Genomic DNA, 72,089 nt, shown 5'->3' with positions numbered 1-72,089 from the left:
GTGGCAGTGCCTAGGTGTGTCGGGAAGACTAAGATGTACATAAAGTTCTGTCCCTGCCCGAACACGCCCGAATATTCACCTTTGGCCAACCTCGGGTTTATTTATAAATATTTATATTTCTCTGTTTATTTTAATGTATCTACACTAACCTAACTAACCGTCCATAGTGTTTTAAAGTGTTTTAATGTAGCTAACCTAACCGACCACTTTTAATATTTAAATTCATTTTTTCCACGCGCAGAAATAAAACAAATCCCGAGGTTGGCCGAAGGTGAATATTCGGGCGTGTTCGGGCAGGGACAGAACTTGATGGACATCTTAGGAGGCCGTGTCACAAATTTGCGCTCCTATCTATATCAATGTTATTTTAAAAGGCAGTTTTTCTCAAAGTCTATAAGAGGTAGGGGCCAGAAAGTTTGCCTACTGAAAGTATACAATACATTTAACATAACCGCTTTTTTCAAATTTAGTTATCATATCATATATTATTTCTGTGATGAAAAAAATATAATCAATATTTTGATTTGTCCAGATACAGTGGAATTTTGCTTATATTTATAATTATTTAGCAAAAACTGAAAAGGCCATTGAAATGTATTGTACATTACCTTCCGATCAGTGTCTTCATGATCATGATGGGTTTAAAAACCTGGTTGTAATCAAGTCTTTAACTATTTCATGACAACATTTATACTTAATAATTTGGAGATAGGCCTTTTCTATCCTAAGCCCCTGAGCTTTCACTATCTGGTCTGGCGACCGACCTGACACTCTTCAACCACCACAAGGGTCTCCGATTGCACATCCGATAAAAAAAAAGCTGTTCGTTCATTTGTTTTTGTGTCACAGACTTCACACATTTATGCCAAGGGAATATTCCGCTGATGTGACGCCATACGAATGTATTATTCGCGACCATACAACTTTTTTGTTTGTCATCGGGAAGAAATGTTCATTTTGAATTGAGCATTTTTAAATGTCAGCGTAGAATATGCTTATCTGCCCATTTTGTTTCTTTCCATAATAATGAGTAAAGTTAACATTGTCATAGACATTTTATTATATTCGTTTGCCGTCCAAGTAAAACTGTCACTATATCGCACGTAATTATATATTTTACTAATTTGTTAGTTGTCATTTTATTTAAGTTACAAATAACAGTAATCAAAAACTATTACTTAATAGTCCAGAAAAGAGATTGAGTTATTATTCATTTAATAGGGGTTTAAAATATGGTACTACATACATATTATATATATTATACATATTATATATATTATACATATATTATCTTGTTGTCTTCTTTGTAACTTTACTGGAAGAATGGCATTTGGTATGTATGTTAACTCACAATGAAAATACTTCAGAAGTACTCAACAGTGAACAACCTAGGCCCTATACTAATTTCATTATGTTCATGGAAATATAATTAAAATTACAAATAATGAACTGTATTATGTGTTTCACGTAGAGATATCGTACGAACTGTATGTGGTACAGACCAACATTTGCTAAGGCTCTGAAAATACTTAATTTCAGTTAATGTGTGGAGAATATTAAAAGTTAGAAATAATGATATATATAAAACAATGCAAAGTTATCAGCATAAAAATAGAAGTTATTTTTACGTAGCGCCTATTGGAATGAATATTTTGTGTTGAATTATGTGGCATGATTAATATTCTCTTATGGTATGTGTGTTTTGTTAAAATCTTATAAAACATAACTTACTGTTGAAGGATTTTAATTTTTTTTGTTATGATCTTATTTAAACAAGTTTTAATTATATTACACATGTCTATTTTAAAAGCATTTTAATGTATATTTATAGAATTGTAATAGGCTTTATAAGGACTCTCAAAATGCATGTGAGTATCTATAATTATCTACATCACCATTATGGCCGTTTCACAAGATCAAATATTTATTGAATTCAATCAGTTGCATTCATTGTACATGATTTTCAATTTGTACATTGAATTCAATACAAATTGAAGATGTTATTCAACTAAGCTTATTAACTTATAAGTATTTTGTTTGTCCAGTACATAAAAGTAAAAGATTCTTTATTATTTAAATAATGAGCATCTATAAGCAATAACGTTTTCTAAATATTTACATAAACATAATGAAATCTAATTTTTCAATACTTTATATCTACGATCACATCAACGGCAGTATTATGTAATCAATGAGGTAATGAAATATCTTTAAAAGATATTTTCTCCTCTGTAAAGTAAATTTGTGATACAGCCCTCTTAATGTTAGTCTAGTGAGTTATTTCGTCTTCTAATATGCTACAGCAATATATAAAACTAAGTTTTGTTAGTGTTTTAGTCTTTTGTAATGTTAAAGTGTAATGTAATCAATTCATTTTTTTTTGTAAATTCTTATTCATAAAGATACATATCATAATAAGATAAATAGTAATATTTGTAAATTTAGATTCTTTGAAACAACATCGATAAGAGGTTCTCCTACCTCTGTTAAACTGTATGATGGTGCATTGTAAAAAAATTAGGTAGTCTGACTTAAGTGAGATTGTATTTAGATTGTGTGTAATGCATATGCAATATCTAAGCATAAGAATTTATGTTATTATCCTTTTAAAACGTTACACTATGAATTTCGTATACTTTTTAATGTCAACTACCATTATTTTTCACGGAATATTACATCCAGATAAAGAATAATTACCACATGTTTGAAGATTAATTGTATTCCGATACATTTAAAGTATTAAAATTTTTAGATACGACTCATACTACAGTTGTAAATGTGAGGTTTCTTGACTCTGAATCCCCGCATCCGCAATTTCCTAGTGAGCCGCCGGCCGGTCAGATTGTCATCCTCTCAGATTGTCGAGGAACCAGATACATTTTTCGTCGAGTAATCTGGCGGTATAGTAGCTTTATCACGCGCTGCGGTTACAGTTACTTCGGTTGAATAAGCCACTAAATCTCACTGTTAAAAGAGAGAACTTCTAGACCAGAATATTGGAAATAAAAATTTACTGACACGGCCTCTTAGGCTTCTCGCCTAGGTGTGTCCTGTCCTGGCCGAATGGTTACGGGAGTTCTCGAGTCAGATGGAGTCGACCGGGATAAAGGCACAGTGGAGCCTGCTACTTGGACATGGAATGAGTCACGTGTTGTCAGATCTCCTAGAATTTGTGGAAACCTGTACGTTTTTTCCCGGGCACGCCGTTGGAAACTACAGTTAATTTTACGGACTTTTCGACGAAGAATCCAAACCCAAATAAACGAAGAGATCTTCCTGAAGTCAAAATAACTGAATCTTCGTAGAACCTACGCCGACTTTCAAGTTGCATGTTCCGTTCTAATCAAAGGTAAATACATGGACAGAAGAAAGTGGGTTCACTGTAGAATTAGCCAGCTTTTGAATGTTTTGTTAGTTTATGAAATATATATATATATATATATTCTCTTACATTCGTGTTCCCAAAAAAGGTGAACTCAGTTTCCAGAAAATTACGAAGATAGCCACAAATTTACGAAGATCCCCAGATAACTTGCAACCAGCGTTCTATGTAAATTAAAGGTGAAAATATTTAAAGGCGTGGAGGAGCATGTTTGCCAAGCCCGTTGTGGTAGCGCACAGGTCACACTGTCCTGGCTCGAAAAAACGACTTCTGTAGGTTGACTCCGTGTTCTACCTTAAAGGGGTGGGGGTGGGGGGTTGTTCTGGAACGAGAAAAGTGCTAGTGGGTTAGCCGGACAAAAATTTCGAAAAAAATATAGGGCGCACTAGCATGGAGACAGCCGCAGGGTTTGCAGTGTGCACCACTTATACTGAAGTTACAGCATCAGGAATCAAGCGGCAAATTTGATGGTTCGCTCGGTCTATGGACCACGAAAACGAAAGAATTTTCCGGAAATGCCATCACGGTAATGGCTAAGATAGATAGTATCTTCCAAATCTACCCAAAAGTTAAGATAGGTAAAATTTTGGATCAAAATAACAATTTTATTTCTCTTATCCCCACAATCTCTGAGAGTATAAATTTCCGTTCAAGTACTTGTCATGGCTAAAAATACTGTACACCAAGTATTCGAAACGTCCGAGAGCTGACCTTCCCTGCAGACACGTGTCTGAACTCGTGCATTAAAAATAACTTACTGACATACGGGCCTACAGACGTAATCGTATACTCCTTGAAATTGCAGGTGTTTTTTATACAGTTCACATTTCATCGCCCGAAAATAACATACTGCCTTCAGTGATCTTTTGCAAAAAAAATTTTTATCCTTTTGTGTCCCCGCTATTGCTGAGTGTGGATAGCCTCGTCGATGCATGAACTCGTTCATCGAAGTGCTTAGCTGGGGGGAGGATTATGAAAAAAAAAAAAAAAGATAAAGAGAAAAAGAAAATGGGTTTGATATTGCGAGCTGGGGAACACGGAAGCTCCCCCCGAGGGAAGAGAGGCGAGTGAATTATGCGCACCTGTCGAAACAAGATTAGCGACCAGAGCGCCGAAACATTGGAGGAGTATAGACTGCCAGGACCCAGCGAGAAGGGGGGGGGGGGGGGTTGGGTTATTTCCTTAATCCGAATGAAAGGGTCCCACGGTTTCACACACACACACACACGCGCGCACACACTCGCCGATAAGCGATAACATCCAGCTCTCCTCTCTCCGTCAGGGAAGAAATAAAGGCCAGATGAACCGACAGCGCGAATGCAAGCGCGGAAGAGGGTTATCGTGGAGGGGGGGGGAGGGGGTAAATTTATCGCGAGGAAGATCTCGCCGCGTCGAGACTGGATGCTGGGGGTAATCTCTCCTCACGGTTTGGCCCCTGGCTGATTCGCCTTTTGTCACCTTCCCCCCCACTTTTCAACCCCCCCTTTTTAAAAAAAAATCAGGCGAGCCGTGGACGCATAAATAACGCCCTGCGGCAGCTCTCCCAACGCCTCCCGGAATATCTCGCGTCCGGATGCGGGGTTTTGCTTTCACGCCCCGAATGCTTTCCCCCCCGTCTCGACCGAACAACGCGTGTGGGGGGCTTAAAAACCTGCGGGGGTTCCCTCGGGCGCGCCTATCACCGCTCATCTGCGCCACGGGGACTGTCGGAAGAGTATGTATGACCACGGCGCTGGTGTCTTGTTTTATCATCCGCGCGTGTGTTTGCTCGCCTGTAGTCCGTAACAAGCACGGGGCCTGGTCCGTCCCAAGTGACCTGGCTCCCGTCGCAAATACTAGCACGAACGCTGTACCGTTATGTACACACGCGAATCTTTCTGTTGGCACCGAGGTAAAAAAATAATAATTTAAAAAGCGGTCAATTTGTTTATTATAAAAGTCGTACCTCAGAAGCTAATCAAGCATACTTAGGTCCTTACGTTACGTCCTTACGTAGCATAAATTGTTAGATTACATATAGTTATATGATATTATCTACCAACCATTCTTTTTTCTACCTGCTAGAGTTCTTAATGAGAGAAATATCGAAAATATGGTTTTAACAGGGGTGAAATTTAAAAAAAAATTGGTGTCTGTAAAGTCTGTTTACGGACGATAGTTTAACGTGACAACGTCATAACAAAACTTGGATGAAATGATTGCATACTTTTATGAATAAAATTGAATAATTTTAATGTTAATAATATAAGAATAAATACTTGAAATTATTCTAGTAATCAGATTTTTAAAATGCAAGTATAATTAACCCTTATTGCCGAAATTGTTGTTGTAATAAGCAATGAAAACCACATTAACTTTTCATTTCTCTTTATAACCAGTCGACGAAACAGTTCACGTGTAGATGTAAGTTGTGTGCTGCCGCTGTCTTTCTTCTCCTCGGACGCATAGGCCAATCGAGTGGAAGAGATATAGATGCGACACAAGCGTACAATTAGCGTAACGGGACACAGCGTAATGGACCAATTTGCGTTACGGGACACAGCGTAACGGAAAAATTTGCGTAACGGGACACTTTTTCGTGCGTGCAGCCGGCGTTCATCGATTTATTAGACGTTGTCACGTCAAAAAAACAATCGGTTCAACGGTATTATTTTAAGAAATGTGAATTCTAAACACTGAAACTCAATGTGTGTCTTTGTGACCATCGAACACATCCGAATGTAGTCCCTGCCATAAGGAAGTGATTGGGACGATTTTGCTGGTTCGATACTCGTGATCCTGATAGTTATGATGTTTAAGGGTGGGTGAGGTTTCCTCATGACATAGCCTACCTACTGTTTTGTCAGCAATGGTGTATGACTAAAAAATAAAATAAATAAATATTTTTATTAGTATAATATCTCGCATATAAAACATACATATATAATACACATATGTAGTATATACATAACATAAATTATTATGATTTCGTATGTGTGTTTGTCTTTACAAAAAAAGTCAGATAAAAAAACATTTTCTCTTTGAAGGTGTGATAAAATCTGAACAGATTACTAAAAATATGCTGCTTTTTCCTAGTTTATTATTATTAACTCATCACAAAAAGTATTCAATAAATTTTAATTGTTAATTTTAAAATTCTGCTGTACTGATGTACATAGTTGTAAAGTAAACTATGTTGCTTACTGACAGCAAATCCTCTAAAAAAATTATAAGACAGATTAATGATTTTTGTTCGATAAATATGCCATTGCAACAGAGAGTAAAATATATGTGAAATATTGATGTTGAAATTTGTTTTAAAGTGTATGATACCAACATTTTGATACTTAAAATCTCGCTCTCTTAAGCAATATGCCATTTATATATGGCTTAAAATTTGACTCAAAACTTAAAATTTTACTTTTTGGAAAAAAAAAAATGACCAATGTTTGAAGTGCCGTATCTCGAGAACTATGGAACGTACAAAGCTGCACTTGAGCACAAAATCTTTAATATTTAGTCTACTTTAAAAAAAAAAGGTAAAAATGAGTTTTTTGCTACCACATATACTGTTGAAATTATAAGCGATAAACAAAAAAAAATTGTACGAACATTTCGCGCTATTTTTTATTGCGAATATCTCAAAACGCACCAAGAAATTTTGTTGGATAATTCCATATTTAGATTCAGCACCCCAAAAAAAGTCATAAGGAATGATAATAAAACCGATTACTGTATTTTTTGCAACGTGAATCTACCGTTTGCCTGTATTAGTAGGGAAACAAATTATTTTAGAAAAATTCTAATGATACAGACTTTTACTGCGGAGACGGATCTCACGGAACAGCACGTCTACAATTGCATACGTGCGTACACGGACCCGTACGTATTAGCACGGCAATGCCCATCTCTACCGTTTACGTTACTCCGTGCGACTAACAGATGCCGAGTTTTAGAGCTCAGTGGTAGCAATTTTTGTTCACATTTTGAACGCGTTAGAAATATTGTAACAAGTATAAACATTTATAGTGATTCATCAATTTTATTATTATTTTTTATTTTTATTATAAATGCTATTCCCTAGCGTTATGTTCACGAATCTCAAAAAAAAATAATTTTTTTTTTCAAATTAATTTAATTTTGCTTAACCATGAATATTTAATCTAATGTGTGGATGGTGAAACGTAAATATCATGCGGTTCCGTGATCCGTGTCCGCATTTACGTTTCCACGTCGTTGTGGAACGGACCTTTATCAGACGACGTCTCGTGGCGTTGACAGCGCATTAATTACTTGGCAGACTTGAACTAGGACCTCGCCGGGGCAATTCATCCCGAGGGGCTCGCTAATTGGCTCCTGATGGACTCCGGACCTCTGCAGTGACGTCATTATCCGATCGCGCGCAGTGTTTTATTGGGAGGCGGTCTGCTGCAGACGAATAGCCTTACCATGATTCTGGCACGACATACGATAATTTGTAACTTTTAACTCCAGTAGGTAGGTATAGGTTGTTCTGGGACAGGCCCTGGGGTGCTCGGGAGCCATCTTGGATTACGTCGGCCATCTTGGATTAAGTCATTTCCGGTGGACATTTTGGAGAAAACTTCTCTCAAAAATATCTCTTTAAAATAACAAAACACCTGAGGTCTGCTTGTGTGCTAGAACTCTATCCTCGCTCTATGCTATGAGAAGTTCACAAACTGTATGAATGGTTTTATAATTGATTTTTATTTTTCATCGTAAAAACAATCAAAATAAAATATTTACAAATGAAATTGGTTGTTTGTGAACTTCTTGCTGAATTTAGTATAGAGTTCTAGCACACGCATCAGATTTATTTTTTATGATTTATATATTTTTACTATAATTTTAATTTTTCTATTTTGATTATATGAGATTATTTTATATATAAATTAATAATTATTTAAGTTATCCTAGATTTAATATTAAAATTAAAAATGTTGATGTATTTTCTGACTATCTCGTTTGGCTTCGGGTCGTAGTTTAGAGCATTTTCTGTACATTCTGAGACCATTGTCAGATTTATTTCTATATGTGACTTGTTACGTACTGAGAACTTCTGCTAGTTTAAACAAATGTTAATTATGATATTTGATTAAAAATCATATTCTTGTTAAATATAAGAAATTGTAACGTGTAACGAGGTTTATTTTAGTTCTTATTGAGACCTATCGAAGCTTTCGTCTCTTAAACATCAGTTAAATATAAATATAACTGAATAAACAGCATAAACATAATTCTGATAATAATAATAATAATAAATATGCCCTTATGTAATGATGTGTCGTGTCTCGGGTTGCAGATCATCCTGCACTGACTACTGCCATGTTAAGACTAAAAGAAATTGCGTTTGCTAACATCTGCTGGTGAAAAGCAGAACAACTAGAACCATAAATTTTCAAATGTTAGAATAACTTTCCTGCAGGATTATTTCAATTCCCATTTAAGAATCTGATTTCAAATTAAACTTACAGTTGTATGTTTCGTTCTAAACAAAGGTTAACAGGCGTTTTAACATTGTTATTAATACTCTACCATGCGAGACTGATAGTTACCTAGTGCACTACTTTCGATCGTAAATAAATCGTTGGTAATCTGATTGTTGCAAATTCATTCTCACGACGCGCATTTTCGATCACGTTTTTTTGTTTATACATAATATATAATTTTAATAAATAGCTCTTTTTTAACTTTCATATATATAAAACTAATGCAAAGTTTCTTAGGTTATATTTTATATATTTATTTCTCAGTTATTACACATTTTATTTACAATCGTCGAAATACCGCATTAATTTGAAGTGACTAGATGCACTCCCATACAAGCTTGGCTTTTGCGAGTGCTAAATTTCCTGGTTAACCAAGTGAATATTGTTAACAAAGTGTAAAAAAAAATGGGAAATAAATTATTATTATTATTATTTATTTGTAGGATCACGGAGATGGCAGTGTAGTCTGTGATTGTGTGCGGGTGCAGAAAAGAAGGGGGAAAAAAAAACGTTTGAGTTTCCAGTTCTTTCAGATGTGTGGTCGCTGGTCGCACCTTCAATAGGGGTGGTAGGCGGTAAGGGAAGGGTAGTGTCTCAATCGACGCAGGTGGGTAGGGGTGAAGGGGGGTAGTGTCTCAAGGCCCGGTTCCCGGGAGACAGGCGTGGGTGAGAGCCGAGAAGAGAGAGGCGCGCGTCAGCTGCGGGTTGCCATGGCGACCGACGGGCGCGACGCGAGAACATCTTCTTCCGCAAGGCGCGGCGCAGGAAAAAAGAATTTTCAGCCGCGTCGAGTAGGTACGTTCAGCGGTTCCCAAAACACCGCTGGAGAAGTGGTCAGCGCGATCCCTCCCAGACCTGCAGCAATACCCACTCGTGGAAAGTAACGAAGCTTACGTTGCGATGAATACCGACTTAAATGTGTGCTCGTACTCAAAAGTTACGGTATAAACCGTCACAACGTCATCAGTATTCGGTGTTTAAAACGAAAAATGATGTGTTCGTAATCACGCTGCTTCTTTTCTTGCGTTATTCTCCACAACCTTCGTTGTTTACCGCAATTTATAACGCAAAGTGTGTGCTCGTAATCAACCCGCAGGGCTCGTGGCTACCTTTCCGACGTGTCTAGCTTCAGTTAGGAAGCTTCTCGAAGCAAACCCCCTCCCCCCCCCCCCATCCGGGGGCTGCGCTTCGGTCAAATTCCAAGAAGTTATTATTTATTCAAATATAACTAAACATTCCCCCCCCCCCTTGGTAAAGAAGTAAAGAACAGCAAAGACGGAATACCTGGAACAGGAGTAAAAACAATCTAACGACGCCTAAAATTTCATTCGGATAATAGATGTGTATCTATTACTGTCTTTTTATTTTTTTTATTTCCAAAGCAGTTGTCTATAATCGATGCAATTATTATTTACTCCAATTATAATAGGAAAAAAATAAAACATATTTTGAGTGTTGAAAATTTTTGACTGTGTTGCAATTTTTAGATTGTGGAAATTTTGTTACAGTATTGAAAATTGTTCACAGTGCTGCAAATTGTTGACAGTGTTACAATTGTTGACAGTGAGGTCTTGTTGAGAGTTTTCCAAATTATTGACAGTGTTAGCATTGTCGAGTGTGTATCCATTGTCGACAGTACTGCCTTTGTTGACAGTGTTGTCATTGTTGAGAGTTTTGGAATTTTGACAGTGTTGTCATTGTTGAATTTTTATCTATTGTTGACAGTTCTGTCATTGTCGACAGTGTTGCCATTGTTGAGAGTTTTGCAAATTTTTGACAGTGTTGGTATTGTATTTGTATCCGTCGACAGTACTGCAATTGTTGACAGTGTTGCCATTGTTGAGAGTTTTGCAAATTTTTTACAGTGTTGGCATTGTTGAATGTCTATCCATTGTCGACAGTACTGCAATTGTTGATAGTGTTGACGTCTTGGATCTGATCGTATCGCTTCGTGTACGTTTTCTGGTCTCAGTGCTCTTACAAAAGCTACACTTCAAAAGTGAAATTTAATGTTTTTAAGTTGATCAGTGGTGGGAAAAATCATGGATTCTCAAACAACAGGTTAGTAACTTATGATATATACTTTAATTTCTATAATTTATTTGTTTGGGAGTTCATTTTTAAGCTCTAAAAGTAGACCCTTCCCTAGACTTTTCTTTTCCATAAAAATATATTGTATAGGTACTTTTTCATACTATCGGGATAGATCAGGCTAAGATTTTGTTTGCAGTTCATTGTTCAATGTATTTTCTTTTAATAAACCCAGAATTTGGCCCCAGATAAGCCCGGATAAACAGAAATTTATTGTTTTGAAAATTGTTCAGTAAATTGTATGAAAATATTCTCCATTTTTTTGCTTCAAATGAGGTGTTTATTTGTTTTAGGTTTTATGGGTACATCGAGAATGAGGATCGTAACTAGGAAATACTTGTTTGACCGCATGAACAGTGAAAATTTACCTTATTTAGATGCAAAACTTAATTTCTTGAAAAATCAACTCTTATCTTATGAAGGCTACAGCAATGACCAAATTGAAACTTTAAAAATCAATTTTGCACATTTCAAATCAGAAATAAAGAAAAGATGGACTAAAGCTCATAACAAAGAAGATATTTTTTCTTAAATACAATCACTCTTGGCTAGAAGGGACCTTTGCAATTCCCGTTGCCGACAGTCCGGGAAGTCGGCCAGGTACACCGAGTAAATCTTTTGGGGAGCTGAGCGAGAGAAGCAAAAGAAGAAAAACTGAGTATCTTTGCTCTAACTTTGACGAGGACATAAAAGTGCATGCTGCTCAAGTAGAGTTAAGAAAAACTGGAAAGCGAGACGCTTCGAATGTACTCAAGGAAATTATCCGTTCGCCAACTGGCGCAACAAAGTACAAAAAGGCATACCATCGCACAAAGTCATCAAAAGATAAAATTAGCCTTTTGACCGTCCAGTAAGCAAATCAAATGTTCATCGATGTAGACCTAACACGAGAGCAATATGATATTATAAGAAGCACGAATAATAAATTCTTTCCGTGTGATATTTTTTTTTACAAAAAGAAAAAAAAATAAGTGTTATCCACCACAAGAAGTATGCACGGTAACTAGCACTAGTGCAGAAGCTCAATTGCAGCCTTTGGTCGACCTTACCGTTAGGCAATTATCGGAGTATCTGGAAGATGTATTGATAACATTAAAGTATCAAGAACGTGAATCCCTAAAATTAATCTGCAAATGGGGCTGCGATGGGTCCCAGCAATCCCAGTACAAACAAAAGTTAGACAGTGATATGAACATATTCCAGAGTTTCTTCGTGCCTTTAAAATTAGTGTGTGGACAAAAAAAATGAAAAGACTGTATGTAGAAGTCCAACACCCTCTTCTCCTAGATTTTGTCGGCCTATAAGATTTAGATTCGTCAAAGAGACTACTGATGTTACGCAAGAAGAAATCAATCATGTCAATACTTCTATAAACTCGCTCATTGCAACTGATTTAGATTTGTGACAAAAAATTTACCGTGAAACATGAGTTCATAATGACAATGGTTGACGGAAAGATGTGCAATGCCGCCACAGGAACAACATCGACAAGTCAATGCTATATTTGCGGTGCAACTTCAAAGGATTTTAACACATTGGATGAAATAAAAGATGTTAATTTTGAGGCTATCCAATTTGGCCTCTCTGTACTACATGCCAGGATAAGATTATTTGAGAGTATTCTCCATTTAGCGTTTAAATTGCTAGTGAAAAAATATAGGGAAAGGAAAACAGAAGCAGAAAAACACCTCGAGAAAGAAACGAAACAAGAAATCCAGGCGAGGTTTCGTAACTAAACTGGATTGTTAATAGACATGAAATTTCGGCAACACGAATGATGGCAATACAAGCCGAAGATTTTTTGAAGATCACAAATTGGCACAAGAAATTACGGGCATTAGTTACGAGCTGATATATAGATTAAAAGTAATTTTAGAGACTATCTCAAGTGGCCACAAAATCAATCCGGAAAAATACGATTGTTACGCCTAAGAAACTGCTCGTTTATATGTTGACCTATATCCTTGGCATACCATGACACCCATGATGCACAAAATTCTCGTTCATGGCCCAGTAATTATAAAAAATTCATTGTTACCAATTGGAGAACTTTCTGAAGAAGCCGCAGAAGCACGCAACAAGCACTTCCGGTCATATCGACAAGATTTCGCACGAAAGTTTTCTCGAGAAAACTGCAATAGAGACATCTTTAACCGCCTAATTTTAAGTTCGGACCCGTTAATGAGTTGTAGAAGGAGAATTTTTAAAAAAAAGAGGAAGCTAAATTCTTACCTACCTGAAACCCTAGAAATACTGTTGCCTGCCGATCCAAACCCAAAGTGTTCTTCAGGAAGTGACATAGAAAACTTGTTTTTGGATGATAGTGTTTGATTATTATTATTTGTATTAAGTATTACCTAGGGCTTATATTAACTGTATCTTTTTATAATTTGTTTTTCATCTACCTACTTTGTGACTGCAGAACATGTTCATCTATCTATATATTATTCATAGGGCCAAAACCACATTGTGCCGTTTATTGGTATGATTGGCACAAATTTTCATTTTTAAATTTTTTGCATTTTTATTCTTATTTAATTTTTGTCAGACTTCTGTACACTCATATCAAACCTTTTTTATCCTAGTTCTCTTTCCCTGGTTTTCGGCGCACACTAGTGGCCGTGTCCTTAAGTCTCTCCCTCTCTCTTTTCTTTGGCCGCCAGAGAGCCCACTTGTCCCCCACCCCTTTAGCCCCATGCTGATTGCAAGTCACCTAGCGCGAGATTTGCGAGTCGAAGTTATACTTAGTTCAACTGCGCCTCCATAGAGCGCGCGGCGCTCGACGGCTATAGAGGTTTTTACCAAGCAACAGACCTTCGTTTTACCTTGCCTCGGACGTCTTCGGCTCCTTTCGGCGCTGAGCCATGTCTCCCCCCCCCCCCCCCCCCCTTTTCGGCCAACCGGGTCCCAGCGTCTTTTTTTTTTTAGACGATCTAGCCGCCATGATGGATTAATGCGCGGGCTGTTGGGCTGACTACATCGGCGTCTCTGTCGATCTGCTTCTTGAATAATAAATCGCGTGCAGATCTGCCTTCTTCTGCGCTATAGGATGTGATCGTCTTGGCCGAGGGAATTTTCCCCTAAAACTTTTCTTTGTCTTCTGTTAGTTAGTCAGCCAACCCGAATAGCTACGTTTTAGTTGTGCTTCCGCGACATCTCCGCGATGCGCGTCCTAACTGGCGATCGCGCAACATGAATGGAATCATCTGTCATCACCCTGCTTCGGTGAGTCTTTTGCTTTCAATATTTCCCCCAATTCGCTCCCTTTTAGCGGGCTTTTGCCTGATTGATTGTCTGTCTGCTACTTGGTCTAATCTCTGTCGATATTGGACCTTGTTGCAGGCAGGGTGCAAGAGATACCTACCGATTGAAGAAACACCTCCGTCATCCGAGAGCCACCCCTCCACAAATGGTCGTGATTGAAAGTCAATTGAGTGAACCCCAACCAAATTTATTCTGCTCTTCCCGCCGAATTTTACCTGGTCGTGAGTTCTGAACGACAAAATTTCATTAATCTTGGTGTGCCAGTGTACAGGGGAGAAGTTTTTGTGAACTATGTGAAGTTATATCTTCAGTAATTATGACTCAAGAAGAATTAACCCTTATTGGACATGGGTATATTGTAATTTTTTTTGCATAAGATTCAAAACAAAGGCAATATATTCTAACTATTTTTGTAAACATTTCACTATGGCTAGAACCTTGTTAAATTTTCGCTAGATTCGCGGTCCGGACTCGCTAGCACTATAAATTGTGTTCATGTTTTCTTCATTAATGATTGCTAAGATGTTAAAATGCTAATTGGTTGATCGATGGTTAATCTGCCTTCATCTTTTCTGGTAAAATCTAATTAAAGAAAGATTATGCACTACATAAAAGAATATTAATATAAATAAACCAGCAAGCCTATAGATAACATGACTTATTTTGTTGTTTTTATTTAATTGAGTACCTATATGTATATTTCTACCGATCCACTGACTCCCAAATGGATTGTTTGTAGGGAGTTTCTAAATTATTTTGTTCCCCGCCTCGTGCCACCTCTGGTGATGTTCGAATTTTATGTGAATTTTGTAGCTTGTTGCTCAGCTGTTTCCTTGGACTTTTAAGAGGTGTTATAACACTAAAAATCAAGGGCACGAGGGGCGTTACAACATTATATGGTGATTAAAAAAAGGAATATATGAATATAATTTTTTTCTTAAAAAATTGTCATGGTTTTATTTATAATAAAAAATAAAAATATGATATATATATTATATATAATAAAAATAATATATAATATAAAAATTGAGGCAACACTTTCTTATACTATGTTGAAGATCAAAATAACCCTGGAATTTCATTTGCTATTTTGTTGCAAGATCATAAAAAACCAATTTTCATTTATTATTTATTTTTACTATAAATAAATTAAGGTTTGATTTAGTTTATTTATTTATTATTTAATATATTTATGTATTTATTTAATTTATTTATTTAATCTAAAAATTCCTTTAATTTTTTTATACATGCATAAATTTGTTTAATTGATCAATTGGCTTATATACCCTATATTGTTTTAATTATTTTTTTAAGTTTTTTTCTATTAAAGTTTAGGTTTTGTATAAAAAACATTTTTTTGTCATAAATACAATTGGTTTGACTTGGTAACATTTTTTTAGAGTACATTAAAACAAAACAAAAAAATAATTTCGGCCACGTAGATCGTTGAAATACCCGTATGTGCGCCGTGGGTAGCAACCGGTGCTGCTGACGACAACTCCTCCAGGTCCCGACTGCCTCTGGCTCGCGGCTCGTGGCTCGTGGCTCGTGGCTCGTGGCTCGCGGCTCGTGGCTCGTGGCTCGCGGCTCGCAAGGTCACGCGACTCGCGGGCACGAGCCCGAGCTTCCACAACCCCCCTCCCCCCCTTCCTTTCCGGTCCCCGGGCGGAGGGGAAACTCTCGGCAGATCGAATCATGCGTTATCGCGTGGTTAACGCCCCAGAGAACCTCTCGACCGACAAAGGAAGGAAGTGGTTATGCAGACGTGGGATTAGGGCGTTCAAACATCAAGGGTTAAACCCTCTAAAAGTGACCCTTTTCGTAAAACAAGACATCTGTTGAGTAATATGCAACAATGCATTTTCAGCAGTTAAAAAAATAATTTTTCGTTGAATGAACTAAAAATTTAAAAAAAAATTAAATTTTAAATTAAATTTTTTATTATACAGCCAAATAATGCACCACATCATTGTTTAACTAAAAACGTGGGGTGCTTGATATAATTTGTCTTAAATTTTTTATCACTAATTTTATTATATGGTCATTGCGAAAATGAAAGAAGAGAGCACCCCACGCTTTTAGTTGTACAGAGTTGTAGTACATGTTTTGGCTGTTAGACAAAAAATTAATAAAAATTGTATTTTTTAATGTTAGTTCTTTCAAAATAAAAGTTTTTTTTTAGTCGAAATCAATACGGTCTGATGGAATGTCCGTATCATACACTTGATAAGCCGGAAGAGTAGCCAGATAATTTAATATATAGTACCTACATTGTCATTAACGAATCCCGGGTATATTTTTCACCATAACCCGAAATTTCGGGTTTTTAACAACCCCCCCCCCCTCCTTACCCAATTCTTAGGGTAGTATTTGACCCCGGGGTAAAAAAATCCCTACCATGCCCCGACCTCATGGATACACAAAAAGCCTGGTTTTTACCCATAGTTCGAAATTAGTGTTTTTTTACCCTTAACAATAAGGTCTTAAGTTATCAAAATATTGTATTGTCAGGGGTTCTTTATATGTTCAAAATTTCAACACATTCGGTCGTCGAATAGTGGGAAAAAATTCAGTGGAAAGTTTTTAGTACATAGTCCACTCATACGTACATACAGGTGATGATAAGCGTCGTAAAAACAGATTTTTATCAGATACAAATATCCACATATTTCCTGAGATGTTAACTCTGAAAGAAAAGTCTGTTTTCCTTAGGAAAATATTTGTTTGTATATGTCCAAATAAATATATGTGGTTGATTCAAACAAATTTGTTGTTGTATAAATGATTAAGTTGATCCGAAAAAAAAAACCTATTTTGTGAACTAAATATATATTTGATTAGGGGTACAGAAAAAATTTTTATATATAAAATTTAGTATGCTTTTTTGTTGCGCAGTTAAATATTTACTAATCTGCGCATGTGAAGACTTTGTTGGCAGTTTTCTAAATGCATCCTGTATTTTCTAAGCCATTGCTTATTGAACTCCTCTGAAAATTGATGGCTATCATTCGTTGATCACTATTGCATATTATGTAATCACACATGTTAAAGAATCTTTGCCTCTGTGTATAAATAATAGTTTACTTAGGGACTTTGTGTAAACAGTTATTTCGTTTTATGGCCGCAATGTTTATGGTTTAATTAACTATGTTTATATATCCGCAATACAGCGTACGTCACATAAGCTTACACTAATGAGCTAACTTTGTTACGATTAATTAGCCGTAAGTATACATTTACTTATCCAGAATTAGTCTGCATTCGACCGACTAACTTTGGCATCAGGTCCAACGCGACGAAATAAGTTGAAAACCCCTATACGACTTAATGGTACAAAATACTTCCCATGTCTGGTTGTACATCTTTGAATACGAAAATTGTCGCTGTGGCGAAATTGTTTCGTTGAAACAAATGGAAAGTGGCACCTTTATTTTTTCACAAATATTTTTTGTGACGTGACGTGTTATTACCTCAATTATTTAATTTAAAAAATTTTCTACGGGTAAAACCTTTGCTGTTTTTTTTTTGTAGGAAATCGGTCCATTTAAACATAAACCAGACGCTCACTGATCCATCTTAAATAATTACCCTAATGTTTACAATAAAAATGTTGTTCATCCCCAACACCAAAGATGTATCCGAGCCTTGGGAAGGAATCTAGAACACAAGTCGTATGTATGTCTACAACTTAATTTGTCGTGATGAACCTGAAACAGAAGTTATCGGGTAGAATTTCAGACTTAGTATTTGGTTTCTGCCCTTTTTCCTCTCCTAAAAAAATTCGTTTTAAAAACGAAATACGGAAACAGAACTACCCGTAAACGGACACGACTCCGATATGTTAAAAAGTTTTATAAATCGCGTGCTTTCTTCTGAAGCTCTGCACACCGTATTTGTGTGTCTGTGTGTATGTGTGTGTCTCTGTGTGAGCCTGTGTCTGTGTGTATGGATGTGTATGCATGTGTGTTTGTGTGTGCGTTCCTCTGTGTGTGCCTGTGTCTGTGTGTATCTATGTGTGTCTGTATGTGTCTGGCTATGTGTTTCTTTGTGTATGTGTGTACCTATGTGTGTCTGTATGTGTCTGTCTATGTGTTTGTGTGTGCGTTCCTCTGTGTGCGCCTGTGTCTGTGTGTATCTATGTGTGTCTGTATGTGTCTGGCTATGTGTTTCTTTGTGTATGTGTGTATCTATGAGTGTCTGTGTGTGTCTGCCAGTGTGTTTATGTCTATATGTGTATATCCTCCTCGGAGCCGCTGTTGCACGCGAGGTGGCGAGTCAACGCTACACGATGCGGTCGAAGGGCGGGCGATGTGAAATACCTTCCCGCCGCTGCTCCGTGTGTGCTCGTGAATTAATAGTGTTTGCTCGGGAACTGGGGCGGATGTGCCTCACGCAGTGCATGTAAGCTCTCTCTCTCTCTCTCTCTCTCTCTCTCCCCCCCCCCCAATCCTCTCCCACTCGCACCGCGACAAGCGAAACAACCTATGTATGGCGGCGGATTGGTCGACTCTTAATTAACAACGCCGCCCGAGGTGTGTGTGTGAGAGAGAGAGAGAGAGAGAGAGAGAGAAAGAGTGAGATGAGACGCGGTTGCTGTGGTTTGCACTCTATGGACCCGCACTTTCGGTCTACGCAGACGACGAGTAGATGCAGCCAGTCATAGTCAAGGGCGCATATCTGCAGGGACTTAGCCCAGAACATGGGTGTATCTGTGTTGAGTTCGACGCTGCCGTCGAGGCGTCGGCAGTAAGCGAAAGGCACTGAACGGGCGTGCACAAAAAAAAATTATGGCCTTTTCCAACGAAGGAACGACCCTTCAACAACTTGATGTAAGCTTTTGGACATACGCCATTGCTAAGCACATGTAAGTCTGTAGAAGAAAACTACAAAAAACCCAAAAGACAAAAACACAAATCAAGCAAAAAATTGCTGCTGTCAACAGGATATAAACACCACTTAATATTCCATAAGAGGAATATGGTCAACAAACAAAGAAAAATGGACTAAGAGAACGAAAAAAAAAAAACCCCACAAATGATGACAGCACAAAAATAATGAACCCCAAAAAAAATTCAGCAGAACAGTTGAAACGAGACCAAAAACACGACAAAACAAAAAGCTTTCATCAAGTCATGCACTCCCATTGCACAAATCTTTCAAAGATTAAGACCCTTCAATAAACGAACAGTTCTTCGTATTTATAGTAACCGGAATCTTCGTAAAATTACGCCGGATTCAGAAAGAGAGCGGTAGATTTGCTATCCTCTTTTTCCATTCATTCGGTAGGAAGGGGGCCGGACCCCAGGATAACGTCTCCTGGCTTCGTCCCTGGGTGAAGAGAGGTGCATGACTGCAGCAGCTTGCTTGGCAGGGCGACACTTCCGGAGGACTTCAGGCCAAAGGCTGTGGTTAAGGGGGTGCCTCCCATTTCAGGTCAAGATTTTATAGTGAAAGTAATTACAGATAAACTTGTAGACGTTTTCAATTGTTTAACTTTCGCGAAATGAAAAATATATATATACATATATATACAGAGCATACATTTTGCATAATTAGCTGCCAAAGTTACAATTATTAACGTTTTTGGGTTGCACAAATAAGGAGAATTTAATTTATTGCAGAACTGAAACATTTTAGGTTTAACTGCAATTCCACTGGCTACTTCAAGAAATTGTTTCAATTTCTTTCGGAAAATATTAATTAATTTTACCTGGCATTTAAAAATTCTAAAATTTGTTACGATTTTGATCGGCAAGAAACGTGAAATGAGTTTTTGTGATGGAAATGCAAACCATATCATGAAGTAGCCAGCGGCATTGCAGTTAAACCTAAAATGTTTCAGTTCTGCAATAAATTAAATTCTCCTTATTTGTACAACCCAAAAACGTTAAAAATTTAACTTTGGCCGCTACTTATGCAAAACGTATGCGCTGTATATATCTTTCATTTCGTGAAAATTAAACAATTGAAAAAGTCTAAAAGTTGATCAGTCATTAATAAAAATATAAAATCATGACCTGAAATGAGAGGCACCCCCTTAAGAGACCAGAAAAAATCGCGGTCTCAAGTGACGTCTAGGTTATATCCTGCAATCCTCTGAATAATTGAGCGAATATCTCCTGCTCGCGGTCTGTTGACTCGAGAGAAGTCTTAGACTGGGCTGCCTTCGATTGACTCTTTTTTTTTTTTTTTTAACTGGCCCCAGAGTCCTCCAGTTAAACCCGTGAGCCAATTGCAAAAGGATCGCCGAGATGCACGTATTTTAATTTTAGCCTATCGCGAAATGAATCCGCGGATCATTCCGGTCTCTAGCTATCGTGCAGAGAAGTAATGCGACTTGCAGAACACAATGTTTAGTAAGTAATCATTGGCCTTGGAAAATTTTGCAAATTCGTCTTCTATAATTCTGAATCTAAATAGTTACATAAGCAAACATATAATTCTGTACCTCGGAGGCATATGGCACTGTGTGACATAAACCATATTTCTGTGGTGTTATGGAAGAGAATATTTGAAGGATATGCCTTTTCACACTTTATATGGTTTGTAGTTTTGTGTTGCCTGTATAAAATATCAATAATTAATAATATAACGACTAATATTTGATCGTGAAAATAATATTAGACTTTCTTCCACCTCTCTTAAAATTTGATGTTTTTGACTTAACCCTCGCTTCCATAACACCACATATTTTTCATTAGAGCAATTAAATTTTTTTTGGAATAGTACCTGCCTTATTTTCTCATCTATATTTCTACCCAAAATGTGTGAATATTTTTTTGACATGTTGTGGATCTTAAGTGTTGTAGGCTATGCCACGAGGAAGAACGTCAAATGGTGGTGAAATTTTATGGTCAAAAGTGCATATTGCTCAAAAGTGTACATGGTGTGTTATGCCTCCGAGGTGGAAGTACAATCAAGCCGATGTATAAAAATATATATATATTCGCGCTCGGGAGAGGCTGTCTGTCTCCTATTGCTTTCCCCTCTGGAACCGAACTTGATGAGTGTCCTTTTTTATATATATATTTTCTGCTATGTTTACTAAACAATCGCCGTATCGGGTACTGCGTCGCCAGTTCTCTGCTCATGACACGAGCTTGGGTTTCAACAGCAGGCTGTGTGTAAATCAATGCCCCCCCCCCCCCCTTCCCACACACAGTCTCGTTGGGCGCCGCGACAAACGCCGCTTGTTTCACCCGACACACACCGCACACCCCTCGCCGGCAGAGAGCTTTTCCGCAGCGGTTCGAACGAGCCCTCAATTATTTCCCAGAGCTTTCCCAGCATTGCGATCACCAGGGTTGTTAGTTTCCCCCCCCCCCCCCTTTTTATTTTACGACAGAGCCTTGGTTCGTGGATGCTCGCGCTAGGTCTCCGTGACCCACGAGGGAGGGGGTGTTGGGGGAGGGGAAACGTGCACGACGTGACGTCACGGCACGAGGTCTCGTGACCACACCTCCTGGTCTCTCCACCACGGCGTCACAACAGTTTCTGCTCCGGCGGGCATTTGGGCCGGGCAGACCCAAACATTTTCCAAAATCAAAAAATTGGAAATAAGGCTTTTTATAAAAAAAATGGTTGTCTGTAAAGTCGATTTACGGACGATAGTTTAACGTGACAACGTCATAACAAAACATTGATGAAATGATTTCATACTTCTATGAATAAATTTGAATCATTTTTATTGAATTATCACTATTTTGTATGGATACAAAGAAGGAGTGAAATGAAATCTACCATTTAATAAATAAATTTACTTTTATTTGCACTCATTAATTTAAATATGTTTATTACTTTAACGAAGAGATTATTTTAACTATAACTTTTATACATGCTTGCTATTTAACTTCTTCCAATCTGGGTTATTATGTTAAGGATAGGACGATGATAGGAAAAGTAGGAAACGAATGGGAGTGTTTCAAGTTTAATGTGCCTCATAAAAATATGCAATCAATGTTTGGTTATGACGTTGTCACGTTAAACTATCGCCCATAAACCGACTTTACAGACAACCAATTTTTTTTGTTCCCATTCATAAATTACGTAGGACACACGTGTTTGCTTTCAGGTAACAAGAAATCATCCGAAAGGTTTCTCAGGCTTAGCGCGCCGCAGGTGGCAAGCCTGAACATCAGGACCGCCTCCTCGCGAGGAACGGAAGTGAGTAATGACGTCAGCGGGCTGAAGAGGCATGGTTACCCATCAAGAAGTTTACCCAAGAATGTTCTGATACCCGCCGACACATTTTCCACGCATGGCATTGATTCCGGTTGATCGACGTCTACATGTGGAACTTGCAGATTTGCAGATTCACTGTTAAAAAAAAATTTTTTCGCCGTAAATTTACGAAGAAAGCTGGTTACAAATTATCCATTGGATCTTCGTGAATTTTCGGCTTTCTTCGTAAATTCACGGACAGTCAGCTCACTTACTTTGCACATTAATCCAAAATAACATTCTTGGCATATTAAGAAAATATTCAAAAACTGATTAATTCCACAGCAAGGAGTCGCTTCGTTTTTTGTCCACGTATGTGTTTGCCGCATTTTTGGAACGAAACTTTCGACCCGGAAGTCGAAATATGGCGTAGTTTCATGTACATACATTTGTACGCGCGTTAGAAGTTATACTTACTTGGCGTAATAAAAAAAAACTTTAATTTTCCATGCCTGTATTAAATAGAAATAACATAACAAAAGGCCTGGAGTTATATTATAATTATGGTTGGTAAAGTATAAATTCAATCAAATAAAAAAAATGATTAAATACTCAGTATTTTATATAAATATAAAACGAGCATAAATTTAATTATTTAATTTAGTAAAATAATCCAGATAAATTTTATTTTTAACTTAAAACCTGCAAATTTTTAAATAATATGGTTTTCAATATAATAAATTATGCAACTGTTTAAGATTAGATATAAATTTCTCGTTTTCAGCATATAGCCATTGTCGTAAAGAACTTTAAAGGATTGCATAAATAAAACTTTTTGAATAAAAATTAACCTATCGTAAGACGTGTAAATTCAATATTACCTACTTTCGGAGAAAGTTATTAGACCTTTTTACGCTATAGATATTTTTAAAAAATTTTGAAAAGAAGATAAAATTAATTTTATTATTTGAAACTATAATTATAACGAGGTAGCTAATAAAATAATATTTCATTTCTTAAAAATTTCCACTTTATAACTATTTAGTGATATTGAGTAGGTTCCATGTTATATTGAAAACCAATCAACATTTTTTTTAGTCCGTGAAAAACACGTCACTTAAAAGCTATGAAAGATGGTCAATGTTTTACGAGATGATTAAAAAGTGAGCTGATGTATCGATCAGGATTAATGGTGAGGTGCAGGAAGATTTACATGAAGCAATTTACAGGTGACAGCACTTCAGTAAATTGGCCAGTACAAATTCAGGAACCTTTTGTAAAAAAAAAAAATTAAAAACCTTTGGAAACGAAGTAGACTAACGATTTTAACAAATTTCTGCGGAATATACATAAAAATTTTCTGATCAAACCAGTACCTACTGAAGGTTTTTGGTTTTCTCAATGTATAAAATGTACATACATAGTTACAAATTGTGTTACATGATCTAATTTACTATTTTTTAAGTGTGAGTTTTGTTGAATTCTAGAATGGCTGCACACAAAAGTCACGCATGTATCTGTCATGAGCACAAGGATGCTGTCATTATGGCAGTCTTGTACAAGCGTATACTGTGTCCTATCATTACGTTGCAGTGTGGATTTTAATGGTCATTTACTCTCTCAATTTCTAAAGCACGATTCCTGCCATTGAGCACTGTTCCTGTTTCAATGTGCTCTGTGGCCAGGTATGGACCATAGAGAACAAACGTTTCAGACAAAACTTTGTAATTTGAAAAACTGTAACTTGTAAAGTAAAATTTTGATTGAGCATTTTGGAAAACCTTTTTCCTGTTGTATTTCATCAAGAGCATCTATTGACAGTATTCAAGTTGTAACTCTAAAGAATCTCAACTGAAAGATGCCATCTTGTTTTTTGTCTCTATTGAGCATATCACATAATTTTATGAAATTACTTATTATTAGTAACAGGCTGTTACTAACAGTTTATCTTGTAAAATAAAAATTAAAGTTCAAAATTAATTTTTTTGTCAGATTTAGAGCAACTTTAATAGTTCTGTCAAAAGACAATAATTTATGGAAATAAAAAAGCAACAAGTAGAAAAATAATAATTATATATAACATGTTATAATAAAAGATGGCATACAAAATAATACATTTCATGTTAACAAGCCGGGTGGTATCAATCTGGCAACAGTGGGTGCCACTTGCTCTGTACTGCAAACTAAGTGTGAGAGACGCCATATGTCGGTTATTCTCGACAGGGACTCTCGCCTGTCCGCCTGCAACCCGCATTACAGCGGCGCTAATACAGCTGCCAGTTATACGGCGCCCTGTACTATAGCTTACCTGCTGTTGTCTAGGGCGCCTCTTTCTGTGGAGGTGATCCTCCCCATCTGTGCTATTAACCCCTTCCCCCTCCAAACATTCTAATCCACGCGCCAACACACAGACAGTCCGTCATTGCATGTGTAGCTTCCACTGTTCTCGGGCCCGAGAGAATGTTCTAGAAGATCAGAACTTTTCTCCTTTTCAATCACACTATGTCCATTCCATGAATTATAATTATAATTTTTTACTAGAATCTTTTTTTGGTTATTTCATTTATTAATAATCTTAAGCTTAAATTATAATATTAATACGTAGTTATTATATTGTAATACATAAAGTTCCAATAACATTTATTTCGTAGTCATAGTGTGTTGTCAGCTATAACGTACTAGAATAACGTACGCATTCCAAATTTGAAGACACTTACTTTTTTTTGTAAATTATAATATATATTGTAATAACGTGTTTCTCGAGTTCTAATATAAAATGCTTCTCATTTGGAATATTTCCGATGTTTACTCTAAATACTTTGCAAAATTAAACATTTTATGTTGTCAATTATGAAATCAAACCAAAAAAATTGTGTTCCGTAAAATACTTTCAAACCCACCAACGGGAATTAAATTTGTCCAACCTCTGGTTGCAGTAGCATTATTTGTAAAGTTGTGAAATTGAAATTCACTAGCACACATTTTTACCTGAGTAAGCTGGTAATATTATCTAACACCACTAGCTATGGAGGCAAAAGGAAGAGAGCGACATGTAACAGTAAAGTCATTTGATAAGTCATCAAGTTTTTTTTTACGTGAAGTTGTTGTGTCTGTTTGAATTAATCAAAGGTACAATCTTACAAATATCACGTTAAAACGTTACATGTTTGTGCACTTACTGGCTTAAAGCTAGAGTTCTTTGAGATAAAAGTATTCTTCGAACCATTTATAAAACGGTCTCATTTCCGGTAAGTTAACGTAAGTTATTTTTTGACTTGTTATTGAATCATCGGTAGATAACTGTACATGAGTGAGAGACCCTAGCTTCCATGTCTACCGTTTTTTTTGTGCGTGTTATTTATTTATTTTTTGGTTCGCTAACTTACAAAAAACTTTTTAGGCTGAGGAAGGGAGTGCATAAATGTGATTTTCAAATATGGCCGAACACAAGAGTATTCCAAAGATGTATCTTTAATACTCGCAATTGTATTTTAGAGCAAAAGAATTAAAAATGTTGGAATGTTCTCTAGTTTCGGCAGCCGTACATTTTTTCCAACTTAACGACGTCCGCTTCGCTCATCTCGACTCTCTGGCCGATGGTCACGTTGTTTTGCTGGAACAATCGAATGAAACCAAACATTATTTATTTTATTTTACACACGTTATATCCAATTAGTAGAGACCTGCAGAATTCGCGGATTCATTTCGTGATAGGCTACAATTCAAATAATTATACCTTAGCGCTGCTTCTACCACTGGTTCACTGTTAATCTGGATTAACGAGAGCCAATTAGTAGAGACTAGAAAAATTCGCGCTTTGAATGACCTCTAGGATAGACTCCACAATCCCCTACACACTCAGGCAAATGCCACCTGCTCATTGGCTACTGACTCGTGACACCTGTCAACTGGGATGCTTGCGATTCGATACTTTTTTGGTGTAAGGTTTTCCATTGGCTCAAAGTCCTTCAGATTAACTGTAAGCCAATCAGATAAGCAAAATAAAGGTACAGTTGTTTGGATTCTATCATATTGGGAAACGAATCCGCAAATTTTTCCTGTCTCTACCAATTAGAGCCCTCGCTCAAAGAAGTGTCGAATCACAGACGCTCAGTCGAGACGATTCACAAGTCAGCAGCCAATGAGAGGGTGACATTTTCCCGAGTGTGTAAAGTGTAGTAGAGTCTATCCTGGAGGTCATTGAACCAGCGAATTTTTCCGGTCTCTACCAATAATTAGAGACACACTTTCATGAATTGACTTGCAGAGAGAGCCTATGCAACAGCTACCAAACATTCAGAACCGACGGCGCTTCTGGCTCGCCATTGGCTGGCGCACGTGTGTGTGTGGGCTAGTGCGAGCCGGGCTCGGGTCAACACGCCAGACACTGAGTTTTGTGTGGTCGAGTTAAATCGGGTAAACAATGTGCCACCACATCGGCTGCCAACTAAAACGGCTTTCGTGAGCCCTGACTTCGTTTAAATTTATAGACGAATTTCTTCAGTTACCTGTTTTGCGGCCTTGCGCTCTGATGAACTCATTTCAAATATAGAAAATCTACGATTAATAGAGACCGGAAAAATTCGCGGATTCATTTCATGACAGCCTGAAATTCAAATAGTTATACCTCAGTGCTGCCTCTGCTATTGGCTCACAACTCACCTGGACGACTCTGGGCCAGTGAGAAACACTCAACCGAAGCTGTATCGAATCACAGGCCGCTACGTTGGGACACCTTCACAAGACAGCAGCCAATGAGAGGGTGACATTTGACCGAGTGTACGTAGAACTATAAAGTTCATCCTAGAGGTCATTGAACCCGCGAATCCCTAACGATAAAAGTGTGGTCGAGCTCGGCGAACTTGGCCCGCGAGCCAGGCTCGTGCGTGTATGGGCCACTTTACTACTGCTACTACATACTGCAACAACAGGGGTTCCACATTATGTAAAGTCGGGGAACTTTCATTACGTCCCGGAAAAAGTCATGGAAACTCCCCAGTGATAGTAATTTCAGGGTCAAATTCCCTGTTCTAGTCTGTCATCACCCAGACTGAGAATGCATTTATTTTTAGACGGTGTTTTAGTGCATAGTCATGCATGCTATTAAATGGCTACTGTTTGAACTCGGCGAGCTATGGACGATGGTGAAGGTTGGATTTGCTTTACTTCGGTTAAAATTTCAAAAATATTTAAATTATTTTAAACATACGGACAGGGAAATTTGAAGTTTTGGACAGGAGAATTTGAAGTTTTGGACAGTGAATTTTGAAGTTTTGGACAGGGCATTTTGAAGTCTTGGACAGGGAATTTTTGAAGTTTTGGACAGGGAAATTTAAAGTTTTGGACAGGGAAATTTGAAGTTTTGGCCAGGGAATTTTGAAGTTTTGGACAGGGAATTTTGAAGTTTTGGACGGGAAATTTTGAATTTTTTGACAGGGAAATTTGAAATTTTGGACAGGGAAATTTGAAATTTTGGACAGGGAAAAGTTAGGGAAATTTGATTGAAGATCTGCGTGACAACAAGCACCCACCAGCGGCACGATGGTGGCTTGTCCGTTCACGGAGAAGGCGGTGCGGCTGTAGTGCATGACGCTGCTGTAGTCGTAGTCCGTGCCGAAGTCCGTCACCACTCGCGCGTCGTACTTGTTGAAGTTGCGCTCCGTTCCTGGCGGGGACCCAAGACGGTCAGCACGTCGACAACTTGACCCTTGACCCTTAAGTGTTTCAAGTGTGTCATAATAATGTCATCGATATCTGTTCTACATTATCCAACCAAATGTATAAGGACGGCTTAAAAAGAAATACCTACATTGATACCCTACATAGTTACATCATAGCGTTCAAACCTACTGATATACTAATCTTCGGACGGATTTATGACACTGTGTTGGGTATCAGGCAATATCATATACTGAAATGATTTAGATAAACACGGGCTTTTTTTTTTCAGACGATAATTATGTTAGAGTTTCGCGTAACTCGGCTATGCACTGAATCCTAAAACATTTTATTTTCGACTTCGAGCCACTATGCTACCGACCCATGACTCGAGAAAATTACTAAAGGAGGCATGCGATACAGTTCTGTGGTTCACTAGTCCACTATGTTATTATCCATGAGAGTATTAGGGGGCAGGCAATAGGATCAGCTGCACTGTTAGAAACTACAGTAAATCTATGGACTTTTCAACGAAGAATTCACCTTTAAATAAGCGAAGAGTCCTTCGTGATTTCGGCAAAGAAGTTCCACTTCAAAAAATCAGAATGCTAGCGGCTCTTTTACGCCGGATTACAGGACGTGAGTATAACTTCTAAAGCACCTACTGCTTCTGCAGCTACTACTACTACTACTACTACTACTACTACTACTACTACTACTACTACTACTACTACTACTACTACTACTACTACTACTACTACTACTACTGATATTACTCTTACTACTGTCACAGCTCCTACTACTGTTACATTTATTACTGCTGCTACTGATACTAACGCTACTATTCGTACTGCTACTTCTGATACTAATGTTATTATTCCTACTGCTACTACTTCTACTTCTGTTGCTAATGTTAAGCGGGCCGTAACCGCACGGCAAGCCTTCTTTTCACAGACGAGAGAGCCAAACTCCCAATCGTGCATCTTCGGTTTTTATTTTTTTAAATTTTGGACAACTCATGATAACTAATGGTCAATTAGGTTAGGTTAGCTACATTATAAATACTTCTAAACATTGTGGGCAGTTGATTTGGTTAGGATAGCTACATTAAAGATACTGTGAAATCATGTAAACGGTTTCCTAGCCCTGGATAGCTACATATTAAAAAGTTATTTGCTAAGCAACCTTCGGGGAACTTCGGGTGTGGCTCTCTCGTCTGTGAAATGAAGGCTTCCCGTAACCGCACGAGCCTAAGTCGTAAGAACCGTCGGCGGTACCGGTTACTCGGCGAGTACATGATGGAAGACTGCAAAGAGGACAGGCGCGCAGGGAGTAAGTTAGCGCGCTCACCCGCCCGGATGTTCTGCCACAAGATGGCGACGTAGTCGTCACGGTTGTGCGTGCTCTGCTGGTGGTAGAAGCCCAGCGCGTGCAGGAACTCGTGCACGATCGTGCCGTGCCGGAAACAGCCGGGGATCTGCAGGTTCAGCATCTGCCCCTGCGTCATAACACCGGGAATCCTTCTTTTCACGGACGAGAGAGCCAAACGTACGATCGTGCATCTTCGGTTTTTTTTTGTTCATTGTAAATAAATATGGCGGTGTTGATAAAAGGATACTAATGGTCAATTAGGTTAGGTTAGCTACATTATAAATACTTTAAAACATTGTAGGCGGTTAATTTGGTTAGGATAGCTACATTAAAGATACGGAAAAAAACATAAACTTCGGGGAACTTCGGGTTTCCGCTCTCTCGTCTGTGAAAAAAGGCTTCCCTCAAACACCCCCCGAGTGCTCCAGGCTGGATTCGCAACTCCCAAAAAAAAAAAAAAAAAAAAGCGTGTGCACAGCAGGCCACGCGGACTACCCGTGCGAAGGCGGTTCTCGGTTGAAAATCTTAACAGTTGTATTATTTCAGCCAATGACAAACACAGTACACACAGTTCATGCTAAGGACACGCAGTACCTACACACACTGGCAACGCATTGAACATACAGTACACACACACAAAGAACTCTAGATGAGCACACACAGTATACACACAGAGGATATAATTCGGCAGGTTTTTAGTAAGTAACTGCACCATATTGACTACCAAATGATTATCCCGTGACATCTGATCAGCAATTTGTGAGCACAGTTGTTTCAACATATACATAAATAATGGTTACATAACATTTTTAGTTCGTGCGTTACGGAAAAACCGATCGCATGAGGGGAAAAGTTAGGTGATTGGGGGGGGGGGGGGGGGGTTAATGGTACAGGAAGATACGGTGAATGGACGTAGCAGTGATGCTACGGGATTCTCGTAACGCTGCTTGTGCTTGTCTACTCCTCAGTTTTCATAACGGCTAACGATTGACGCTAGCATATTATTTCCATTGTGTTTTAAAGTATCTACAACTTATGTATTCGCGTGGAAAAGAGTAATTGATTTGTTTTTTTTTTTTTTTTTTTGCAATCAACTTCATGTGAATATTGTAATATAAAATTAATTTTTCTCTCTACCTAAACCTAATACCTAAGCAAGAAGTTTCACTTCTGTCGCACATGGACTCCAAGCACATGCTATTTTTTATTTACAAATTTTGCTAGTGACTTATTAGTAATATAATTAATTAACTTTTAAAACGGAAGTTACGCTTGAGCATTGTAACATCTCGACTATTTTCTTGTCACGATATGACTGATACATATAAACAGTTTTCTAGTCCCGCTAAAATTGCTTCCTAATCTACTCTCATTGGTTGTTGCGCCATGCGCCCGTAACAGAAATGAAATATGTTAATTTCCACGCGACGTGCTCTCACCCCATTGAGGCGACCAACATGCCGGTCGAGTAGCCAGACACGTAGACATAGTCGCGATCATAGCTTGATGCACGGGGATGTATGTTTACTTGGAGAAAACAACATTGGCATGGAGGAGGACGTAAACAAGCCGCAGTCTTGGTGAATCCCACACAAACCCACGCGACGTGCTCTCACCCTGTTGAGGCGACCAACATACGACCAGCAGCCGGTCGAGTAGCCAGACACGTAGACGTAGTCGCGATCGTAGCTTGATGCACGGGGATGTATGTTTACTTGGATAAAAACAACATTGGCATGGAGGAGGACGTAAACAAGCCGCAGTCTTGGTGAATCCCACACAAAACCACGCGACGTGCTCTCACCCCGTTGAGGCGACCGACGTACGACCAGCAGCCGGTCGAGTAGCCCGACACGTAGACGTAGTCGCGATCGTACGGCGTGGAAGGGCGCAGCCTGATGCACGTGCGGCGATGAAACTCCTCGATGCCCCTCAGGATGCTCGCCCTCTGAGTCGCGTCTGCACACCAGTAGACGTCACACTCTACCACCGCCTTCTGCTGGCTCAAACACAACCACTGCAACCTGGCAAGCAGATCCTTCAAATTCTTGAGATGACCAGTGTCTGAATTAACTAGTTTAACATAAAAACAATATAACAACTTCCAGTTGACCTAGCATAATTATTATGTTAAACATGATAGTGGGTCTTTTGCTTGACTCTGAGAGCCCCTCGACATGCAATTTCAGCTAGGTATAAGAAAAAAATCGCAGGGATCAGATCTGGACTGTAGGGTGGCTGGGGAAGTGTTGGTATGCTTTTCTGACCCAAAAAATTTAATTATATAACCTGTTAGAGGGAACATTGCATCTTGCCTTGTACCGACCAGAAAATAGAACACACACACATAATTTAAACTCACTACACTGAAGTTCACAAAGCTACTGATGGGTGGCAGGAATTTACACCTGAGGACCCTTTCCCTTCCCCGCCACCTCGATGGGACCCTTCACAGTGCTTACTAAATGTTAATAAATTCACTTTCATCACTTTAGGAACTCACCCCATATCCAGGCTTCACATTCGAAATATGTAAGCTGGTGCTGTTAAATCGGTTCAGTTCCAAGGTTGATCATGCAGAATGAAATGCTATTACCGAAACACCCAAAGGTATAGAACTAGGGTGCCATGGCTAAGTAAACGAAGTGGTACGTACTGAAGATGGGGTCGAGGATGTAGGGAACTGTCCTGTTAAACCATCGAGGTCTGGTCGCGACGAGGCCGTTTGCTGCCGTGATGCCTGCTGGGAACACTATGTCGCCCTCGAACTTGCCGCTGACCTCCCATGGTTCCTGGTTGTAGCGGTCTGCCAGCCCTCCTGCCAGGTACAGCCAGTTAGTTTAACACAAACACTGCACAAATAACTGTCTTTAATTGGACTTCACATAGGGGTTAACATCGTGACGTTATAGCACAAAGGCTTAAGTGCGTTTCTTTGCTGGAATGATTTTACGCCTTCAATATCTTAAAACATGGGAACACACATGCAAATTATATTTCTCATTGCCTCTATGTACTAAGCATTCAATTAGTGTGCGATCGTTTTTATGATACACTAATAATTTATGCATTGGCATTTTATAAAGGATGGATTTGAGCTGTAGTCATAGCGGTGCTTATAGATATTACTATTAGGGAGCAGGTACATAGAACAATGTCTACAAATTTGAATGAACTTAGAATTTTGTTTACTTATGTTTGTTTTATCATCTTCAATAGCTAAACAGCGAGGTTAAATCATTTTATATACACATATATATTTAAAAATAATGCAAATACAAACTCAAACATCATAATCATGGCTCACCACTACATTAAACTCTAATATTTGTTGTAACTTAATTTTCTTAATAGTTTATTCTATGTTTTTTTTAGATGAGTACAAGATTATTTATCCTTGATTGCTTATAGTCACAAAAAGAGAATCAATAAGGATGTCTGTTTGAGGTGGGAAATTGTCTTAGTCCAGAAGTGGTGAAAAAAGAACCAGAAACTGCATTTTCAAATGTTTTCACTATATTGTGTCATGCTCCCTAGATACAATTTGCAAAACATTTGTTTAAAAGGTTAGGTAGCTGTTCTTGTGTGCAACCATGCTAGCCTGCTTGGAGGATTAAAATCCATAACAGTTAAAATGCAATATTCAATTACTGCATAGTGGAGGACTAGCCTTATCAGCAGATCATAGTCCCAACATTTTAAATACTGTGCATCGGAATTTTCGTGCCTGAAAACATATGCGAAGATATACAATTTGTTTACTTTTATTAAATGTGCACAGATTCTAGTTCAAGATGATCATTTTTCCAATGCCTCAATTCACATCCAAACAAAGCATTGTATTTTCCTGTAGATCAACCCATACCAACATCTAAGATGAATTCTTCTGTCCGTGGCCGGCCGAATGCTGGTTTCAGCAAGATGGGCGACGCCGAAACTATGTTTGTCGCGAGTGCTGATGTCACTAAGAAAACTAACAAGTCACATCTCATTATGGCAAATTTCTTCTGATTTCTGATGTCTGAGTAAAAATCGTCACTTTATTTAGCTTTCTGCGCAGAAGTATTATTGAGTTATATCGCGATATCATATAGATTACAGCTGTCTTATACAGCCTTTTTTTATCATGGGATTTTAGGTGTAATAAATCTCTCTTGGAAAAATTACAGTCCAACACTTACTACTCCTAGGGATAAAGATTTATCAGTAGCAATATTTCACTTAATGGTTGTAAGTTAATATATATTAACTTAGGAATATTTTTTTAATCAATGTTTCGTCTCATCTTAGGGTAACACAAACTAGAGTAAAATTAACGGGAAAAAAAGCTAGTGAGCAACAACTGTTATATAAGAGCATTTTCCTGGGAAGGGGGGGGGGGGGGGGAAGTGGGTGTCTGAAAGTGCACAATCCGAACAAGTATTGCAGTGCAGACAAGTGAAAAGGGGTGAACAAGTGACGCCAGCTTTGGGACGATAGTCGCCCCATGTGACTATCGATTAGGATTAGAAGTGTTTTGAGAGATGCTAAAATAACAATGGACCTATTATAATACATTCCCTGTTTATTTCTGTTCATAAATAAAAGTTATTTAACATACACCTAAGTTCCCAAACATAGCCTAAATCCACCACTATTCATTTCACGATTTGTGCGGGAGGATGTTCCCTAATGGCTCGGTGCCATTTGGAGCTCTTTGTCAGTAGAATCCCATCCAATGACGAGGCCGGATGTGTCACATCGGGCCCTCTTGCAAAGTCATCATCACCATCTAGTAATGAACCATCATTCATCATTGAATCCACCTGTCACCAGCCTCTAAAAGAGCGAAAAAACTTACTTATTAACCCGGGGCTTTGTGGCGGGCAGTGTACCTGCCCATATAGTAGGTGGAATACATGGGATTTCCGCTTGGGCATTATGCCAATGATGGTATTGAACATTCCTCAGTCAACGCCAATCCCCAGTATTTTATCTGTGTAACTGTAATGGATTTGTACAACCTAATTACATTCTGGAATTATGTAAGTGTTTCTTATGTACAACATTCCAGACTTACATAAGTGTTTCTATGTAATATATTCCAGGCTCACGCCACTTCTTCAGTCACCCAGGGACACCACAATGCTTAGCGGAAACACTTTGCCTCTGCGGCCAGTATCAGTTTCTGGATAGCTGTAAAAGAACATCGCAATTGAATCTTTGCCATCCACCTTGCTGATTACAGTAATATTTCAAACACAGCACAGGTGGCAATCGACTGTGACATCGCAGGGTGCGCTCTTCCAGTAGCGGATGTTACAGACAGGGCAGGGACCAGAGCTTCAATTAAGGTCCATGTGGGTATGCCATCAAAATGTAACACGAAACAACTTTATGGATTTTTAAAAATTATTGCAACCTTTCTGTAATCGAATTTAATATTTTTGATGAGCATGCTTATTTAATTTATGGTGTGTCGGAAATATTTATTCTTTTTTATTATTATAATTTTTGAAGTTATGCTCCTTTAGGCACCTTATGAAAAGTGATGAGGGTAAATTTTTATGACGTGCATGCTCCATGATCCGAAATTATCTAGCATGAAAAATGGCAACATACAAAAAATAAGGTTACATACAAATTAAAATATGAGTGTGTACTTATTCATGTGCCTTATAAGTTATACTTTCTTGACATAACATAGAAAAACTTTCATTTTGCATGAAAATATTTAATAAAAATAAAATAAAAGGACTGGAGTGATATTATACATACAGTTGTAAAGAATAAAATCAATCAATCTCAAGAATTTAAATAAATACTCATTCAAAATTAATGTAAACATATAGCCTATACAAAATTAATTATTAAGTCTAGTAAAATAATCGAGAGAAATTTAAATTTACAATGAGAATTAATAAATATATGAATTTTTCTTATTAATTAAATTAAATTAATTATTAATGAAATATTTAATATTTTAATGCAAATTAATTATATTTACAGGAACTTAACTTTACAAACCCACCCATAAAAACTGCAGGCGACTACTAAACCTTCTACTGATAATCTTTGCCAGAGACAATGGAAGCTTACAAGGAACCTGATGGGTAGCCTACAACTCATGTAGTTTCGGTTCCCTACCACGTTCGTGCAACTTCGGATTTCTCTCAAAAATTGAAATTAAAAAAATCGAAGGGTTGGGTTAGGTTAGGTCAGTCACAACATGCTTGTTTTCATTGGAAACTTCTGATTTAACGGCTGAAGTGGCGTTAATACCAAAACGCAAAACTTCGGAAATCTTCGGAAATTCTTGCAGGGAACCGAAACTACGTGAGTTGTAGGCTTCCCCAACCTGATATCGTTATACTGACGACAGTCGTCGTACCCTCCCAGATACAGAGGCCGTACCTGGCCACCGACGCGGGCCTGAGGGGGCCTGTTTTCCCCCCCAGTGAACCCCAGTGTGTGCGACGGCCAGGGACGCACCCGCGTGCGCCCTAGCATGCCAACGGGTGTTTTTTCTATGTGACTTTATCTTTTATTTCAGTGTGTATATATTTGTAAACGATTAAGGGATTTGAATGTGTGTAATTAACTTATTTTATTTATTATTCATTGTGCAAGTTCGCTGTGTAATTAATGTCTCGTGTATGTCTTTGTAAATAATTCAATAACTTTTTCTGAAGTGTTTCGCCGTAGTATGTAATTGCAGCCTGGCGCGCCGCGGGACGGAGCTCTCTCCCACGCCGGCCGATTTTCCCCTCCCTCCCCGCCACCCGCGGGCGCCGGCCCGCGGGCGAGCGGGGAGAGGCAGTCGCGTCCTGGTCTCGAGCGGAGACAGACGTGTTCGTTGCTCCGCGAGCCGCGCACGTTGCGCTCGGGATTGAACGTTCGCTCAGTCCGCAGCCGGTCACGGCAGCTGAGCTGCCACCGCGAATCAGCTTAGCATTGTTAACTTACGAGTCATCGGGAGACGTGTCTAGCGGGCAGTTTCTACAACGCGAACGTGGTGCTACGAGTCTCTGAACTTTTCGCCGTCCACGGAACATTACGTAACGGGCCGCGTATGTACAGCGTTCCGTCTTCGGGCCCTTTCTCACTGGGTCAGCCTAGCATTAATAAACTTTACGATTCGCGCCGAAACGTATTTGAGAACCGCCCCGTCATCAGGGAGTCCGTGTCGCCGTGGTAGGGCACTTGTTCCGCGACGGTTCCGCCAGGCTGCGGCAGGACTTTATAAGCGTTAATAAAAGACGGCTCGTGAAATTCGTTAATGCCGTGTTCTGCTTGCGACAACCTACCAACATTCCTCGCAATCACTTCACTCTCCCTCCAGGTCCCGCCTTTCCCGGTCCCGGCCACGTTGGCCTGGACCCACACCTCTCCGACGAGGGCAGTACGGGCATAACAGGACATTTATTTCAACGGGAAAACGGGGACCTGAAGCCGAGGGACGTCATTTGGCGCCCAACTAGTGTGGCCGTAAGCATACGCAAGCGCACGCAAGCGCACGCAAGCGCACGCAAGCGCGCAGGTGCAGGACAGAACGGAAGCAGGTGCGGCTGCGCGGCGTGGGAGCGGCTCGAATTCGAGACGTCGCGCCGGCGCGCCGGCGGGAGATAACGCAGCGCGGGAACGGCGCGAACACGAGACGTTTCGGCGAGAGATAGCGCGTCGTGGGGGACAGAAATACAAGACGGCGGTGCAGCGGTATCCCGGACTGAAGATAACGCGCTGGGGAGGATCGTATTGTATTACTGGGGGAGATTGTGTTCACGATCCGCGGATCAGTAGCACAGGAGGACAGGATGGCGTGGAAACAGGCGGGACAAGAAAGATACGATCTAATCAGTTTCGAAACGGACTTGGGTGAGGAGGGAGACTCCGCGAAAATGGACGTAAAAAACGAGGTGTGCGGGTCCGGCGGCGCGGCCGAGAGCGCGAACAGCACGGACAGCACAGTTGAGGACAGTAATCGGGAACAGGGGGACAGGCACGCGGACGCAGATGGGCCGGTAGTGCGGTACGTGAGCGCGCAGTTTGAGTTGCCAGAGTTTGCGGGGAGAGACAACGAGGACCCGCGGGAGTTTTTGCGGGAGTGTGAACACCTCCTAAAACTGTACGAAGTGCGACGGGCGGAGTGGACGCCGCGAGTGGCGGGACAGCTCCGCGGTGAGGCAAGGAACTGGTGGTCAATGGCCGGGAGTTTTGATACCGAGTGGGGACATTTTGTACGCCAAGTCAAAACTAGGTTTGATAACGATCAGGCGCGGGCAATGTGTTTGCGGACATTTTATTGCCGAAACCAGGAGGAGGACGAGAGTGCAGAACAGTTCATTTACGAGAAGTTACGCATGTTCCGCCGATTGGGGACAAGTGGGGACGTGAGTGCGGCGTTGCCAACCATTGTCGAACAATTGCTGCCAGAGTTTCGCCCCTTCATGAGGACGGCTGCTGGTCATGACACGGAGGAGTTCGTGGCCCTCGCCCGCGTGATCGAACGTGACATGTCGCAGTGGAGGACGGCACTCAGGGGCGCGAGAGCTCCCCGTGCTCGCTCGGGGCCGCGGGGGGTCACCGTCACAGAGGTCACGGACAGTGACTTGGCCGTGGTGAGCTACGCCGGCGGCGCGGGACCGCGCAGGACAACAGACCGCGGTGGCACCAGGGAACGCCCGGAACCAGCTGCGACAGGAGGAGGACGTCACGAGCGGACAGATACGAAAGAGAGGGACGAACGTCCGCCGCGATGCTGTTTTTGCCCGGACGCGTACCATTGGCATCGCCTCTGCCCCACCAGAGCCGCGTGGGAGGAGGCGCGCGAAGGCAACACGTCGCAGGCGGGAAACGCAGGACCGGGGGCGGAGGGACAACTGGGTGCCGCTCCCCGGCCCGCCAGCCACCGGCAGTCCCAGTAACTGACAGAACACGTCGACCACCACCGGCGCCTACCGCACTAACGTCCTGTATGCCGCCGGGAAGCAGGGGACAACGGGACTACTCCTCATCAGCTGTCCCCACGCCGAGGCAACTGCGGGGACAGCTGACTGCCGGCGCCACCACCGCGGCCCTGAGGCCGGGTATACCAGGGCCGGACCAGCCGCCTCGTCGACACGCCGTCGACGGGGTGGACAACCAGAGCGTCAGCGCAGGCATCCCGCCGGCCATCTCCGTGCAGGGACAGCTGACTGCCGGCGCCACCACCGCGGCCCTGAGGCCGGTTATACCAGGGCCGGACCAGCCGCCTCGTCGACACGCCGTCGACGGGGTGGACAATCAGAGCATCAGCGCAGGCGTCCCGCCGGCCATCTCCGGGCAGGGACAGCTGACTGCCGGCGCCACCACCACGGCCCTGAGGCCGGGTGTACCAGGGCCGGACCAGCCGCCTCGTCGACACGCCGTCGACGGGGTGGACAATCAGAGCATCAGCGCAGACATCGTGCCGGCCATCTCCGGGCAGGGACAGCTGACTGCCGGCGCCACCACCGTGGCCCTGAGGCCGGTTATACCAGGGCCGGACCAGCCGCCTCGTCGACCTGTCGTCGACGAGGTGGACCACCGGAACGTCAACACGTCGGCGCCGGAGCGAGCCGCGGACCTCGCCGCGAGTTCCCCACGCCCGGACGGCCAGGTGGCCGGGGGCGGTGGGGGACAGACGACTGCACAGCTGGGGCAGGTCGGCCCCGAGGAGCCGGAGCTGCTGCGAATTCCTGTCCGCGCTAACGGGCGGGAGATGCTGGCCCTGGTGGACACCGCCGCCAGCCGAACCTACATCGCGGCCCACCTGGTGGGAGCGGAGGCAGTGACACCGCGGAGGGAGCTGGTGCAGCTGGCCACCAGGGACGCCGTCGTTGCAGCAGGGGGCATCACTCAGGTAACAATGAGCATCGTTGGTCACGTTAGCCACGTCGAGGCCTGGGTGGTCCCCGAGCTCCGCGAGGGGCTGATTCTGGGGGTCCCATGGCTGCACGAGGTCGACGCCACCGTGGAAGTACGAGCTGGCCGGATGCACTTCGGCACCCAGGGGCGCTGGACGGTGTACGGCGTGCACCAGGTTCCCCCCAGTCCCCCTCAGTCAGTCATTCGCCTAGAAGACCTTCAGCACGGTGTTCCAGAGGAGTACGTCGATGTCATCAACCATGTCCTCACCTCTCAGGCACAGGTATTTGCGGCCGCGGACCGGCTACGACGGACAAACGTGACGGAGCACCGGATACCGATGGTACCGCACCGCCCTCCCTTTGAGAAGGTATACGGATTTGGCATCCGGGAACGGGAGGCCATACAGACTCAAATTGACGAGATGTTACGTGACGGGGTAGTGGAACCCAGCACCTCCCCGTATAACTCACGGGTGGTGCTGGCCACCAAGAAAGACGGAAGTCTACGCTTTTGCGTAAACTTCAAGGCGATAAACAAACTGACCATTCCCGCCCCGCCCCCGCAGATCAATATCACAGACGCACTGGCAGGACTGGGGGACGCCACTATTTTCACGACACTAGACTTAAAATCAGGCTACTGGCAGGTGCCGGTATGTCTGGAGGACCGCCCTAAGACGGCATTTACGGCACCAGACGGTCGACGTTACCAGTTCTGCGCCATGCCGTTTGGTCTCATGGACGCCCCTGCCACGTTCCAGGCCCTGATGGTACGTGTTCTGGATGGGTACATTGGTGAGTTCGCCAGTGCCTATCTGGACGACGTTATCATCTGGTCCAGGACGTGGGAGGAACACGCGCACCATCTGGCATTGGTGCTAGAACGTATGGCCAGACACGGACTGACGTGCGCCCCAAAGAAATGCCACATTGGGGCCATGGAAATAGAGTTCCTAGGACACATAGTGACGGCGGAGGGGTGCCGCCCCCGACCTGAGCAGTTGGAGCTAATAGAGGGAAAGGGGGCACCGAAGACCAGGAAGCAGCTCCAGAAGCTGCTGGGGCTGCTCAACTGGCTGCGGTCCTTCGTCCCCGACTTCGCCACGGTGACGGCCCCGATGACGGACCTACTGTCGCCGAAGACTAAGTTCCGGTGGACCCCCGCCGCGGACGAGGCCTTGCGACAGGTGAAGCGCCGGTTCAGGAACTGTCACACGCTCTCACGCCTGGTGCCCAGCCGCCCCATCTTCATCCAGACGGATGCGAGTCAGGAGGGGATGGGGGCGGTGTTGTACCAGATGGATGACCGGGGCGAGAGGCGCGTGATCGAGTACGCCAGCGCCAAGTTTGGGCAGGCTGAGCGGAAGTATCACGTGAATGAGCAAGAGTGCCTTGCGGTGGTCTGGGCCCTACAGAGGTACCGTCACCACGTCGAGGGCCGCTCATTCACGCTGAGAACCGACAGCCAATGCCTCCGCTGGTTGGACTCCGCTCAGGGCCGGAAGTCTAAGTTCACTCGGTGGGCCATGCTGATCCAGGAATTCTCGTTCACGGTCGAGCACATTCCTGGACGTGAAAATCAGTTGGCCGACGAGTTGTCCCGGAATCCGGACCCTGAGAATGAGTTCCACGACGACCAGGGCTGGGAGGAAGTGCTCCTCCCTGAGCGTGAGCGCGGGGTAGAGGACTCGGTGCCGCGACCGTGCGCGTTGTACGCGCTGACAAGCCCCACTGCTCCTGCACCTGACGCGCGACCCGAGACTATGACTGACCTGCTGACGTGGGTCCACGCGGCGCAACTCCGGGACCCCGACACCCGGACCCGACTGACAGAGTGTGGGGAGGGGGTGATACCGGGCTGCCGGAGCCTGAACGGGGTGCTCCAGACCAGGGGGGCTCACAGGTCGAGCGGGTGGCGGACCCACGTGCCGCCCGAGGCCAGGCGCTGGGTCCTGAGCTACCTGCATGACCACCCCCTGGCGGGACACCCGGGCGCGGAGCAGACGCTGCGTGAGGTCAGACGGACGTTCCGCTGGCCTGGCGACGCGGCAGAAGTAAGACGCTACGTGCGGGCCTGCCTGCGTTGCCAGGAGCGGAAGTCCAGGCGACCCGACGGCAAGGAGCAGCAGGTCCCACGACGGCCCCGGAATCCCTTCCACACTGTGGCGGTGGATATTATGGGGCCGTATCCTCGCACGTCCCGTGGTCGGCGATTCATTGTTGTGGTCACGGATGTCTTCACCCGCTGGGCGGAGGCGTTCGCAGTACCAAACGTGAAGGCCGGCACCGTGATTGCCCTGCTCGAGCGCGAGTTCTTCCCGCGATACGGGTACCCCGCGGTCCTGCTGACGGACAACGGGGTGCAGTTCACGGGGAGAAGCTGGCGAGTGTCCTGCGCGGGTTGGGGGGTGGAGCATCACACGACGCCCACCTACCATCCGCGCGCGAATCCGACCGAAAGGCGGAATCAGGACATTAAAACTCAGCTGCGCATCCGGTTGGACGAGGACCACACCAAGTGGGACCTGCACCTGCCGACGCTGCTGTTTTGCCTGCGCCGTCGGACGAACGCGGTCACGGGCCATTCCCCCGCTGAACTGGTGCAGGGCCGGAACCTCGCCCTGCCCGGGGAAGCGCGCGCAACCCCCGACTTGCACAACATGACCACGGACGATCTGCGCGAAGACGCCCGACGTCGCCAAGCTGACTACCTGACTAGACGTACGCCGCAGACGCACCAGCCCCCAGCACGACTAGAGCCTGGCCAGCAGGTGTTTGTTAAGTGTCATCACCTGTCGGCTGGCGAGCGGGGCTTTTGCGCCAGTCTGGCTCCTAAGTGGGCGGGGCCACAGGAGATCGTAGACAGACTGGGCACCACCTCGTACCTCGTGCGTCGCGCCGACGGACGGACAACTAAGGTGCACAGGGACGACATTCGACTGATAGGCGACCCGCACGACGAGTACGACCACGACGACAGCGGACCAGTGGACGGTGACGAGGCCGAGGATGACGTCACCGAAGGTGTACTGGCCGACCTCGGCGCCCCTGTGGTGGTACCGCCGGAGCCGGACCTGGGACGTCGACGGGGACACGCCCACCCCAGGTCACTGGGGGGGGTTGGCAGGGACGTTGACAGGGACGACGACACACGGGACGGGACCGATGACAACGTCGCAGTAGGAGTCCTGGTCGACCTCGATGACCCCGTGGTGACGCCACCGGAGCCGGATCAGGGACGTCGACGGGGACACGCCCACCCCAGGTCACTGCGGGGGGTGGGCAGGAACGTTGACAGGGACGACGACACACGGGACAGGACCGATGACAACGTCGCAGTAGGGGTCCTGGTCGACCTCGGTGACCCCGTGGTGACGCCACCGGAGCCGGATCAGGGACGTCGACGGGGACACGCCCACCCCAGGTCACTGCGGGGGGTGGGCAGGAACGTTGACAGGGACGACGACACACGGGACAGGACCGATGACAACGTCGCAGTAGGAGTCCTGGTCGACCTCGGTGACCCCGTGGTGACGCCACCGGAGCCGGATCAGGGACGTCGACGAGGACACGCCCACCCCAGGTCACTGCGGGGGGTGGGCAGGAACGTTGACAGGGACGACGACACACGGGACAGGACCGATGACAACGTCGCAGTAGGAGTCCTGGTCGACCTCGGTGACCCCGTGGTGACGCCACCGGAGCCGGATCAGGGACGTCGACGAGGACACGCCCACCCCAAGTCACTGCGGGGGGTTGGCAGGAACGTTGACAGGGACGACGACACCTGGGGCACGACACATGGACGGGCCCCCACGACGACACCGACTCAGCCTCCTACGGGGGGACAGCAAAAGGGGAACGGTGGTTGGCAACTGGCAAGAGGGGGCGGGGAACGGACGCCCGTCAGAAGGGGCGGAAGGGGTCCGCGTGGCGCAAGCATGGCAGAGCTGGAGCGCTTTGTGGACCGGGTGCTCCCGCCTGATGACGTCAGCGCCTACGCCAACGACACTGATGGACCGCTCATCGAGGACGTAACACATGACAACACTGCTCAGGGCGACCTGTTCGACCTGAGTGAACCAGTGGTGACGTTGCCGGAGCCTACCCAGAGACGTGGACGGAGGTACGTCCACTCCTGGGAACGGCGGGTGACGGGGACGGACGTGAGCAAGGACGTGACAGACGGGGTAACGGTCCGGCTCCTCAGTGGGGAGGGCGATGTCGACAGGGCCCAGCAGGTGGTCCTGGACTTGCCTTCCGGGGAGCCGAGGATGACCGCTCACGCGGGGAGGGGACCGGCGTTGCGCCGGTCCACGCGTGAGAAGACGGCCCCCCACTACCTCCGGGACTACGAGTGGGGGAGTCAGCGCAAACCCCGCGACGTAAGACAAACGACCGACGGGGGGTTACGCTGCAGCGTGATGCAGCTCCTGCCCCAGTTTGCCCGACCCGGACGGAATGACGTGACGAGCTCCGACGACCAGACAAGTGGCCGGACGCGGACGCGGCTGCCGGTCTAGGTCGGCGTCGGGGGCCAGGACGGCCTCGGGAGAGGGGGGGCATATGACGACAGTCGTCGTACCCTCCCAGATACAGAGGCCGTACCTGGCCACCGACGCGGGCCTGAGGGGGCCTGTTTTCCCCCCCAGTGAACCCCAGTGTGTGCGACGGCCAGGGACGCACCCGCGTGCGCCCTAGCATGCCAACGGGTGTTTTTTCTATGTGACTTTATCTTTTATTTCAGTGTGTATATATTTGTAAACGATTAAGGGATTTGAATGTGTGTAATTAACTTATTTTATTTATTATTCATTGTGCAAGTTCGCTGTGTAATTAATGTCTCGTGTATGTCTTTGTAAATAATTCAATAACTTTTTCTGAAGTGTTTCGCCGTAGTATGTAATTGCAGCCTGGCGCGCCGCGGGACGGAGCTCTCTCCCACGCCGGCCGATTTTCCCCTCCCTCCCCGCCACCCGCGGGCGCCGGCCCGCGGGCGAGCGGGGAGAGGCAGTCGCGTCCTGGTCTCGAGCGGAGACAGACGTGTTCGTTGCTCCGCGAGCCGCGCACGTTGCGCTCGGGATTGAACGTTCGCTCAGTCCGCAGCCGGTCACGGCAGCTGAGCTGCCACCGCGAATCAGCTTAGCATTGTTAACTTACGAGTCATCGGGAGACGTGTCTAGCGGGCAGTTTCTACAACGCGAACGTGGTGCTACGAGTCTCTGAACTTTTCGCCGTCCACGGAACATTACGTAACGGGCCGCGTATGTACAGCGTTCCGTCTTCGGGCCCTTTCTCACTGGGTCAGCCTAGCATTAATAAACTTTACGATTCGCGCCGAAACGTATTTGAGAACCGCCCCGTCATCAGGGAGTCCGTGTCGCCGTGGTAGGGCACTTGTTCCGCGACGGTTCCGCCAGGCTGCGGCAGGACTTTATAAGCGTTAATAAAAGACGGCTCGTGAAATTCGTTAATGCCGTGTTCTGCTTGCGACAACCTACCAACATTCCTCGCAATCACTTCACTCTCCCTCCAGGTCCCGCCTTTCCCGGTCCCGGCCACGTTGGCCTGGACCCACACCTCTCCGACGAGGGCAGTACGGGCATAACAGGACATTTATTTCAACGGGAAAACGGGGACCTGAAGCCGAGGGACGTCAATACATACAGAAACATAACCTCACTTCTATAAATACACTTGAAAATACACTTCAAAAAGTTTGTAAAAACTATTTCTTTCACTAATATCCACAATAAATAAATGTTTTTAATCATGTGGACCAGTATTCAATATCAATCACTCAAGTGTATGTTTCAAAAGCACATATACAATTTTTTTGTAACATTTTTTCGGCCTATAAATTTTTGTTGCATGCTGCACACGCATCATAAAAATTTATTCCCATCATTTTTTTCATAATGGTCCTAAAGAAGTATAATATTATTGTATGACATCGTACCGACCATGGCCGTTAAGCCCGTGCTCCGCACCGCCAGTGCCGTATCCCGTTTTCGGAACGCGCCCCTTTGCCCAGCCGGAATGAGCCAGGCGAGCGCCTCGGGCGTGACCCCAATAGACGTAATGAAACTTAAAGGTACGGAACCCCAGAGGCTCGAACCCATAATTCAATTAAGCGAAAAGCCATTAGTACGAAATTACTAATCACCCGACATGTAATAAGTGCATCGTAGCCACTCCAGGCGAGTACACCACGCACGGAGCAGACAACAAACCTCATTAACAGTCACTGCGGCCACTGGCCTTAATTAAAATGCCCGTGACTATGATCAAGTCAGACTAGGAGAAATCCCTCTAAAATAATTCGCAGTGGGACAATATGTTAGTAAATTTACAGTCGCCAACTTGATGTCACAATTTGAATAATTAAGTACATTAAAACCATTGTTAAGCCTTAAGCACCCAATTACCAGGTGCTACATTTTAATTGGGCACCTGGAACATGTTTTAACTGTTAATAGAGTAAATTCAATTTATAAGTTTTTTGACGCCGACTCACAAAGAAGAGAAAGTTTCTCTTCCTTGCGAGGCAGCCATGTTCGGCAGTCTCAAACAACTCCGCGCCGGGAACAGACGTGTGTCCGTGGGCAGCATTCAAGTTTCTTTCATTGATTATTTTTATTCTGTACTACATCTTCAAATTTAAAACTTTTTATTAATTCATCGCTGCCCACGTCGACTCGGCGCGTATTTTGCGGAACCGGGCCTATCCCAACCGTCTTCATCGTGATACCGCGCTGCGTAGCGTATCACTCACGTAAGTGTTTCGCCGAACTTAGGAGCCCGCTCATCGAGCCCCCCCCCCCCCTTTCCTGCACCCGTTAACTTTCGGCGCTGGCCGTCTCCAGCGAGCATCGACCCACGTCCCGCGAGACTGCCGCGGTAACCATTGTCACGTAGTGTTGTGTTTTTTTCTTGTTAACTGTGTAACCGCTAGACGTCGCCAAGTGTTGGTGAGAATTTTTGTAGCGGGACTGAACCGCGGAGCGGACTTGGAGAGCGTACCGTGTACCCACATGGACCCCCGGTGAAACTCCCAAATTAAATGTATTATCACCAACTCGTATACGATCATTTTCCGTAATCTCCCGTCCTCCACACGGCCGAACGGCCTTCTCAGTCAAGGGAGAACCCATTCAGGTTAGATTCAAGCCGTGTACCTGGCGGAGCACGCGGGGGCAGAGTACCCATGGCCCAACATCAACGGCCTAGCAGCCCGCTAGCCTGGCGCCCCTCTGGACAACAAGAGCATCGCGACGCCCGTAGCGCCCGTCAGGTACCCCCCGGACCTTTCACAGAGGTCGGGTGACGGCATGTATAATTGTAATCATTTAGTGGAAACCACAATTGTTTATTAAAATTTAGTTGAAAACTTCATTTTATATTTAATACTGCAAGTTTGTATTTATGAGCAAGTTCAGGTGACTCCTCATAATGGCTGTTGTGTCACTGTCCTTTGGAAGGTGATGTTGGGTTCGAAGTGTTCTGGTGAAAATAGGGTAAGATTGTGCACCAGCTCACGATAGAGCACAAGGGTAGAGAGAGAGAGAGAGAGAGAGAGAGAGAGAGAGATGTTTCAGGGAGTGGGGCTTCCAATATAGTAAAGGTCTTGAGTGTGACAAACCTGCGTGAAACTGACCAATGCACAAATCCTGGTTGTTGAACACCAGGAACACCTAAGTAGTATTTATGAGTAAGGCCTGGTTATGGGCCACCAGGCACGCCACGAATAACCATGCAATTCTTAGGGCTGTCAACTTATTTATTATTACAGACAAAACCATTTAAACATGTATGTTTGTAGGTCAAACAGACAGCGCTGCACTATGGGTTTCCACATTTATGTACAACACAATCTGCGGCACAGTTGTATCCAGCTCTATGGTGAAACAGATTGGCGACTAAATAACTGTGTGACGTCTGCAAACTCCATCGTAAAGCTTACCTACATCAGAAAGTGACGAATTTCACTGGAACTACCGAGCTCCCACTGTCCTGCACTGCTAACCTTTTAGCTGTGTGACGAACAAATGCGTGCCAAACTCTCACTATATCCTTGGGCAATGAAGAATTTACACAAAATATAGGCTATATTTTATCACGAAACATTACAAAACAAAATCCGCTTGAAACTGTATAATACAAAATATACTTAAATAAAGAATGTTCGCGACACACTCAAAAATGCACTTACATACACTGTCGTACTGAGCAGCAATGTTCCAAAACGGTCTCAAATAAAAAAAAAATAGCGTCAACGAGGCTGTACGTAATGGAAAAACAATATTGTTTCATAAATATTGTAGACGCAATTTAAAATGCAATATTTAAGCGTGTGTGGCTTTCAGATGAGTTATTTTTATTTGTTTATTTATTTTTATAATGTTCCGGAGAGCACAGTTCTGTTTTAGAACTATACACGTCACTTTGGCATAATATGACACATTATTTTTTATAACACAATTCATACAGCTATAACAAGTTTCACAGGTAATAGTTTACAATATGACTTACATACATCAAACAATTTTAATAATACGGAAAGCTCTCCCACGGAAAAGTTTCGCTTATCTTCTTGTAAGTAACGGAAACTGGTCTTTTGCTGTGATTTTGTACAACTATATACAAAGATAAATACTGCTGGATGCTTTAATAAATCAATATAAAGTATTTAGTTGAACGCGGGTATTTTGCAGATTTTGCAAATCCATAGTGGAAAAGCTTTGTTTAAAATTTTTTTTGACATTGGTACGTTTTATGCCCTCAATTATTTTATTTTACAGTTGGCGACATGTTTGTTTTTGTTCTTATTTTGAAATCAGTTAATTTTCTTAATGTGAACTGAATTATTGTCGTTACTGTAGTTGTTTAAGGAAACAGAAATTTCATTAAATTGTCAAAATGGGTCTTCTGACAATTATAAGGAAGATGAAGCAGAGAGAAAAGGAAATGAGAATTTTGATGTTGTATCCTTGTTGAAGTAGATGTGAATACAAAAATAAATTTATTTATATATTATTATCACTTGACAAATTTAGCCTCTATTCTGTTCATGACATTGTACGAAGTATGTTATTTACATAACGTATTTGAGTTTTAAAACATATATTTTAGCAAAAACATTTTAAGGTTTTATAAATTATGTAGTAAAAAATGGACGGTAATAGGTACTTGGATATCGCGACTTTTTAGAACGGGAAGAAAAAAAATCGGAAAACATGATATTTATACATTTCACACGTCCCTTAATTTACCTTAAAGGGATGGTTTCGTAATTCCTACTGGTTTGTGAAGAAACCTAAATTTTTATATCTTACAATACAATGCCTGTTCTTTTAGGCAAAAATTAGAATAGAATTTATAAAGTCATTAATTTTCTGTGAAGAATACGTGCTGTGCACTAAAGTAGCTGACAAGTTGAATTGAATTTTACAGTCTTTCCAACGAATTCTTTTGATTACAGCCGTTGTATATTCTGTGTTTGATATGGTTGTGTTGCATGTATTCCAGTTTATCCCTTGATCCTGAAGGCTTGATCCTGATGGCATGATCCTTTTGGCCTGATCCTGTAGTACATGATGCTTGCTGTTTTAATTTATTATGTTGGAAGATCCTGCATATGAAAGAAATTGTAAAAAAAAAATTATTCCACTTACGGTTGTAATGTAAGCTTTAAACCAGTAGGAATTAAGAAACCATCCCTTCAGGGTAAATTTAGGGACATGTGTAGTGTGTGAAACCATGTTTTCCAATTTTTTCTTTTTCGTTCTAAAAAGCTGCGATGTTGGATTATTGACCTTAAACCTATACTACTTTTTTGAATTCTCTGAACAATTGGTAATTATTCTGTATCATATATCCAAGTTTACCCATGATCCTGTATATTGATCCTAATTTAGTACATTGAAATATCCTGGACATATCTAAAAGTCAAATATCACAATACAAATAAATTATGTCAGGTCTTGTGTAAATTAAATTTTTTCAACAACTTTTTATGATCATAATTAATTGTTATAACCAAAGTTTTTTGTTACGTCCATGATCGTTCAACATTTTAAATTAAAACAGCTAGCATCACGTACCACAGGATCAATGTGTAGGATCATGCCTTCAGGAACAAGGGATAAACCTAGATACGTGATACAGAACATTCACTGAACAAATTAATGCTGTTAAATTAGGTGAGTAAAACAGCAGAATGAAAAAAAAAAAACAGAATGCACTACCAACTGTTGAATGGGGTATAATAAACAGTCATTTTGTGACATGACTGTATATGAAAATATGTTAAATTACTTGTTTACCTTATTTTGAATTTTTTTTATATGGTAATTCTTATTGTTAATTGTGTAGCTTAGATGGTTTACTGAGATCAAATTAATTTAATTTTAAATTCTTATAATTTTATGTTTTTGTGCTGCTAACGACTCTTACTTAACCTGTCAAAGCATTTTTTGTTTGTGCATTTGCTACAATACTAGTTAGGTGAATTAGTATAATCAGTGATAAAATGCTGCAGATTAACAGGTGTGCTCTTTGAATGCTGTCAATGTAGTGAGCTTAGTGAATCAGATTTAGTCTGTTGCATACTAAAATGAGAGTAAAAATTAATCAATGTTAAAAAAACATGCTCATAGAGGATAATTTAATAAGATCAGAAGCACTCAATACTATGTTTTTTATTTTATTGTGATTTTTCAGAAAAAGCCCCAAGACTACCCAATTATCACACCAGATAAAAATAATGAAAGTCACACTGAACTTGGAATGCTTGCTTTGTTAGCCATGTGGCCATAACCACTCCATCATAATTAAATGCCTAAATTTGGTTTACAGGAACCTAACATTTTTTAGATTGAAGATTTTTTTTCCAGAAGACTTATACTTTAGTAGCCTACTGTAATCAGTTAAATGATGAAAAGTAACACTTTTGTTTGATAGCAACTGTTATTGTGATGAAATAATTGTGGAAATGATCTAATTAGAGAGTAACAAGCAAACCATTTTTTTGTTTGTATACTGACATCGTACGGCCGAAGGCCACCCCAAAGCCCGACCTGCACTCGCCAGTACTCGGCTCCGCTAACGGAAAGCACCCCTAGCCATGGCCCACCTGAGTCAAGTGAGCGGACCGCAGCCCAAGGTAGAGAATAGCGAACCATTTTAATTACGCATGCAACGCACTCCCCGTGCCTACAAAATTCCCCACACAATAATAAAGTAATCAAAACCAAACAAAAGCCTCTAATTAATAGAGTGCGACGTAGGAGTGCCCGGGTCACTCACGTGTAGCTTTCTACTAAAACAGCTGTGAGTACAACCCTTGCGGCCTTCAGCCTAAATTCAGTAGTGAAACGTGTGACGTAACGCAAACCGCCCCAAATTAGCATTATCATTCGCCACTGGAGTAGTTACCAAGAAACAGACAGTCTCCAGCTTGACTCTAATATTCAAACTTATTTTAGACAAACTTATTAAATGTCAATTCTAAAACATATATAGATATTAAGTTAATCATTAAGTTTTATTATGTGAATTTAGAGCCACTTAAAATTAGTTAATTATATAGATTTTTACGAATAACGGAACTTTAGAAACTCTGGCGCGACAGGGAGCTCACCCCTCCCCTCGCGCCAGGGCTGCACGCCAGTACAGCGCGACTCACGGACCGGGACGGACGCACGTCCCACGGGGAGCCAGCATCTCTTTGTTTCACCGAACGTCCATCTGGTAATTATAGTCACAACCAAAACCTTTTTTTAAGTACTCCCCGTGTGCGCCCGGTCCTTTTCCGGTGTAGGGCCTAACCCAGCCGCGTCAATTTAACACGCCCCACACAAAGCATTACATGGGGCCGTGCAGTATACGGTACGGGCCGTCTCCCGCCACCCCAGAACTTTAGTTAATTGCCCAGTGCACAGGCACAGGCTACATCCAAGCTTAAACGTGTTTTTAATTTAGTAGCGAGCCGCGGTCCACACAGGTGGGCCCGCACGTCGCGAGTTACCGATTACGAGATTAGCCGATGCTAATCGAACGCTCTCCCTCGACTGCGACTGGCGTGAGGACTTAATAAGTAAACACACGTAGAGGCACGCAGGTGTCCCTCTCAGATAACGTGTGCAGTGTAATCGTGTACGTAAAAGCACCACAGAGTGCCGTTTTATCAAGTGTAATTGTAATAATAGTGTAATCAAAACTTCTACGTGTTCCGACGCCTCATTGGCAGTCATGTACAGCCGAGTAAAACTCGCGCCCAATGTAATGAACCAGTGTAAATCGTGAACAATAAAAAGTCCACCCCGCACCTCCCGTGCGCGACGTGCGACCCGTAGAACAACCAGAACAGTGTATGTAAATTAACCTAAACAACCCAACCTAATCAGGAAACAAATTCCATCACCGCCGACGGTTCTAGCGGACCACGCTGGGGGAACGAACCCACGACCATCACACGGTTAGACACCGAGCTAGCCTGGCGCCCTCCCGGAACAGAAATCTCTAAGAAAGCCAGCCACCCCGCTAGGACCTGCGCCCGACCTCGAACACGAGACCGCGGCGGACGGCAATACATTATACTTATTAATAAATGTATCTATAAATGCATTTGCATGGTACAATCATCCAGTTTACAGCTTACTTCACTATAAACACAATGAACATATTTATACTTAATTTGAAAGAGAATTCCTTAACGAGGCAATTCCAGAGGTCTGGATAACGCGGGCAAGACAACGATACTGAAGAGGTTCAACGGTGAGTCGATAGACTCCGTGTCCCCAACGCTGGGGTTTAACATCAAGACATTTGAGTTCAAGGGGTGAGTGATGGTGTGTACCTGATTGTGCATAACTGGTAGATGCCTCTTGTCAGAGGGAACTCATTTTCATGCCAAGATTAAATATTTAAAGTAGGGCATGTCCACCTTAGTATATGAAAGAAAATGAAAAGCAGATAATTATTAATAAGGTATTTGGTGTAGTGGAGTACATCAGTGTATTCGGACTGCATTGAGTCAAGAAACTTAAAAAAATTGTGAGGAAGTGCTTGAGATAAAATATTATTTAAGCCTTAAATGATGACATTGAGCTAATGTTTCATGTCTAGGGCAGGTTTACATACTGTCATTATGTATGAGACAGTGAAGAAATACAACTTTGTTTTCAGGTTATGTTTTGTTAAATATACCAACGAAACCAGAATTTTTTTTCATATTTGGTGCCTTATCCGACATAATATTGCATACATGTACTTGTTATGGGTACTTTTTAAGTTGATAGGCATTAGTGAAATTCATGAATAATATCTGAACCTTTTGACGTCCCCTTTAATGGTCGCATGCATGCTAGTTCTTCAGTAATACAAATGTTATTAACAATTCCTCTATTATTAGTAACAGAGCAGCATCATTTATGTCAGTAGTTTCATTCATAGTAACAGAACAGATTTTAAACTGAGTAATTCTTTATTGTAGCTGTATTATAGGTGTTTTATCTAATTAATTCCAGACTGGCCCAGTAGACAAACCCAAAAGAAAACATTTAAAACAAATATTTAGGTAATGTTGCGCACTGAATAATAAAGTTGCTTTGAAATTTTAATAGTTCGTTGATTTATAGGTTAAGTTGCGGATTGTAGCAAAATAATTTCTTAAACATTATTTGTTTTTATTTTCCACAAAAAAAAATTTCCGAAATTTAAATAAACACAGTTCAAGATGCTGCTTCTCACACTAGCATAGACGATTGGTTCATCACTCAGTGCCATAAATGTACTATTAGTAATTTAAAAAAAAAACTTACGTCCCGCGGTCACACTTTAACTCTTGTACTGCCGAGTTCTTTCATATCCTATGGCGCGACCCTGCTGTCTACCATCTTCCGTTTTCTCCGCACAGGAACTGAGGAAGGAAGCTCTCTCACACCGAGGGCTTAAACATTGATTTCATTAACCACTTAGTGCTGCACCTTTAACTTAATCCATAAACCTATTTGAGGGTGGTAGCCTGCCAAAAGATTGTTTCTCTGTTGTTTAGTTCAAAAACTCTTCAACTGTGACTTGACTTCATCACACAAGCCTTGCCAGTTGAGATAATTACTGATGTGTATGCACTTCATGAAAATGCTACAGGAATTTACAGCTAACAAAATCAACTATGATTGTTCTTTAGAAGACACATTTCCTTATAAAAATTGTAGTTTTTAGATACTTTGCATGTGAAGAAATACAGATTTATGTGTACGTCATGGATGCATGTACTATGTTTTTTGCTTAGGCTTGGTCTAATACACCATGTTTATTTTTTAATTTTGTCGTCATCACTGTTGTTTAAGGGCTGTTTCGGAAATTAAAACATGATACCTCCCTTTGATTTGTTCATCTGTTTGTTACTAAAGGCCTCCACACACAATCAGTCCAAAATGACAGTGTGGATTGATCAGTTGGATCTGGAAAGTCATTACTGCCATGTGTGTTTGTGCAAGGACGGTGTTGACGGACTGACGAACTGATGGCTTTAAATAAAATTTGACTGTGGGCTTGAGAGCCCTCAGTCCGAACGGCCGTGTGAGGGAACAGCGTCTTTCCAGTCCAAACTGTGAGTCCAAACAATCATTTGATGAGCTGGGTGTCCTGGCAGACATCTTTGTTCTCCCCTTTGGTTGCTTTGCTATGTTCATACTTTTTCTGACCAAAAGTATAATTGCAACTGCCACACCCAAAGTTTCTTCCATATTCTACAATGAAATGATACATCCAACAGCAACAGAAACCACAGGATTGATCGCGTGTGGGAAAATCTCCAGTTAAGTCCAAACTGTCAGATTGGGACTGTTCGGTTTGAACTGAGCACCTGGACTGATTGTGTGTGCAGAGGGCCTTTATTCAATCCAAACTGTCAGTTCGGGTTAAGCTTTCCGAACTGGGAGCTGGACTGATTTTGTAAGGGCCTTAATATTTTCAACAGATATGCAAGTGTAATATAATGGTTGCAAGAAGTCATTCAAGTGATAATAATTACGAACACTAGTGAGCCTTTTTATAGTCATTATATTACACTTAGCGAATATCTGTTTAAAATGTCAATGACGACAACAAATGTAAATGAGGTATCGTGTTGAAATTTCAGAAACAGCTGTTAGACAATAGTAATGACAATAAAATGAAAAAAGAAAATTATCATTGTGCGAGACCAATCCTAACTGACATAGCCTTTTTAAAACAATTATATTTGCAAATTTGAAAATAGTACCTTATGTATAGTAACATTGTATGGTAGCTTTGTAATATTACATTGGCCATTATCAATGGGGATGATGTAGAAATTGAGTAATCCTGAGTTTCATATGTGGAGTGAGTATCATTGGCGAAGCGCGAGACAGTTTACTTCATTGCTTTCAAGCCATTTTCGCTCCACGCCGCTAGATGCCAGTACTCTCACGCACTTGAAACACATTAAAAAAAACTTAGTTACTCTCCATATTTGAAGGAGAAAAACTTTCAACAAATGCTGGGCCTAGAATCTCATGAAAGTTAGAACGATCAGGCTTGTCATTGGGATGCAATAGCATGAATTCATTGAGGTCTTTTGACCATTTGCTCTTCAAAGGCCTGTAAACACCCACATCAAGCGGCTGTAGCAAATGACTCGTGTGAGGAGGGAATGTCATAAGATAAACTTGGTTGTCTTTAGCAACTTGTATTACCTCTGGTCCGATATGAGCACTGTGGGAATCCATCAACAGAACATTTGGTCTTGCATCAGAAATAGAACTAATAAAAAAAACGGAACCACTCAAGAAACAGTTCTGAGTTTATCCAACCCTTTGGGGAAAGTCTGACAAGAGAATTGGGCAGACTGTTGTTTTTCAAGCTATCATTCCACCTCACCGCCTTAAATATAATCATAGGTGGAATAAAAGTCCCATCAGCACAAGCGCAGCCGACTAGTGTATGGATCTGACCTCGTTCCCCATAAGTTCTCTTGTAAACAGGTTTGCTGACATCACTTGTCTGGCGTATCTATTACAAGTTTCCTACATTGTTCCTGTTGCACACACACAAACCCCCGAGCGGAGGGGTAGCTCGTGTGCGTGACGGCACGAAGGGCGCGTGTTGCTCTGCACGGCAGGGTGATGCTGAACGTGTGGGACGTGGGCGGGCAGAAGTCGCTGCGCTCGTACTGGAGGAACTACTTCGAGGCAACGGAGGGGCTCATCTGGGTGGTCGACAGTGCGGACAAGCGTCGGCTGGACGACTGCCGGCGGGAGCTGCACGAGCTGGTCAACACGGAGGTTAGTCCCGTTCGGAAGTGACATCTATGTTATCTGCAGTTAGCGTAGCACTGAAATGACGAGGCCTAGAGCCCTGAAATTTGATAGGCGCATTCACCCGTTGGAGGGGGGGGGGGGGTTATGTTTTCATCTAAAAGAGAATTTCCACAAATTCATCTTAGTTCCTTTTAAATATACTTTTTTTTTTTCTTCATTTTTAAACACATTTTTTTCTATAATCTTCATGGCAACAGCTGTTGCATGGTTTGGTGATGCCTTATTTTTTGTCACCTGGCAATGGCAGTTACATTTTTTTACGCTTTACTTGTCTCCGTGGCAACGGCTGCCGAATCGTTGATGCCTCATTTACGTACGAATCTTAATCCACTCATTCTGTGATTAATTATTATTATCTTTGCCATCATATCGAAACTTTATTGGTGAAATAGATGCAAAATTTGAATGTCCTTAAAATTTGTGTCTTGGGTTTAGGTTTCTTTCTGTTACCTTAGTTCTAGTGATTTTTTTTTCAAAATTGTTTTTCAAAATTTGATTAAATTTTTTCTTTTAGTTTGAGGCATGGCAATGGCACATCCACATAGATGAGTGTGTATAATGAGCAGTGAGATTGATTGTGTTGGTGTAGGGGTTGGAGTGTATGCACGTGTGTGTGTTGTACGTATAAAATATTTTTTGTTTCAGAAATTGTTTGGAGCTTCTTTATTGATTTTGGCCAACAAACAGGATTTGGCAGGTGCTCTAAGTGTGGAGGAAATTAAGGAGGTAAGTCTTTGTTACATTTCTGTAGTTGCTACTGGTTTTGGTGAGTGATTAGAACTAACCCATTTTAATTGTTGTTTAAATGTATTAACTTTTTTTGTTTTACTTAAAATGTTAGTACTCCCAATGTGATAACCATGTACTTGGCATTTGCATAACTTAGTGTTGACAATTACAATTAAATAACAGTTATTGAATGTGCAAAAAAATATATTAACTTTGTTATACATTTTTTATAAAATTTCTTGTTAATTTTTATAATAACAGCCTATTAATGAAAATCAATATACAGTGTAGTGTCTATAGTCCGGCATTCTATGGTTCGGAACATTCTGTAGTCTGGCACCAATTGAGTTGCTCGCTTTCAGATATTTCGAGTGGATTGTGGCTGTTGATCTTGTCCATTATGTTGCATTACTAAGCTGCTGGCTTTTTTTTAATACTTGTTTAGTTTCATCATAGGTTCCATCTGTCCGACCTGAGCTGGTTGTCTAGTTTTCTGTAAATTTTTCATCTTCATAATTTTAAAAAAATTTTATTTTCAGTTTTTTTTTTCATGACAAACAGTGCCAAACTGCAATGGTGTATGTCCAAAAAAACTGCATTAAATAGTTTACCAGCAATTGACCATTTAAAGAATGGTTATGTTACGTACATTAAGAAGAGTAAAAATGTGAGAATGGTTGGTTAGTGGTTAGGTTAGGTTTGCTTCATTAAAAACACTTAATATTGTGGATGGATGTTTAGGTTAGGTAACCTACTTTAGATTTACTTTTAAATTATGTTAATGGTTGGTTATATTAATTAAAAACACTAAAAAACCATAAAGATGTTTTGTTATTTTAGATAGCTACATTATATTGATCATTCCTAAGCAATTGTTCAAGCAATACCTCAGGATTTTTATTTTTAATGTAGCTAACATAGCTTAATTGATTATTTTCACAATATCACAGTATTTTTAATAGGTATGTAACCTAACTTCACCACTCTTAAAGAATGACTAAAACATGACAAGAAGTAAAAAAAAAAATGCTATTTATAGTTTAAAATTAATATTTTTACAGAAAAGTAAGTGCCTATCATTTAGAATTACTTGAAAAAGCCTCGCACCCCTGATATTTAGACTATAACAAAAATATTTAATAAGAATAAGCCTCACACCAAATTTAAACATACCTAGGCCTTAGAATCATATTTCAATTTTCTATTAATTTTTTTATTCCAGACTAGCAAAACCATTCAAAATTATTACATGCCTTAAATATTTCCTGTAAAAATAATTCAGCATTCTAGGTACCGTTGAAGATGCTACCAGTTATTTTTTTACCATATGAAAATTTTCTTTTAGCTTGTGTGCTATCCAACAGTGCATTGACCTTGGAGCTTGAAAATCTTTGATATTCCGCATTGTCAAGTTTTTGAGTAGTTTGGACACCATGCTTTTTCAACACAAATTTTACAACAAAAAAAAGTGCACTGCTTATTTTCAGAAAAATATTGTAGATTTTACATTCAAATCTCAGTACATCTATCATGTTTTTTATTTTCTGTGATTTACTGAAGTGATTTACTAAAATCACTTAAGGGAATGCTGAAATGTTTAGCTGGTTTTTGTTCATTGTCTGATTGGCCTGTATTGCCATCGTTGCCAAGGAGACCTGCAATCACAAAAATAAACTGAATCTAGTGTTTATGATAATGTTTTTCTCGTCTACATGTGCCTTTTTTTTCATAGTTAATTGTTGCTTAGTACGGTGGTGATGTTTGTAGCGCTGGAATGTTCAGGTGCGATAGTGTTGGCAGCACTGGAGTTTGGGGAGGTGCTAGTGACGACAGGGCTGGAGTGTTAGGTTTCCTAGGCCACTGTTGCCCTTAAAATGCTATTTAAATTTTTCTTTCACTCTTTTAGCCAGCATAATTATTTGTACCCCTGTATTATTTTTTTTTAATTATTTTTTTTTTTTTTTAAATTCTATTCTCTTTTATAGACTTATAAATAGGGGCATGTATTTTTCTCGAAAATATTTTGAATCTAGTCGAGAGTTGAAACACTTAAGCATCGTCTGTGTCTTGTGATTGAGTGAGTTTATTTCAGATACATGTCTACACTAACTCGGTGCAGAAGCTAACGCGTCCTGAATGGTCTGGTCAAATAAGGCAATGGCTTCTCTTGCAGATGATGACCAATTACAAGGGAGAAACCGCTGGCTTGGGTATACTATAGTGTAGTCTCATGTGCGTTTAAAAATTTTCGGAAAAATTATTTTTGCTTCTACGTATAAGTTATGTATGATTTTGTTTTGGTAAGTTGCGGACTCTGTTTGTACCAAGTAATTTGGTAGTCAAGTGAGCTGACATGAAACTGACGTCACATGGTGGATGCTTGTGCAGTCTGATTTTCATTTTTTAACTCTCGGCGAAGGTGCACGATGGGACATTTGCGGCCTGGCCGTGGACAGGTGAAGCCACACGGGCAGTATGATGGTGTGAAACAGAATCAAACGCGGTTCTTGTGCGCAAGAACTTAATTATGAACAAAATATTATATTGTGCACATAGTCCTTCAAGCATGATGAATAGACGGGCAAGTCAAGCTAATAGATCATCGAAAAATCACATATGTAGCTTGAAAAGGGATCAGCAGCTACAAACTGTAGTGTGCTTCAAATTACTATAAAGATCGCTAGATATTTGAACAACTTTTGATATTCGTAAATAATTTGGTACTCTACTGGAATAAACATTTAAAATAAAATAATTAAAAAAAAATTAATTTGTTACCAATTTATTTATTTGTTACTTATTCGCAAATATACACAGACACACACACACACACACACACACACACACACACATATATATATATATATAATAAATTTGGTTAAGTTTTCTGCAACATAGTACATCATGATTTTTATATGCAATAAATCTGTGATTATGATTAAAAAATTAAAAATACTTTTTTTTAATGTATGTAAGCTGTTGAATCAACACAACGATTTTCAATCTTAAAACTATACTGGTTTAAGCAAATGTATTGACATTTTTTTTTTTTTTTTTTTTTAAATTTTACATCACACAATTATGGTTCCATATATAGTCCCTTAGCAAACAATACCGTCTGACAATTTTAACGAAATTGACTTTTCGCTTCTAACACATTGTATCATCCAACGATACAATTTTTATGGAAATTAAAATCCTAGAGGTAGCAGCACCATCGCACAAAAATAAAACCTTGGGATCTGCCTAAATACACAAAGCAGACACTGCAGTAGGCTCCATACTGAGGTAATCGAAGAAATTGGATACCCTTGCTCTGTTAAAAGGTATTCAAAATGTTTTAAAATAAAAAAATACCATTACATTAAATACACACAATAAGTACTTGAAAATAAGATTTTTTTGACTCTCTTGTAAAGATTCTGAAATTTTATGTAGGGGAATTGTTAGATTAGCGATGAGATATTTCTATAGTTTTAATTTTGTTTTTTTCATAAATTTTTATGGATTTCTGTAAAGTTTGCAAAAAAGTTTCCCTGTTTGTTAAAATCAATTAGAAAAATATTAGATATTCATGAATAAATTAATGTTGGTTCCAAAATAAGTTAAGTAACACTGCTTTTAAAATTTGTCATAGTTTGTGTATCTTGCAAGCTAACTCAAAGTGTGGCAATTGAATTTAAATAAACAATTGCTAGCCCCAAAGCAAACCATCACACTCACAGTGTATGCATTTGCTGGGTATCGCCAATTGCTGGACTGTCAGCAGTTACTGGAGTGTCAGCAGTTCCTGAAGAGTGTGTGCAGTTGCCGGAGAGTGTGGGCAGTTGCCGGAGAGTGCCTGCATTTGCCGGAGAGTGCCTGCATTTGCCGGAGAGTGTGTGCAGTTGCCGGAGAGTGCCTGCAGTTGCCGGAGAGTGCCTGCAGTTGCCGGAGAGTGCCCGCAGTTGCCGGAGTGTGCCCGCAGTTGCCGGAGAGTGTCCGCAGTTGCCGGAGAGTGCCCGCAGTTGCCGGAGAGTGCCCGCAGTTGCCGGAGAGTGCCCGCAGTTGCCGGAGAGTGCCCGCATTTGCCGGAGAGTGTGTGCAGTTGCCGGAGAGTGCGTGCAGTTGCCGGAGAGTGTCCGCAGTTGCCGGAGAGTGCCCGCAGTTGCCAGAGAGTGCCCGCAGTTGCCGGAGAGTGCCCGCAGTTGCCGGAGAGTGCCCGCAGTTGCCGGAGAGTGCCTGCAGTTGCCGGAGAGTGTCGGCAGTTGCCGGAGAGTGTCGGCAGTTGCCGGAGAGTTTCGGCAGTTGCCGGAGAGTGTCTGCAGGTGCCGGAGAGTGTCTGCAGTTGTTGGAGTGACTGCAGTGGCTAGAGTGTGGACGGTTGCCAAAGTGTCGGCAGAGCTGGAGTATCGGCAGCACTGGGTGTTGGCAGGTACTGGAACTGGAGAAGATCAGCAACCGGCAGTGGAACGTCCTCAGCTGCAGTGCTATGTCGGGAGAGAACCTGCTCGAAGGCATTGACTGGCTCGTCAGCGACATCGGAGCGCGAATGTTCATGCCTGATTGACCACTTGACTCCGTTTCTGTGATTGAGCTGCTGTCTGAGCCCTGACATTTATTGTAAATAAACTCTTTGTACTCTTTTTACTGCATTACTTTCAGAGTTGGTATGACCCTGCTGGTGTTCTAGTGGAAGTGCTTACAAGGCTCATGTTTTTTTTCTAATTTAACAACGTGTTTTGCATTCCATCTGTTTAACTTTGGAGAATGAGTAATAACAATTAAATAATCATTGGTTTTTATTTAAATATACAAACTTATCAATAAAAGCTTTTATTGCCCACTCTCTTGGTGATTATTGTTTACTTGTTCTCACCTTTATGGTACCACTGTGGTTGAATGATCAGTACATTCCCCTAACACTTAGATGATTTTATGAATAATTTCAGGCAGTTGTAAGCACAGAATTGTTATTTTTAATAAACAATGCATGTGTTTATAATATAAGGTGCTTATTTATCTATTTCTGAAACAAATTTCTGTTTCAAGTACTGATTGCTTTTATAAAAATTGTTGAAACATTTTCAGTTTCTTGTACCAGTTGGTAGCAACAACTTATGTAAATAAATACTGTATTAAATTTATTAAAAAAAGGAATACATTGTTAATCACACCCTTACATGTTTTTACAGAGACTTTAAATGTGTGTGTGAGTGTGTATGTGAGTGTGTGAGTGTATAGACACAGACGTACACAAATAAGACCTAATTAAAATAAAACACATGTTCAAATGTTTGTAAAGAATTATTTTATACATAAATTATAACCTTGAGAACATATTTATAGAAATATATCTACAATTAATCATTTAGACAGCATAGTCAGAAAATTTGTACATTATCTGAAAAGGATTTCTAACTGTCTCGCTGTCCTTGAATCCTTGCAAGACCTTCTACTCACAAACACTGACGACACATTCACAACTTGCATGAGGAAGGTGAGAGATTGTTTCACAGGGTGTCCACATTTGGGAAAGTCAGGGAAGTTATAATAGGTCAGGTAAAGTCAGGAAATTTAGTGGAAATTCCTCAGTGGTTTCAATTTGGGGGTAAAAATTTCATGCTCTAGCCTCACCCATACTTCGAAAGAATTTTTTTTTTAGATGGTGCTTTAGTGCATAGTATACATACTGTAAAAAGGTGTGAGCAAGGTTCTGTTTAAATTTTAATTTTTGTTATATAATTAGAGGCCAGCTGTGGGAATGGTGGTGTCCGTATTTTCGTTACTTCTTTCAGAAAATAGAAAATTAAGGAAATTAAATAAAATATGTAGAAAAATTTTATTGAAGATTTGTGTGAACACCAACCTTAAAAAATTCCAAACAGAATCCTAAAGCATTAAAGAACAGCTTTGCAGCATTTGTCTCCACCTGCCCTCTTTGGAGGAGCAGCAGTCATTCCGGTAGCCAGTGCGACGGTATGTCGCGAATGGGTTCCACTTCAAGGGCGGGCAGATTGAAGTGTGTTCCAGCTGGTGTGATGCAGCTGGGCGCAGACATCGGAAGGTGAGCTGCCGGCTCGGACGAATTAGTACTAGCTGTCCATGTCTTTCACTTGGCAGTGGCGTCTTTGAGCAAGCACGGGGATCTCGGTCGAGTGTTCCCTAGCGCGCGACCCAGCTAGCGAGACACACACAACCCAGCAGGCTGATTACGAACTAGGGATGGGTCGGTACCGGTTCTCGGTTCCTACGGTTCTCAGCATTTTAACTGGCACCGAGAACCGCAGCTAAAATGTTGGTGCCGGTACCGGCAGTATAGCAAAACCCTTTACGAAAATAGTCCTTCACTACAACTTAACTGCAGCATGAAATGGCTAAACTCACGTCCAATTCACATATGAATTATTTTTTTTGGACTTCTGTGCAATAGTATTCATCTATAACTATAAAATAAATTACACGTGAAAATATTTAATATTCTCGTCTATCTGTAAACAAAGTACGTTTTTCAATCAAAACATAACAGTTGAAGGTGCCATTGAAGTAGTTCATTGATGTGTGCAACTGTATAACGTGCCTCAGCAGAGATATGAGAACAGAAAGACGCCATTATTGTTTCACTGGTTTTTAAAATAGGCAGTACATTGAGTCGTTGACACGTGAGTATTGGTGACTGGTGTATAAAGAACAATTAAAAGTGCAAATTCCATAGTATATTTGTTTAATAGAATTGCTGATTGATTTTAAATATTTCCGTAACAATTTTTGGTATTCTAAAATTTTATGCTTTTTGTGCAGCGCTGTGGACCCATCTAGCGGAATGACTAATAACTTTCTCTTTTAGGTAAACGGGATTGCTTTGAAAGTGGCACATATTTGTTTTTAGTGTTAATAGCGTTGACGAATATCCGCGGACACATGATAAAAAATAATGTTTTTAAAGTTGTTTATATTTTAGCAAAGTGGTGTATGGATGTTTAGATGTATTTTACTGTTGACACTTGTAAAGTATAATTATTTTGGCAAAGTAGTGCAAATGGTGTAACAAATGGCATCAGAAGTGTGGCGGTAATTTACTGTTGACTGTGCAAACAAACTAAATTCGATGTAGACAATAAGTTTGATGGACAATTTATAATTTAATTCTTTGAATGTTCATCATCATTCTATTTATTTCCATTATTGAAATATTTTCTTTTTATTCCTATGTTTTAAAGGAGGGTGTATGTAGATTTCTTGAGGTAAATGATAGATTAATATAGTAAATTTTAGTTTTATTAAGTGTTCTTTATATTATTTAGAATTAATTTTCAGTAATAAATATTACATTTGTAATAGTTTGGGGTGTTTGCTGTAGCTTGAAAACTATACTAAACCTTTTATTTGCTTTGATAGCCTCTTTAAAGACTGAAACATTATGCCAATGCATTTCTTTGCAAGCATACAATAAAAACATTGAGGACAGAACAATAATACAAATAAATTATTATTTTCAGTGTTATAAAAGTAAATTGTTGAAGATGTAAGTCTGGATACAGGCTTTTTAGTGCTTGTATTTGTAGCTAAAACAATACATAGTTTATTACTCGAAACATCTCATAAATAATGTGTGAATAATGTTTATTTTATTTTTTTAAGTCAGAAGCAAGAACCGATTTTTAAGAACTGGTATTGAATCGAGAACCGGGAATAAACAGGAATTGACCCATCACTATTCACAACATTTTTCGTTAAACTTCAACCGTTGACGTTCTGACGGTATGCACTGTAACATTTAAGTACCTATGTACACACATTTCAAACAGTATTTATTGCACCAGTGCTATGTACCACGTGTGAATCAGTTGATGGTATGAAACAAATAAGAGGTTAGCGATGTAATTGAACTATAATAAGTATTAAATAATGTGAGATTTTAGTGGCACAATTTTCTTTCTATCATAGATAGCGACTGTTAAGGAGCCAAACCTATTTGCAACAAAGTTTAACGTAAAGAATATTTGAGGTTAGGAACAGTTACGGTAGTATTTTTATCTATGGTTTTATTTTTGCTTTGGCGAAGCATAGGTATTGCAACATGACAAAAAAAAATTATTTTATCTCCATCTTTAAATTTAATCATCAAACAAATTACCGATAGTTTAAATGCCCGAAATAAAAATAAAACCCAATTAAAAAGTGTATTTAATTTATCAGTGAACAAATTTTTCATATTTCACTGACACAATAGTTTATTTAATGCGCACAGTAATTATTCAGTGGTTGCTGGCCCTTTGATGTGATTGATTTATGCCGTGGTTCACAAAACTCGCGGTTCATAACAAAACACACCCACATGTTGGTTCTCAAATCACCAAATGAGGTACATGTTTCGGTAGAGCGTGAAGAGTACCGCAAGTCTTCGCGAGTGTTCATAATCAGCCCGCTGGACAGTCCCATCAGTAACTAGCAGCATGCGGACATATCGTACACCGAGAATAATAGGGCCACATCTCAAAAATAAAATTTTTTTATATTTTTTTATATTTGTAATGTCTATGGCTATATCTATCCGGTATAACAAGGCCATATATGTAGTACAATAAATATTCACCTGAGATGAGATATGTCCTTATTACATTTTAAATTTGCAAAACAGAAATCAGAATAATACAGCCACATGTTGACATGCTGCCTTATTATTCGTACAGCTGAGGGTGGGTTGGAATACACCATGGCCATATTTTGACTTGTGCCATAGAAACAGTGCCGACATTATGCACTTCCTGATAGCTGAGGCTAAGAATAAACATTCAATTATTCACTCTCCTGTAAAATTTAGTTTTTTTGAGATGTGGCCCTATTATTCTCGGTGTGCGATATTGCTCCCAAGAACCAGCCTGCCTCTCTAGTGATTACCACAGACATCAACAGCCATGTTCTGCGAGAAGTGAGACAGCAGAAGATGAACGTTGCCTTGCAGGCTCATGAGTGTGGTTGAGATCCTGCTACCCTCGGGTTACTGACAAGTGTTAATCCTTCCATCAGGGCAGCAGAATTGGTTGGTAGTTACAAAACCATAAATTTTCGTAAATTAAATTCAGCATTTCCATTAAGACATAGGTAAATAATTCACCTGTGAATTTTTTTTCGTTTGATGTGAATACGTCTTTAAAGTTGCTTCCATAGTGGGAGGCAATTCAAAAAACTAACGATAACAAAATCGGGGGATACAGTTTGGTGTTGAAGCTACACATCTATCATCTCCATCCAAAATTTAAATTTCACCACTGGATAGCTAAAGGATCAAAGAATTTGTTACGCTAAGTGAGGAGTATAACTTTTGACTCGGAGAAGCTATGTCGTTCGTTTGAGTTTCAATCGTCAGCTCTCGTCAAAGTCTATGGATTGCATATATAAAACATTAGTGTAAAATAGTTACAGTGAAAATATATATGTAGTGTTAAAATTAAAAAAATAATCAAAAATATATAACGTTGGCCTATACGCATCAAAAAGCCAAATCCAAATACGGAGATCATAAACGGTTGGAAAGGGCTTCCCAAAAGCAATCGAATGATACCAATAAAACACCATATGACAGAGTGAAGCAGAGTCTGGAACGTAAAAGAATGAATGCGACCGAGCGGATCAACGACGGTGCCAGTACATCTGCAGCTGGGGCGGTTGAAATTATGCAAGTGGATGATGACTTCTTAGTGTTCAAACATGATTATAACATACATAAAATAGCGTATTTTATATTTTGTATAGAAAATATTACCTGTTACGTACACGTATTCACCTACAAAACATGGCCGTGTCCATGACACAGCCACACCCCATTTTTTTGTGAATGTTGTAAAGTATTGTCAGTAGTGCTTTTCTAAGCCATTTATCATCAATGTCCCAAGCTTTGTCTGTGCGCATGTGTATTCCCTATTTGGATCTTGGTAAATTGTTGTAAAAAACTTTAAACTGCCACTTGGTTATTTCAAGTTCGAATGATATTCATCGAATTGCTGTCACATTATCATACCTAATATGCTTCAACATAAGAACTTGGCATGATCCTAACATGTATGAATGTCTATTAAATTAAATTTTTTTGTTTTATTTTCTTAAAATCACCTCAAAATGGTATAAAGTATTGCCATAACACTAAAAAATTGGGTGTGGCTGTGTTGGAACACAGTCGTTGGTTTAACGTGAAACGTCTATGTCGACAAGTTGCTCTTAGTGTAATGGATTGAAATGAAAATGAGACATTGACTGCATACTAAAAGTTTTAATACAAAACGTCGGACACTGAATGTTGCTATCTTCACTCACTATGTCCATTGGTACAGGTACAACAGCAGTAGAGGTGCTTGCGGACTTGGCATCTTACACTAAGCATGCCATGGCAGCTTTTTGATGCTCCTGAAACAGTCTCGGTCGCTCAGCACCGGACGTTGCGGGCCACACACAGGTACCCCAGCCTCCTCTTTCCAACATGAATTATTTTTTCGGTTGGCTCTTTCATGGGCTGAGGCTGACGTATTGTATTTTAAAACTTTTTTTTTATAGATGTACTTTCCACTTTTTTTACATATAAATATTGTCCCAAAGAAACAATTTTTGGCTTAATTTGATCAATCTAAATAAACAGGAATCATATCGCTATTATCTGAGTCGTGAGCTATACTGAATAGAAAGGCGTGAGAGCACTGATTTTGACCAATATGCGTGGTTCCTCTTCCGTGCCAACCTCCCGACACAAACTCAAGGTCGTATCAGTGAGCAGACTATATATGTTAATTAATGACACAGCACTTATGGTTCTAAGAATAATAGTTAGGGAATTATTAAGGCAAGATGATATAGACATTTTTTGTTAAGGTAAATTTTTTTTGTTTTTGTACCTGTATGTTTCGGTGTGACTTTAGAGATGTTTCATATAAAAAAAATACCAGCATAAGCTAGATTTTAATTTACAAACACACTTGGCTTTATTCGTCCTTTAACTATAATGCCACTGGCACCACTACGTCATGACCCTCATTGCAGAATGGTTTCGAAACTTATGTGGTTTGAATATTGACGGGAGCCACATATCTACTTCTATGGTTCGGAATGATCATTTGTATGGTAAAAAAAAAACTGAATTATACACACACTGCATGAAATCACTTACTACTGTTCGACATATTTCAGAACTCACTGTACAGTAACAAGAGGTGGTCGTAAGTCTTCGGATTCCTCTGCTCCTGTGCGATGCTGTGTTCCACTGCAGCTACTGTTGCTGTCGAGAACTAGCCAGCATCGTTTTTAAAATACCTAAGTATTTTTATGATTCATTGATGTGATTATTGCCAAACATAAAAATTCTCCACAAAGTGCATGTTACCATGCAAACTGTATGACTTCAGATCCTGATTGTTTAAATGAGAAAGGTTAGCTTTGTTCGTTAATGTTTTCTTTAATCCAGGAAATATAGATTATAGCTAATCATAAAAGTTAACACCATTAATGTTTGAAGTTGAGCTACTTTAAAAGCAAAATTTTAGGTTTTGAACGAAACCTCGATGCTTTGTTTTTAATGTACAAACATTTTAGCTCTCGGTTAATGGAATTTCGTGAAAAAGGATTGGAAATGTGGGATGATGATGCTGCATCTTTGAAGAAGTCTGAAAAACGTCAAAGATTGCGGAAGCACATGTAGAAACATACCTGTATATCGTCACCTTGGTAAATATTAGGGTACATATCAAGCGTATTGGTGTACCAAATAAAACTTTATGATAGTGAAACTAATCTGGAATATATTTGGTAAACTAAAATAGTCATAGTAAAAAGTAATCCCATGTTTTAAATGACCTAAAAATAACTGGCTCTACAATCAGTACAAAACATATTCTCCTTATTGTTTCCCAATGGGTTTTGTAGCATGGTGGTAGAGCGTGCACTTTATAATCATGAGGCCCGTGGTCAAAATCTCGTTGAAAGAAAATTTTTTTAATAATATTTTATAATGTTAAGTTTTTTTTTTGTACAAAGTATTTACAGACTTATTTTCAGTCATTTGATTAAAAACAAATTCACAAACATATTCTTAGTGTTTTAAAATGTTTCAGGGTGATATTTTAGTGTGGAAAATTTATTGTATTGACTTTTAAATGATTTTTAACAACCTGGGCAGTAATTTAATAGGTATAATCCCTTGTGAAAAATCAAGTGCAAATCTGGTATCTGTTTGACTGTAACTTGTAGTTAGAAAAATACATCAAAGATACCATCATAGTTGTAATGTTTAGAGTATCAACAAAATGTTAAATTTCTGGGACTCCATGTTCGTCCCAACACAATTTTCCTGGCTAAAAAAATTATAGGTATTTTTAAAGTTGCTTTTATATTTTTTTATGACTATTAAAGTTTACAAAATGTATTCTAGGATAGTTTCACTACCATGAAGTATACTTTGGCACACCAATAAACGTAGTACGTCCCCTGTGGGTACACCATCTTAACGACTTCTCGTGGCTACAGAAGTTTCATGATGCTTGTGCATTAGACTTTCAACCTTTCAAATTTCCATTGTGTAATTTTTGCTTATTTCATTGCATTTCTGGTGCATACTAAAATTTCACCTTCAATCCACCTAAGTATAACCTCAAAAACGATAGTACCATCTCGTTAAACAGAATTATAGTTAGGTTTTGAAAAGGGGAAAAATTTTTGCAGTTATTCCTTAAAATAAATACTTCTTCATATATTTTTCACTCTCGACATTGTTTTAAAATTTCTACGTTAAATTTGGTGTCGGAATTAAATTTTTAAATAGTCTGTAATAATGGTTTACAATTTCTAATAATACTTTATTTTAATATATGTATAAATAGTTGGATTAAAAAAAAAAATTTTAAAACTTAAAATATTATTGGTTTAAGAAAATGCATTGCCAGGTATTTTAATTTTCTTTCATTTTACATTCTTCATGAGATTTCCATATTTATTCCTTTTACATTTTACTGTATTATAGATTTTTCTTGAAATCCTCTGAAGACTAAAAAAGTATTGAATTTAGAATTTTATTAGAGTTATTAGAGAAATATTTCATATTTTATTCATATATCAAATTTTATTCAAGTAAAACAACAATTCACAGAAGCCTTAAAACAAGTTTTATGAGCTGTTCTCTTGCTTCACACACACTATGTACACAGTTGTATAATATCGCTGATATGTGGTACCGGATATAACCTACTATAAAACTGAAACCTATAAAAAAAAAAACAACATAGTCGGCTCAATCAGTTCTGGACTTAAGAATGTGCAGAACGGAGGAATGCCAGATTAAAGAATCCTAGCTGTACAATTAATGCTAATTGTGTAGAGCCCTGCTAGGGCCCTGCTTGCATCCTCCGCTAAAGCCAATTGATAGCCCAGCCGTGCTTAATCATGGGCGTGGATCACGAGAAGGGGGGTAAGGACCCCCCCCCCTCCTTGGAATCTTAAAGTCCCTCTCTAAAGCAAAATCGTAACTGTTAAATAGGAATGATAAACATTCCACCGGTCACTCGTGGGAATCCTACATATTTTTGCCCATGAACTTAATAATCGTTAATTGTTATGTTAAATCTTTGATCTCAGGTCAAGTGTTAATCTGAAATTGGGCAACAATTTTATTTGTCACTTCTAGGCAGGGCCGTCGAGAGGAAATAAGGATCTGAGGGCAAATAATTATGTTGGCTTTCCCTCCCGTACTGACTGTATAATTTTTCAAACCCCACAATTTAAAAAATAATTTAATACTCTAAACATTACATTGGCCATAACTGTCACATGACCTGTGCATTATGATTAATGTAAGGTTTTCAATGGATTCTTTTAATTTCGTCCTACTCATATGATAAATTAATTCGTTAAAAAAAAAGTACGAAACTTAAGCGAGTCCTGGTGCTTCAACCTAGGGGTGTACGCAAGGGGAAGGATGCGGGAATTATCCCCCTGACCACCCCGATATCTTAAAAAAAAATCTTATCATTCCCTCCAACAAATGTAAAAATTTGAAAGTAAACATTGGACAAAGTGGTTCAATTCCTCCCCCCCTCCAAAATGAAATTCTGTGTACACTGATGCTTGGGTCCCAGGGATTGGTCTCCTGCCACCCCTACCCCTGGCCCCTTTTCTCTTGACAGCCCTGAATTACTAGCTCATAATGAATGTGATCTTGGATTGAGAATGTGGAACCAATGGTGCAATTGGCCCTAGGTCACCAAGCTCCTTCAGGCAGATGGCCTGCTCACATTGTTTAAGGGGGATTAGACGTCGCCATCTTGAATTTTTCCATCTTTTTTGCTATATTTCTAATTTTGAAAAGTTTATCCCAATTTTCGCCATTTCAAGTCATAAATCATGTCCTGTCAGACCTATACCTTTGTTGCGATGACATATTTACCTACAGGCTCTAGTGTGTAAGCACCGTGAGGAAATAACGTATTTTTTTTTCACTCTGGCGACTACAACTGTCATGATAATCACACCAGCTCACAAGTGTTGACTTTCAACAATTAGCCAAAGCTGAGTCCTATGCCATGTCAAACCTAAAGATCTAGCACAAAAGCTTCATTGCAAGCAGTATCATAATATTTAAAATTGCAAGATGATGAGACCTAATCCCCCTTATGAAGAGAATGCAATTGCTAAAGATTTCTTGTGGCCGCAAGAACCGGTGTAGTTGACTGCCGAGACGAGTCCAGACCCCTTAATCCTCCCTTCCCCTGGTTTATAGCTGTCCCCAGCTGCAATGCAATATCCCGCAGCTGGAATCATGATTCCATTTCCTCTTGACAGCACCTAGATATTTTTCTTATACTTTTCTTGTGTTCTAATCGAAATATGATACTGTCTTTCCCCTCCACCCTTCATTTCCTTCGGTGTGCCAATGGGTATAGCGTTATAGTTAGAGGAAGGTTGAAGTGGTATAGCATGGGGTGGGTTCAGCTTTGGGGAGGTTTTTCCGACTCATTACCCTCCAACTCGCAGCTTCCGAACACAAATTGAAAATTAAGCACAATTTAGATAAATTACCAAAGAAAAACATTTCTCTTTCGTCGGTCCCTGGAGTAAAGTTTCAGTTGGCTAACGGCGGGTATAAATACGCCCCCTTCACCCCTGCCCCCCAACGGGCACCACCCTCCACCCCTTCAGCCCCCCCCCCCCTTCCTTTTCGCTGAAGCGCAATCCCAGAAAACTTTCTCCCCCACCCTCCTCCGCGGCCGCCGCCCAAACGCACTCCACACATATATCACAGAAGGGATCCCTGCTCTTATCTCCTTACACGCCCCACTGCATTTTCATACATAATTAACCCTGGCTACGAACTCGCGCTGCGCCAGGAGCGGCGGCGCGGTAAAAACACATACACGGACGCTTTTGTGGCGGCGTGCTCTTGGCTCGCGGCCTGCCGTGCGCTGCAGTTGTCGGCGCTGGCCACCAGGAGCGCTCTGCCTCCTTACTTTTGTGGCGGCGCGGCGTGCTCTTGGCTCGTGACTTGTCGTCTATGGTGCCGACGTGGCGTGGGAAGCCTTCTTTTCACAGACGAGAGAGCCAAAACCCGAAGTTCCCCGAAGTTCATGCTTTTTTTCCCCGTATGTTTTATGTAGCTATCCTAACCAAATCAACCGTTCACAATGTTTTAAAGTATTTATAATTTAGCTAACCTAACCTAATTGACCATTAGTATCCTTTTATCAACACCACCATATTTATTTACAATGAACAAAAA

At 41.0% G+C, this 72,089-nt stretch overlaps 2 protein-coding genes across 4 annotated transcripts; one reads left to right on the top strand and one right to left on the bottom strand.

Annotated features, from left to right (window-relative positions):
- Positions 1 to 25,839: 25,839 nt before the first annotated feature.
- On the bottom strand, positions 25,840 to 33,497 carry LOC134536515 (zinc metalloproteinase nas-13-like). 2 transcript variants are annotated; one of them, XM_063376239.1, is made up of 6 exons: positions 33,281 to 33,497; positions 32,072 to 32,233; positions 31,220 to 31,374; positions 29,395 to 29,542; positions 27,918 to 28,051; positions 25,840 to 25,999 (listed from the first exon to the last, which is right to left on the bottom strand). In XM_063376239.1, the coding sequence occupies exons 1-6, from the start codon at positions 33,405 to 33,407 to the stop codon at positions 25,913 to 25,915; spliced, it is 813 nt and encodes a 270-aa protein (XP_063232309.1). In that variant the 5' UTR covers positions 33,408 to 33,497; the 3' UTR covers positions 25,840 to 25,912. The 2 variants fall into 2 exon arrangements, with proteins under 2 accessions (XP_063232309.1, XP_063232308.1); XM_063376238.1 differs by having other exon boundaries at positions 29,322 to 29,542; positions 33,281 to 33,425.
- Positions 33,498 to 47,884: 14,387 nt separating this feature from the next.
- Positions 47,885 to 60,984, top strand: LOC134536890 (ADP-ribosylation factor-like protein 2). 2 transcript variants are annotated; one of them, XM_063376952.1, is made up of 5 exons: positions 47,885 to 48,265; positions 52,012 to 52,122; positions 55,432 to 55,594; positions 56,276 to 56,356; positions 60,774 to 60,984. In XM_063376952.1, the coding sequence occupies exons 1-5, from the start codon at positions 48,201 to 48,203 to the stop codon at positions 60,906 to 60,908; spliced, it is 555 nt and encodes a 184-aa protein (XP_063233022.1). In that variant the 5' UTR covers positions 47,885 to 48,200; the 3' UTR covers positions 60,909 to 60,984. The 2 variants fall into 2 exon arrangements, with proteins under 2 accessions (XP_063233022.1, XP_063233021.1); XM_063376951.1 differs by having other exon boundaries at positions 47,946 to 48,265; positions 55,408 to 55,594.
- Positions 60,985 to 72,089: the final 11,105 nt, after the last annotated feature.

This window comes from Bacillus rossius, chromosome 11 (assembly GCF_032445375.1).
Source record: "Bacillus rossius redtenbacheri isolate Brsri chromosome 11, Brsri_v3, whole genome shotgun sequence".
Classification (NCBI taxonomy): Eukaryota; Metazoa; Arthropoda; class Insecta; order Phasmatodea; family Bacillidae; genus Bacillus; species Bacillus rossius.
This window is presented reverse-complemented; position numbering and strand designations above follow the sequence as displayed.

Bases quoted from the DNA above. Each gene is read 5' to 3' on its own strand.
- LOC134536515 (XM_063376238.1), bottom strand. From the start codon at position 33,407: ATGAGATGTGACTTGTTAGTTTTCTTAGTGACATCAGCACTCGCGACA. The intron at 32,234-33,280 runs GTATGGGTTGAT...TGTACCTGGCAG, and splicing joins AGAATTCATCTTAGATGTTG to GAGGGCTGGCAGACCGCTAC. The intron at 28,052-29,321 runs GTACCGCCGACG...GGTCCCCGCCAG, and splicing joins ATGTACTCGCCGAGTAACCG to GAACGGAGCGCAACTTCAAC.
- LOC134536890 (XM_063376951.1), top strand. From the start codon at position 48,201: ATGGGTCTTCTGACAATTATAAGGAAGATGAAGCAGAGAGAAAAGGAA. The intron at 48,266-52,011 runs GTATCCTTGTTG...AGGCAATTCCAG, and splicing joins GAAATGAGAATTTTGATGTT to AGGTCTGGATAACGCGGGCA. The intron at 52,123-55,407 runs GTGAGTGATGGT...GACGGCACGAAG, and splicing joins AAGACATTTGAGTTCAAGGG to GGCGCGTGTTGCTCTGCACG.